The 64,529-nt window shown below is 35.6% G+C and overlaps 2 protein-coding genes, 1 long non-coding RNA gene and 2 other non-coding genes across 5 annotated transcripts; 4 read left to right on the forward strand and 1 right to left on the reverse strand.

Annotated features, from left to right (window-relative positions):
* The first annotated feature begins 13,077 nt into the window (after positions 1-13,077).
* Positions 13,078-13,168, forward strand: LOC145820787 (small nucleolar RNA snoR27). The gene has a single exon (XR_014362847.1). It is a non-coding gene; the product is annotated as a small nucleolar RNA snoR27 (small nucleolar RNA).
* A 36-nt stretch (positions 13,169-13,204) lies between these two features.
* LOC145820781 (small nucleolar RNA snoR26) lies at positions 13,205-13,293 on the forward strand. Its single transcript, XR_014362841.1, has one exon. It is a non-coding gene; the product is annotated as a small nucleolar RNA snoR26 (small nucleolar RNA).
* Positions 13,294-23,863: 10,570 nt separating this feature from the next.
* LOC145820295 (uncharacterized) lies at positions 23,864-33,805 on the reverse strand. The gene is made up of 2 exons (XR_014361562.1): positions 33,158-33,805; positions 23,864-30,207 (listed from the first exon to the last, which is right to left on the reverse strand). It is a non-coding gene; the product is annotated as an uncharacterized LOC145820295 (long non-coding RNA).
* Positions 23,897-26,241, forward strand: LOC145820293 (uncharacterized). The gene is made up of 2 exons (XM_082915460.1): positions 23,897-24,897; positions 25,017-26,241. The coding sequence occupies exons 1-2, from the start codon at positions 23,897-23,899 to the stop codon at positions 26,104-26,106; spliced, it is 2,091 nt and encodes a 696-aa protein (XP_082771586.1). The 3' UTR covers positions 26,107-26,241.
* Positions 33,806-48,560: 14,755 nt separating the features above from the next.
* Positions 48,561-48,980, forward strand: LOC145818964 (uncharacterized). The gene has a single exon (XM_082912936.1). It carries the CDS (start codon positions 48,561-48,563, stop codon positions 48,978-48,980), a length of 420 nt encoding a protein of 139 aa, XP_082769062.1.
* Positions 48,981-64,529: the final 15,549 nt, after the last annotated feature.

Below are 64,529 nucleotides of genomic sequence, written 5' to 3' on the forward strand. Positions count from 1 at the left end.
TCCCCCTACACCTCTTGACTCCTCTTGGAGCCCCTCATCCACTCCTCCTCTGCCTGAACTATGGTCTCAAGATGAGTCATCGCCTCCACAAGGTGTCCATAGTCTCTAATCATTGACCCAGCTACCTTAAAAAGAAGCATGCTCCTCAATCTCTTCTCGAACTCGATACAACAACGTTCCTCTATTGCCACGAGTTTTAGTGCATATCTAAAAAGGCTTGTGAAAGCTGCCTCAAACTCGGCTACTGGCAAACTAAGCTACTTGAGCTTCAAAAACTGATCTCTCAACTTCTTCCTAGCAGTGAGAGGCAAGTACTTGTCCTGGAAAGCATTGACAAAGGCTTTCCAAGTCACCCCATTACGCCCACGCGCATACTTCCACCATTGACCCGCATCTCTCTTCAGTTGGAAGGATGCAAAGGTCACTCTCAAACCGTCGTCCTCAATGCCAATCATCTTGAACATCTTCACCATCTGTTCTAACCACTTATCCACACCTAAAAACTCGTCCAGATTCGATCGAAAAAAACTCCATCTTCAAGAAGGACAGCCCTACTTCAGCAACTTGGGCCTGGACTTAATTCTCAGCTCAAAGAATGTCCATAGATTCCCGCAAAGCTCCAGCCATCTCATGGGCCAAAGCACCCATGGCCTGCTAACCAACTGGTTCGACCACATTGGCCTGACCAATCCCTCCCTCTTGTGCTGGAACCTCATTCGGTAAAGGCACCTCATGCCTTCTGGGCCTACCACGCCTACCACCACCAAGGCCATGTCCGAACATCCTAATGAAGGTAACAAAAAGATTAGCACATTTACAAATATGCCGAAGCTAACTCACTCACGTTAGTAATTCACTCCACATAAGTACGTAGTCACATAAACACATACGAATTTCCTTCCTAAATAATGATCGTCCCGTGGCATTGCCAGAGTTTCAATTAGAAACAACAGTGATCAAGTGCTCTTCTAATAAGATTTCTAAAAACCCGTAGACCTAATCAATATCTTAGGAATTAAATCACATACCTATATAACCACATAAGCATACCATACATACCAATATCTCTATCAAGCGAGACAAACCCATTATGGTAATAACCACTTCCCACATACCCAAAGTATTCAAACTCGGTACGCTTTAACGCCCCAAAATAATTACTACAACCCATACTCAACATCAATAAGTGATCACAATAATAAAGTAGTTATTTTTCATTGACTTATAATTAAGCTTTACAAAATACTAAAATGATAGAGTGACAAGATGAAAGTTAGACAAATAAGAAATGCCCTAAAGGCTTAAAGAGTTCCAAGAGGATGCTTGGTTACAACAAAAGTGGACTTAAGTCTAATACAATTAATGCCCTCAGCTTGTACAAAAATAAATATAGCAAATAGACAAAAGAAGCTCTCTTCTCAAGTCTTCCCAAACTATTGTCTTGGAGGAGGCATATCATCAGCACCTGCAATATTTTTCCCACATAGGGTGAGCCAAAACCCAGTATAAATAATCTAACACAGTATATGAATCTTAACAAAGATATAAGGTGAATGCATATGCAATGCTTGTGCCAAAACATTTTTATATCTCTTTCCAAAACTATGCAAGGCCATAATAATATCATAAATCATTTCCCTTGGAAGAAAAAGATAGGGTTTGAATCATGCTCTTGGAATTTCAAAACAATATAACCTTTCTTTGAAATTTTGTTCGAAGGAAACCGCAAACTGGAACCCATGTAAACGTAGGCTATACAAGCACTACTATTACCATTTCGCGGAAATTTTGTCTGCGGGATCGGCACCCATGTACACGCATGATTTTCGAGACTTTCACATTGGACACACATGCCAACTTATTTGATGTAACAACAATTTCTTCTCAGATTCACCCATATTCTCAAAATAGTAACATTTCTAATGTATAAGCGTAAGATAGTGCTCAATGCAAATGAATGAGAAAGTAGTTTCAATTCTCCTAATTCACATGTAATTTCTACCACAATCATAGTTATCCTCGACCGATAGCTCAAAACAAATATTTCTAAACAGATATACAATCATCAACAAAGATAAACTCTCCAAATTTTCAAGAGGTGAGTGACAATACATATCTAACTCCACCATCTTCATCAACCTCAATCCAATTTCACAAATTCAATATCAATTTCATAATTTATATAAAATCAACATTTTAAGCATTTAGGGCAAAATAGTTTTCCTTTCCAAAATCAATCCCAAAGATCAAAATCAACTATTTATTCCCAACTCAACATTATTTTCCATATTAAAGTCATTTTCAATGATCCATTTATAAATAAATAAATAAATAAATAAACCTCTTTTGATTTTTACCCAAAACCCTAGATTATTCCAAATCTTCCAACAATCTCAATATTGTTTAGAAATAACAAATAACTAAGTTAAAACTCATAAAAAAAGTGTGGAAAGTATCCCTACCTCAAGCTTAGAAGATGATTAAAGGAGGGGTGGACTCTCAAAGATGTCGAAAATCAACTTTGCTCCAATTAGAACGAAGCCCTCATCAAGCTCTACCTTTTTAACAAAGGGACATTGGTGAAAAGATCGACGGATCTATGTATATTCAAGGGAAATAGATGGGTTTTAGAGAGAGAGTGAGAGATATTAGGGTTTTGAAATGTTTAAAGAGAGAGAGAGAGGTGAAAAAGTGACTCAAAAGGGGCTGTTTATGAACTGATATACTCATAGTTTACTCGAGCACAAGATGTATCGCTCGAGCGACCAGACACAATAAGTTTTATCACACGAGCACAAGAAGCTTTGCTCGAGCGTAGAATACAAACTCCCAGTAGTTTTACAGACAGAGGTCGTCGCTCGAGTGAAGAATACAAACTCCCAATATTTTTGCAGACCTGCAAAATTACTGGAGGTTCACAAAGACCGCTCGAGCGCAAGAAGTGGCGCTCAAGCAAAGGAACAAAAATATGGGCAACAAAAGTTTGAAAAAAAAAAGATACCAATTTGTTCCAAACGCAATCAACACATACCAAAAGCCAAACTCAAAGAGATATAAAGGGAAACAAGACATGGATAACTATGTAGGACAATGAAACCCAGATCTAAAACAACAAATGGGTCAGGTCCAACCAAAATCGCTATAGAAAGTTAATAAAGTGGAATAACAAATAACTCTCCAACTTGTTGTAGCGTTACCTACTTAAAGGGAAATTATATTTCCACACACCCTTTATTCTTTTTATATATCATATCTCAATTTACACATTTATGAATTTAATTATATGTTATTATTCTCATTCCATACATTATGCCTGACTCATAATATGTACACACCACTAAATAGGTATTTTTACATACTACACCTTAAAACCTCTAAATCATTCACTATGCACAGCTTTCCCTAAGGACCAACTCTGATGATCTCAGATATCTTTTGGCAATCCAACACTTTCTAGCAAAACATGACTCCATTAAAGACCTACATTGAAGTCCACCGCATTTTTGAAAATAAAGAATGTGTATCTCCATCCCCCGCAAACCGACCCGTCTTAAAAACTAACTCATTTTATTTATTTTTATTTTTACACAAAAAAATAAAATTGCGGACACTAGCTGATTCTTCAGATACATTCAAACCCAAAAAAGCACAACCTTTTTGGCAGATTGTTGATCTTCTTGGTCAAGGGTGAGTATTTCTTACTCGCTAAAACACTATTGTTTTTCTTCTTCTTTTTTTTCTTTTTTTTTTGAACAATCTAATATCAGTTCCTTACGCGAACAATTGCACAGTGATTGTAATTTTGTCCATTTTATTGACTTTTTTTTTTTTTTTTTTTTTGATCAGCAAAGAAGAAGGGAAACTTTATTGATGAAAAATAAACAAGTACAAGCATCAACTTACATTAATAAAGGAGGGAAGTGCAAGGCATCATATTCAAATTGGGATTCTAAGAACTACCCAGATGGTTTTTTGGCTTATTGGATGAGAATTTCGATTTTCTAGGGTTGTTCATGTTGGTTTTTTGTTTGGTCATTTTGTAATTGTATATTGATATCCGTTATAGTCATTTTGTTTTATGGTAAAATTATAATAATTTTTTTTATTAAGGGTGTACACAAAAATTAAAAAGTGTGTGAAAATAATTTCTCCTACTCAAAGATATCCATTCAATAAGGGCTTTGCTTAGAGATGACAAAATTGGAAGGGCAAACTTTGCAACTTTTCTTCTAAATTTAGGCTTAGTTTTGGGGTATACACTTTTTATTGATGATTTTTGTTTTTTGTTTATGTAAAGAAAATGTGAAAGTTTATATAGGCCCTGTTTGGCAAAAGGATTTTTTTTATTTTTTATTTTTTAACTAAAATCTATAAAAAGACAAAATAGGCTAAAATAGCCAATAAGACAAAATGTCATATCAAACTCATAACCATTTTAGTTTTTTTCTCACAAAAATCACATCCAACTACAAAAAAAAAAAAAAAAAATCCAAATATCTTTCTAAATACAAAAGTTTTAGCGTACTAAAATTGCCAACTTCCCAAACGAGACCATAATTTTTTTTCGAATAATTTTCAAAATAAAAAATGCTGAATGTTCAAACTTATTAGATATTTTTGAAACTTCAATATATGAAGTGTAAATGTTCGCATTTTTTTGAAGGGTTAATTACATTTAACCTCCCTGTGACTTGGCTGAAAAACACACTAGCTCCTTATAGTTTAGAAATATACACTTAACCCCTTATAATTTGGAGTGAAGGGAAAAACCAACTCTGTGAAGAATATTTGTAAAAGCTCTGTACTACCCTGACCTTTTTCTTAAATTTTCCTTTTTATGCCATCACAATCAGAACCAAAATTTTGACTTTATTTTTTTTTCTTTATTTTTCTTTCCTTCTTTTCCTCATTTTCTCCTTTCTCTTCCATTAGCTCACAGCAAGTATCCCTTCTTTTCGACAATACTACGTAGCTCAAATTTTGTGGCTTAAAAGTGGCTCAAATAGTCAAAACGACGTCGTTTTAAGTACAGAACAACATAAAAATAGCCAAAACGACGTCGTTTTGGCCATTTGAGCCACTTTTGAGCCACAAAATTTGAGCTATGAGACATTTTCCCCTTCTTTTAGCTAAAAGAATCAACCCAAAAAGATTTTTCATTTTTACATACCTACTGCCTCTATTTTGTAGATTATAATCAAAATATTTTTCCAAATTAAAACCATGTGCGCGCGCACACATCTATATATATACGAGGTTGGTTGGCCCGTGGCACAACTTTTTTTTTTAATTAATTTTTTTTTTTTAATATTTTAAGATAGTGTTTTTTTATAGAAATATAGTAATGATTATTTGGCAAAGGTTAAAGAAGAATGACTATATAGCACTTATTTTTTTAGAGATGTGTACTATAACATTACCCGTATATATATTTATTTATAATAAGAATGCAAATATATAGAACTAGTAACAACAACTTAAACTAATAGATGTTATGATTTCTAATTTCATTTTTTATTTTTTATTTTTTATTTATATGCAAAACATGACAAATTTCACAAATAATTTTTAATGATTTCTGAAATTTATGTTACGTGAGACTTTATTTGTTAATTATTTAATTGTGTCAACTAAAATAGTCAATTCTCATAAAATTACAAAGTTATAGTTTAATTTGTTAAAAGGGTCAGATTCTAATATTAAAAAAAAAAAAAGTCTATTTGATTTGGTTTTTTAAAATCGCTGTTTAAATGAATTTTTGTTTGTTTTGTAGTGAAGTAGGCGGATGCAAGGCACAGGGGACTTGTATAGTATTATTTATTTATTTTTTGTTAATTTGATTTTTTGGTCGAGATTGAAGAAGAAGAATTTTATTTCAATTCAATGGCAGTTAGCCTTTATTTCAATTAATTAAATATTATTTGAAATTATTATTATGAAAAAGATTTTGCTTTCCAATAGAAGATTAAACATATTAAATCATTTATATTATAGGGTTCATGAAGTATATTATTTATTTTAAAAAATTAGCTTAATTGGACATGTGTAACCCATAATTAGGTACTAATTGTTTGTATTGACAAAATTAATTTAAGTTTCATCATTGGAATTACTCTTAAGATTAGAAGATTTGGGAAAAAAATTGAGACTCATAATTTACCGTATCATTATGAGTAAATTGTAATACTTAAATTATAAATCTCTAATATTTTTCATACAAAATTATGTTAAAAAAATTTGAATACCACCACAAGTTGTGAATACCACACACCATATTGCACACGGCCACAACATATAACTATCAGTATGGATAAAGTAGTAAATTTAAATAATTAAAGCTATCAAAACTTTATGGACAAAAAAAAAAAAAACTTGAAAAACAAACACAATTACAACAAGCCCTACCAACATATAAACTAATATTGTTAATGTGATGTCCCGGGGTTTTGGGCTTGAGTTGTATGCATTTCTTTCAGTGCTGTGTTACCGAATCGGGTCATTGAGATTCCTTTCCTATTCCTACTTAACCTCTCTTAACTTTTCTGGGTTGAAATTTTTGAGTTTTGGGCATTAGAACTTACCTTGGGTTACAAAATCATTTTTCTGAGTTTTTGGGCAAAATCGCTCGTGCGGATTTGAAAACCGCCAGCATGGATCCTCACAGGATTTTCCAAAATTTTCTAGGTTTTCTAGGCGGGAAATCACTCAAGATGATTTTGGGTCTCGCTTGAGCAGATTTTTGGTGAAATTTCTAGGCAGCTCTCTGGAGCATTCCACCCTTAAGGAGAAAATTTATGCTCATGCGGAATTAAAACTGCACCAGCAGATTTCAGTTTGTCTGTCTCGATTTTTGTGCTCTTTTCCTCAAAATTGATGCCAAAAGTGTTTTTGTCTCAAATCTTCCTTCTCTCTAAAAACACACCAAAAATTCAACTTCTCTCTGAGATTTAGCTCAAATCTTCAAGAGTTTGAGGGGGCTTCTTACACCAAATCGAAGAGGGCAACGAGGGCTACGATTATGACCGATTGGATTGCGTTTTTGTCGACTTTGATTTCTAGGGTTTCATCCTCTTCCTCTCCAAATCTTGAGGTAAGGATAATCTTTGGGTTATATATATTTGCAAGTTTATTCATGTTTTGAGTACTTCATCATGTTTTTGAGTTATGATTTTGGGTTGTTGAACCCTAGATGATGTTAGGAGTTGATTTCATGTATTTTTCCCAAAACTCTTGAGAATATGAGTATGTTCTAAGGTGTGAGTGTTGTTTTAGACAAATCTTTTAAAAAATGGAACAAAAACTTTATTTTTTATGAGAACCCTAGAATTTGGAAATTTTGGGAAAAAATTGTGAGATTGGCAAAATAATTTACCATGGGAGTAAATGATGGAGGAAATTCTATAGTTGTATCAAATGAAGTGATTTGAAAAGCTTGAGCGTATTGTTATTATTGTGGAAGAACAAATGCTAAAAAAATGATGTTTAACATGTGGAGAACTCATGAATGTTGTTATTGTTATATTGTCTCTTGGGAAAAATATACTATGATATTATATTGATAAGAGATGTAGAAATTTGATCGCAATGGAGGATTGTGTAGATGAATGGAGAAATTGAGACATTTCAAGGCATTGATATAAAAATATATTGCATTGACACTTGATTAAATTATTATCACTTTTCGAATTGGCATTGTTGAGATGTTTAAATGGAACGTTATTATTGCATTGGGCATTTGCATAATCATTCAATTTTGTCATTGATACAATTGAATTTAAATATTGCCTTGGAAAAATGTATTGTTTTGAGAAAGGAAATTGTTTTGTGAAACAAGATCATATTGATTGTTTTTAGGGTAACTATGTTAGTAAGTCTGGATAGGGGTTGTAGTTAGTATTGGTTAAGTTGGCCTGAGTATCCATGATGAAAGACTGAAAACACGCGCAGAGTCCACGTGCCTTCCTGTTAGCTACCGATAAAGTGGGGATTGGTAGTGCTTGTTATGTCTACTTGCAAACATCAACCTCTGGGGATTACCTGAGTCGTATTTACTGCCCCTTTGAATTACATTGAAATTATTGAATTGTTAAATTCTTAAGGTTGAGACAATAGTTTCAAATGCTAAAGACTTATGTTTCTGAAACATGGCATGACATATGCATTCATCCTATGAGATTGTATAAAATGTATATACTTTGTTGAGATTTTCCTACTAGACTTTGTGCTCACCCCATGGGATTTTATGCAGGAAAGGATGTGGTGGTCCCGCCGAGTTAGAGGCTTGGGATATGTTTTTAGAGCACAATGCTATTTTCTTTATTGTAATTATTTTTGATAAGCCATGGGCTTATTATGTATGGATTCAGAAACCACTTTTGTGTTTAAGCATTGGAATTTGTAACCATTGAGAGCATTTATTTGTACCTAACTTGTTATGTCACATGCTATAAATTCATATACTAGGGATGTTGAATGTATATTTGCATATGGAATATCTTTTGTAAATCTCTTAATGATCAATGAATACAAATGTTGGAGATTTATAGATGATGTTAATATTGAAAACTTACTTATGTTTACGTTTAACAATGGGAGTTGGTGAATCTTTATGGTGTAAATTTTCGGGACGTGATAGTTAATGTAAACAAGCCAAAGAAGTAATTTAACCCAAAACTACTAATGCTCTATTGTGCTATTCATTAGCTAAATCTGGATCCATTCCTAGCAAAACAATGTTGACCCTCCGCAAAATAGAAGGGTAAAATCGATACCAAAAAAAAGCCTTCCATGCAAAAGCACCGCTTATATATATAGATACACACTCCTTCCTATATATATAAACATGTACTATATATATATCAATTAAAATGTATGTATGTATATGTATATCATATATGCATAATTGAAATTATCCATCAATTCTTTCTTTGGCTACATTACCAATAGTTTTTGTCTTCTTTTTGTTTTTGTTTTTTTTGTTTTTTTTGACTAATGTTAGCGATCATGAAAAAAAATATCATGACACTACTAGAAAAATGACTTTTTGCTACCATATAACTTGTGACCACCATACTAGCAGTCGCAAATAGTCAATTTATTCCCTATTTTCCTTTATTTATTTTCCTCTCTTCCTTACATTTGCCCTAGTCTCTTCACAAACAACACTGATCATTCTCTCTCTCTCTCTCTCTCTCTCTCTCTCTCTCGGTCTCACAAACTGGTATGAATCTCTCAATATCTTCTTGATCTCTCTCTCTCGAAATGTGTGTGTTAAGCATTGAGTCACTGTTGATTTTAAGTAGATGAATTTGGGGATTTTTGAGGGTGTTACAAATCGATAGAAGATGGAGTAATAGTAGAGTGAGTTGAGGTTTGATGAAGATTAGAGATCGAGAAGTTGGATACTTAGTGGTTCACTACGAAGAAGTCATCTCCTAATTCGAAGCAAAAGCGAGGTTCATTTTGCTGAAAAAATTGTTCTAGTATTTCAGTTCTATTTCAATTCTCAGTTTAATTTTTCAATTTCTTCTTTAGCTCATTGTTTTGATGGATTGATCCATGATTTTTCCAATTTTCCTATTGATATATCTGTACAAGTATATGTAAACATATGTTTTTTGTTTTGTTTTGTTTTTTCATTGAATATATGGCCATCTATGGCAGCTTGACAGTATAGTTAGCTTACATGTTTAACAAGCATGTTGATTGTTGTTTGTCCAGTTTGATACAATGAACAGTAATAGTTCCAACCCACAGGTGAAATCAATAATTTACATCTTTTGATGGTACAGTAGTTGGTGTAGTCTTAGTGTTGGGGGATTATTTGAAGGATGAACCATGGTTAAAGCTCCTCTGCAGCTACCTAAAGTATGAACTATTTTATTTGTAATTTTTATTTTCATGTTGCTACAAATCATGACATGTTTCATTTAAAATATTATAGGTTAAATCAATTTATATGTTTGCATGTTGAATTTTATTGATGAATTAGTAGCTATTCATGACCTGCTGAATAATTTGAATGTGCGAAAGCTTAGGCCTTTTCGAGATTAGGATTGATTACTATGGAACTAGTGAAGATATGGATGATGAATGGATTGTGTCTGGATTAAGATGAAAGTAGTGTCGGAATGTAGTGACTACAAGCTGATTATCCAAATGATGAAGCTGGATAATCACAGGGATAGTGATACTCGAAAAACTTGTACTCTATTTGGCAAGAAAATCTCAGTTTTAAATTATTCGTGTAAAAATTAATCGTTTTTAAAGTGTTTTGAGTAATTTGATTTCTGACCGAATAGTTATGATTTGTGATTGTAATGACTTTTGAACTTGTTATCTCTTTGAAGTGTTAATGAAATACTAAAGTTAGGCCTCGTTTGGGAAGCGGCCGGTTTAGCCAAAAAGTCAAAAAGTTACTAAAAAAATTAAAAAGCCAATAATTCATACCAAAAAGTCAAAAATTCTCTTTTCTCTCTACTTTTTGCACATCTTTTCATAAAAAGTCAAAAAGTTATCCCAAACATACTAGTTTTTTTTATATCACATTTTGGCCAAAAAGCCAAAAAGTTACTAAAACAACATGTTCCCAAACGAGGCCTAAATATTTTTATTTTACTTTATTGAATATAATGACTAAAATTTCATAATCAGACATAGGGATGTGCATAATACCGCAAAAAACTACCAAAACCGCTTTGAATCGCTTTGAACCGTGCATTTTTCAACTTTGGTGGGCGGGTTGGGGTTCCAAGTCGGCGGCTCAATGCCGGTGGCGGGTGAAATTTTGCCAACCCGCGGTTGTAACCGACCCGCACCGCCTCTGATGCAAAAAAAAAAAAAAAAAAAACTGTGTTACACATACACACACAGCAAGAAATTTCAGCCGTAGATTACACCCACACACATATACTCACACACACAGAATAATTCTTCAATTAAACCTAATTGACACCACACATTTCATCTCATTCATTCATATCGATTCATAGCTGTCTTTGGTCTCATTCCTCACCTCGCCGATCGGCTGTCACCACCGCCGCTGTCTCCTTCCCTTGCCGATCGGCGCCTACTCGTCGTCGTCGACTCGTCGCGTCGGTACGTGACTCTCTCGCTGCTCTCTCTCTGCTCTTCTCTCTCTCGCTGATCTCTCTCTCCTCTCTGCTTTTTTCTTTTTCTCTCGCTGATGAAAAGAAAATGGCTTTAACCCGGTTAATCGAACGGTTTGGGTACAAAAAGACCAAATGGGTTGTGGGAGACAAGGGGAATGGGTCGGGGAAACCATAGGTTTATTTATCTGCTGTTCTACATAAACCGGTAAGAGTATGATGACTATGAACTTTCTTTTGAGGTAAGAATACTGTTATTAGGTCTAGTTTTTGTCACACGCATTACTTAACATCCTCATGGAATTTCTTTGCAATGCCGAATAAGTAAAGTTAATTGGTTGTTTATTTTCCCTGATGTAAACCAACAGCATAGGATGATGGTCTGTTTGCAATTATAAATTGTAATATTTTCTGTTCTGTAATGGTATGTCTCACTTCTTTGGATAATGATGAACCATTAGGGATTGTGAAAACAAGTTGTATTCTAAAATTTATGAAGTCATTTGATTTTAAAAGTTTTAGCAGTGAAGCAATGAGCCCCTTTTTTTTGTAACATGTTTCCATTTGGTTTGTAAGATGCCCTTTTGTTGCAACATTAGTTCACTGATTAATAATGTCATTGATATTTGCATATTGCAATCACTAAATTGCTGTTGATTTGAAGTGGCATGGTTATTTTTTTTAGTTTATTAGTTTGTTTATGTTTAATGTTATATTAGATGAATATTTTAATTTTGACTATTTTAGTTAATTTATAAATTAGATCTTTTTATTATTTGATTCAAGTTTTGTAATTTGAATTATATTTTTATAAACTGTCAATCCATCCAAACTGTCAAGGAAAATCCGTCATTATTTGCCAACTGAACCGCCAGCTTTTTATAAGAAAAATGGCAAATTTTAATCCGTCACCCGCCATACGATTTTTATTTTTCTCCTAAACCGCACCGACCCGCACCGTGCACACTCCTAGTCAGACAATGTAGATGACATAATTGTTAAATAATGTACAAAATGCAGAGTCAAGTTTTAGATGTTTACATTTATTAAAGCAGATCAACAACACATTGGAGCTATAATTTTGTGCATGTAGAAGGTGCTAGTGTGAGGAAGGTTAAAAAAGACATTACTAGAGTAACTTTTTGTTCCATCATTGTATGATATTACTTTAGGTGTTGTCAAGGTTACCATTATTGGAATGATTCTTTAGGAAAACTTGTGCTGGCTGTTGCTATTCTTTGGGCTTCACTACTAGAAAAGAAAAAAAAAATCTGATTAGGCTGAGTTAGATTCCTCAGTTTTTGAAAACATTCACGGACCAGTTTAATTCCTCAGTTTTTTAACTGTATTTAAATTTAAAACATCCACAACCACAATCCAGACTACTGTGAACCTACATTACTCTTTCTCTCTCACAGAGATTAGGAAGCTTATGTAAACTTAACACACCATCCACAATACAATGAACCTGCATATCTCTCTCTCTCTCTCTCTCAGAGATTAGGAAGCTGTACTGAATCTAGACAAAACATAACCTTGAATTGCAATTCATAAAAGAAAAAAAAATCCAATCGAAATGGCTCTGTTATTCCGTTAAGACAAAAAACAAAAAAACTACTGCAAAATTCATGTGTCCCATACATCTCGTACCTATACCCAATTTATGTCTTGTTAACATAGGTTCATATTGGGAAATATAAAAGTCCATATAACGAGTTTAAAGTGTTTGATTCCTGATTTTTAGAAAATTCTATCACTTGTATTGTGTAAAAAATTTCAATCTTTATGCTTTAACAGCTTATTTTATGCTTGATCTGATTGTTACTTTGTTAGTTGTTTTGCTTTGATTTCTGCTTCAGAAATCTATGGATATAGCTCTCTCTCTGTCTGGCTTGGCTGCTCTTTTTTTTTTTTCTTTTTTTTTTTTAAGTACTAAAGTTTTTTGTTTTGCTCAATTGTGTTTTTTGGATAGGATCAATGATGATTGATAAAAATTACGTTATCTATCTGTAATTTCCTTTAAAGGGATTGAAGATATTCATATTATTCTGAGATCCATTTTTATGTGTTCTTTTTATGGAAGCTATGGATTTATGTGAGCATTAGTGATGAGTAATCTTTTGTTATCCTTGCACTTTGATTGCTAGTGAAGAAAACTATGGGGAATGTTAACTCTGAGATGCTTTTCATTTTTTCATTTTGTGTTTTCTCCTATTTTCTCTCTAGGTTGTGTTTTCGACTTCATTATTGTACCACTTCAAAGTAATATTTTTTGCATGATGCTTTCATTTGATGATATGAACCACTCCAATGGCCAAACTAACATTAAAGAATACATTTTGAAAACCTTCAAATGTATATTTGTTTGAGTAAAACAATGTACATTTGAATAGTTTCTGTAGTATTATTGTTTGGGTAAAACCTTCACCGGACACAATATAGCTTTGCAAATTTTAAGTAAACATTATTTCGTACACAATATAGCTTAGACAATTGCAAGAATTAATTTTTCACCAATTTTCTCAATTATTTATGACTAACTCCAAAATATCATAAATAATATTTTTTTTATAAATATATGTCTAACCAAAACTATTAGTCTATTAGCTATATTTGTTGAGCCAAAACTATCAAAAATAAAATAAATAACTTGATATTTAATTTAATGGTGTTAAAATTTAACGATTTTTTATTATTATTTTAATTAAAAAATAAAAATAATTAATTTGATTAAAAAAAATTAGAAAGTCTTAATCGTCAGAAAAGTCTTTGAACCTATTTGTCTGAAAAATATCTTGAAGTAATCATAAAGTTGTGGTAGGTAGATAACAATCTTGAAGTAATTATAAAGTTGTGGTAGCTAGATAGCAGCCAACAAGACCGTAACAGTTCTGCCCAACTATCTGTCTAAAAAATATCTTGAAGTAATCATAAAGTTGTGGCTAGATAGCAAGTAGCAGGACCTTATCAGTTCTGCCCAACTATTCGTCTAAAAAATAAGGTGATTTAGTCAATATTCACTCCTAATAAAATTTTAATATATTAAAGACAAGCATAAATTTTTTTTTTAAAAATGTCTAACACATTATTATTATTATTAAAATATTAAATTTTAAAATAATATTGTAGATGTTTGTTTTTAAAAAAAATTAGTATTTTTTAAAATTTTCTCATTAAAATCTATCAAATAAGATTCATATTGATTATGAAATTCTTTATAAAAAAAAATATTACCATTGAAATTGATTAAACAGTAACATGTTACTCTGCTCACAGTTACTCTAACAGTAACATGTTATTTTATTTTACAATAATATGATACTCGGCAATATTGTCTAAGAAAAAAAAGAAATTTTATTTTGTCTTTACTCAATTATATGTTTTTTCCTTAAGGAGTTTATGAAGCAAAATAAATTAGACTGTCTTTTTCACTTAATAATGGTCTAATGGAGGAGTTTTGCTCAATTTTCTTAAAATTTATACTGAATGATTTAACCATGATGAGTATTTTGCTTTTCGTTAAATAAGGGTCCAATTAAAGGTTTTGGCTAAATTTTCCCAATATACTCAAATACATATACAAATACAAATAAATAAAATAAAATAAATTGTTCTATGAACTCTTTGAAAAATTAAAATTATAAAAAAAAATAATCTACAAACATAATTTTAATACATAAAATTTATGCTAAATGATCCAACATAATGAATATTTTGCTTTGAAATAAAAGAGTTACACAAGACCACATTATTTTGTATATATATATTTTTTTGATAGGAAAATTATGTTTACAATTATTCAAAACAATAATTGTCTTGCTCAATCAATTCAATGCATGTGGAATAAATTAGAAAAGTATGAGCATGCCTAGTTTGAACATTGTAGGCCATGAAAGTCCAAAGGAATCTGTAAATCTATGAACACAATCATAAATCAATTGTTGTCAGGAAGATAGAGAGGCTGAGGCAGAGAGAGGATGGAGCTTGAACACTTCAGCCATGACCATCCCCTAATCCTCAAAACAGAGCACATATAAGATGATGATGGTGTTGTGAAAATTTCTTGCTGCGCGTGAGCAACTAATTATCTCCGGTTGATTATGTGGTTTCAGAGAAGGCAAACCAGAGTTTAATCTTGTTGATTCGGGGATAACAGCATCAAATAACAAACTATCCAGGTTGACCTTCTTTTTCCCATGGAACTCTTCTTTTAATTGTCTCATCTGTTCTTTCCTTATTATTTGATTACATTCAATTATTTTGGGTAAATTACACTCACCTCGCATGAGGTTTTTAATAATTATAGGGGCCTCTCATATAGTTTCAATAATTACAGAAATCATTCTTTTATTAAGATTTCCCACCGTTAATCTTCTGTTAACATTGATGAAAGAGAAAAAATGATGAAAAAAATTTGAGAAAAAAAATAGAGAAGAGAACAAATAATAATAATAATAAATTATATGGTATTGTTATTTGCTGCAGTGACATTATGAAAAAATGAATGAGAAAATAAACAGAAAGAAAAATGAAAGAAATAAAATAAAGAAAATGGAAAGAGATAGATAATTTCTCCAAATATGTATTTTTTATATGGAAAAAAAATCAAATACTTATATGTATTTTTAACTTTTTATTCAAACTCTAATTTCTCAAAATAATTATTTATAAAATTGGTGGTCTTTTTAAAAAATAAAACATCTTTTATACTTTGTTTCGTAATTTTCAAATGAATGATTGTATTTAATCGAATATAAAATTTAATGGTGATCAGTTTATTAGCTCTTTTTTTTTTTTTAAGATAAGGTAATGTTTGGTTATTCTACTATTATATACATGATTGTCTTAACAATTTAGAATTTTTTTAAATATTATATAGAATTTAATAATTTTGTTTTACAGTATTAAAATGATGTATGGATCTTTATTAATTTTTTGTAAAACATCAGGGAGGTGAGTGAATGATCCTTAAGCCTCGTTTGGGGAGTGGCTATTTTATTTAAAAAGTTACTAAAAGTTGTCACATCATCTCTCTACTTTTCTGCACATTTTTTCGTAAAAAGTCAAAAACTTACTAAAATAGCTTGTTTCCAAACGAGGCCTAGTATTATTTATTTATTTTTATTTTTTTTGGTTTCAGCCAAACTAGGCAAGAAAAAGACCCCACACAACCCACGAATATATAAATATATACATATATATACTCAGCAGCCATGGCAAAAAAGAAGAGAAAAAAATGAGAGAGAGAAGATAGGAGGTAGTGGCAAGAAGAAAAACAAAAGAAGGGCAGAGTGGATGGTTCAGCAATGTTGCAGTATAGTGACGAAAGGGCCAGACAAGAAAAGAAAAAAGAGGAAAAGAAAGAAAAAAGGGCAAACATGTCATTTTAATAATCTATTTGAGGCCAATATCTGCCTCACGCATTCAATTTAGTGCTTGTAAAACAAACACAGTTAATTTTTAAAAGTCCATATATTTTTAGACGTAACTACAAAAAGGTAAAATGTAATTAATCCTCTTTTTAAATTATTTTAAAATGTGATAGTGTTTTAGTAAGTTTTATTGATAAAAAAGGATTTTGTGTTGCAGTTTTAAGTATAAATGTTCACAATTACAACTTTCACATTTCTAAAAAATTCACACTTGCTACAATTCACATTATATATATATATATATATATATGAAAGAAACATGTATGCATATGTATGCTAGTAAGGTGGCTACGTGCAAGGCATGCAACACAGTGTCAAACGTAGAATTGTCTGGAAAGTGATTTCCCAATTCTTCTAAATCAAACTAATTTTAGAATTCAAAAAAATACATCAATTTAATTTATCCATCAAGTCAAGGGGTATGTCTATGCAAAAAATAAAAACCGAGGAGTTGAAACTAATGGGATTCAAACTGGATGGCATGGCACCATCTTCAAAGCCTAAGCAACCAATCTGCTTGTTTGGTTTGAGTTTTCAGGATTCACTTTTCAGAAAATTAAAATTTTTTATTTTCCATGTTTTTTTATTTTCACTTAATTCTTTTAATATTTGAAGTAATTTTTTTTTTTTTAATTTTTAGATGCACCTAACATAAATATACTTGAAAAGTATAATATTTGTGAAATTTTTTTTAAAAAAATTCACTACATACCAAAAATACAAAAAAAAAAATTATGAAAATTCAATATATTTTTGTATTCTTATATATTTATTGATTTTTTAAAATATTTTTTTGCAAATATTTTATTTTTTAGATATATATCTAAGTAAAGTGCACTTAAAAAAGTAAAAAAAAAAAAAAATTGAAAGAGAGAGAGAGAGATGAGAAACGTAGGAGAGATTAGGGCAAAATTTTGAGGGGTCCAAATTTTGAGTGGAAATTTCAAATTAAGGTAAAATTTTGTGAAAAAATTTGTTTCTAATTTTTTCTAAATGGAAAAAATAGGCTATGCTTGTTAAATTAATATTTTTTAATTATTATTTATTGTTTATCATTTTATTTTATTAGAGTTTTATGACTTAGTTTGAGGAAAAAAAGTACAAAATTTAGATACATTTAAAAGTATAAATTTTAAAAATATAAAGAAAAAATCATTTATTTTTTATATTTTTTTGTATTTATAGATTTTTTTATAAATATTTAATATTTAATTATATTTAGATTAACTGAATTTAAAAATTAAAATTTTTAATTAAAATATTAATAAAATTCACTTTAAAAAAAAGTATTGAAAATTCAAAAATAATTTTTGCAATTCTAAATCAAAAATAGAATTAGTTTTTTCAAATTTAAAAAAAAATATATATATATATATATATATTATTTTTTATTCTAATAAATAAATAATTGAATATCCATCATGATTGTTCATCACCATGCAAGCTCTGTCTCATGATTGTCCATCACCATTGTTGCAGCAATAAAATTTTAGATCTACTAACATTCATCTAGATCCATCATGAGCCTTTATTTTTATTTTTATTTTTCTACCTTTCTATGTCTCTTTTTCTCTATTTTGTCGATGGAAAAATTAAAATTTGTAGAGGCAATTGTCAAAGGGATCAAAACTTACTTTTTTCTCATTGAACTCGTGATTCTTTTGCAATTCTACATTGTTGTAGGCCTCTCTCCCGCTATACGAAAATATCCTACACTTCCTTATTATTTGACTGTCCTAAAGCTATCATGAAGTATAAATTTACTCCTCTCCACTGAAACTATCACAAAGTATCACTTTACTATATGAACTATAAAATGATACAATTAAACCCTTCAATAAATATATTAATCTACTCGTTAGTCCGTATTTGGCATTTAATTTTATAAATTTTACTCATTTACTAGAAATTTCACTTGCTAATACTTAAATTTCACCTAAACATTAAAGCTAAATTTCACTATTTGAAGAGAAGGAAATTTCGCTAGTTGGAGATAATGAAATAATTATTACTATCAAGTTTTAATTAAACAATATTAAAATTTTGGCAACTACACACATCATAGAATTAATTAAAAAAAAATAAATAATCATAAGCTAATTAAAAATTTAGTGACAATCACTTGTTATTCGATAACGAAATCACTAGCAACATCTTTCTGTTTAACTCATAGTTTTTCCATTTACTCGCTAGTCTGTCTTTGGTTTTAATTTTATAATTTTTACTCCTTTAGTAAAAATTTCACTTTGTTACTAATATTAAGGTTAAATTTCACTATTTAAAGATAATGAAATTTCACTAGTTGAAGACAATGAAATAATTATTACTATCAACTTTTAATTACACAGTATTAAAATTTTCGTAATTTAATATTTTAGAATTAATTAGACAACAAAATAATAAAAAAAATGAAATTACCTTTAAATAATTAAAAATCTAGACAATCGTTTGTTATACTCGCTTGTTACTCGACAATGAAGCCACTGGCAACATCTTTCTTCCTTAACTCATAGGTCTTTCATATTTCCAATTGATTATAAGCCTCTTTTCCATCAGATCACCAATCTATCGATCGTATTGTATGGACATCACCATACACCAACATCCACTGACGTGCCCTCGTTATTTCAAGTAACACTTGTTGTCTCCAACTTGAATATTTGTTGATGACGGTCTAACACCATGCAAAAGAATTGATTGTGCATTTGATTGGATGGATTGGCCACCACTAATCGATTTGCTAATTGATTGGAAGGCTTGGCCACCACCAATCGATTTTACAATTGATTGCACATCTAAAATTTTACAAAAGAATTGATTGGAAAAATTGGCCACTCCGATCGATTTTGCAATTGATCGAATGGCTTGGACACAACCAATCAGTTGGCCAATCGATTAGATTCGCCAATTGATTGGATAAATTGACCAATAACTATTCAAATTTGTGTTCCTTATATATTTTTGTGTGGTCACTTACGTGATTTTCAGAAAACTTACTTGATTTTGTGTTGGTCAAAATTTACTCAAATGACTTACTCGAATTTGTGTTACTTACACACTTTTATGAGATCACTTACGTGAGTTTGTGAAAACTTACTTGATTTTGTGTTGTTCAAAATTTTTATCAAATGACTTACGGGAAATTTGTGTTCATTTATGTATTTTTGTGAGATTACTTATGTGAGTTTGTGAAAAATCTTAGCATTTTTGAGAAATCAAAGTTTTCTCATATAACTTACCTGAATTTGTGTTACTTATGCATTTTTTTGAAATCACTTACGTGAATTTGTGAAAACTTAGGTTGCGTTTGGTAAAGCTTTCTAACTATGATTTGATGGTATGAGTTGTATTTTGAGTTTGTGAGTTTTGGAATTATGATTTGAGTGTGAAAAATTTGTTTGGTGAAAGAGTTTTGAAAATAGTTTTGAATTGAGTGGGGAATTTTTGATATAGCATTTGATATAAAAACTTACAACTTATAACCAAACATAAAACTCAAAATTCTATTAAAGCACATAAAAATTTTTAAAAAATTCGGGAAATATTTTTTTGGAATATATAAAAATTAACATATCAATTGCAACAACAACAACAACAACAACAACAACAATAATAATAATAATAATTGCACTATTCCGGTCAATCGGTCGGACGACTGGTGGGACGTCCGGTGGGACGACCGGTTAGGCTAAATTTTAAAAAAAAATAAAATTGAAAATCGCGCTTTACACAGAGTTTTGTGTTTGTTGTGGAAAACTAATTCCAAAACTCTATCAAAACATGATGTTACAATGTGGGGGTAGAATTAGGATTTGAAAATCCTTCCAAACAGAGTTATGTATTTTTGTGTGGTCAAAATTTTCTCAAATGAATTACTCGAATTTGTGTTACTTACGCATTTTTTTGAAATCACTTGTGTAATTTTGTGAAAACTTACTTGATTTTGTGTTGTTCAAAACTATTATGAGATGACTTTCGGAAAATTTGTATTCACTTATGCATTTTTGTGAAATCAAAGTTTTCTCAAATGATTTACTCGAATTTGTGTTACTTACTCATTTTTGTGATATTACTTACGTAGGTTTGTGAAAATTTACGTATTTTTGTATTGTTTAAAATTTTTATGAGATGACTTACAGAAAATTTGTATTTACTTATGCATTTTTGTGAGAACACTTATGTGAGTTTGTGAAAACTTATGCATTTTTGTAATATCAAAGTTTTCTCAAATGACTTAGTCAAATTTGTGTTACTTGCGCATTTTTTTGAGATCACTTACTTGATTTTGTGAAAACTTACTTGATTTTGTGTTGTTTAAAATTTTTATGAGATGACTTACGAGAAATTTGTATTTACTTATACATTTTTATGAGATCACTTATGTGAGTTTGTGAAAAATTTACGCTTTTGCGAGATCAAAGTTTTCTCAAATGGCTTACTCAAATTTGTGTTACTTACTTATTTTTGTGAGATTACTTACGTGAGTTTGTGAAAACTACATATTTTTGTGTTCAAAATTTTTATGAGATGACTTACGAAAAATTTGTGTTCACTTACGCATATTTGCATGATCACTTACGTAAGTTTGTGAAAACTTGTGCATTTTTGTGAAATCAAAGAGCTTGTTTAGTTTGTAGCTCAAGATATAATTTTTGAGAAAATTTTTCAAAATTTTGTTTGGTTCAAATTTTTTGAAAAAAAATTTCCAAATCACTTTCTCTCTCTTATACATCAATCAATCATTTTTTTTTTTCCTCTCATCTCTCATTTTTACTCATTTTTTCTCTCACACACATCTACTTAATTATAACAAAATATCAAATCATCCCAAACTCTCAAACTCCAAAACTATTTTCAAAATATATAACCAAATAAACCAAAAAAATTTCTAAACTCTCTCCCCAAATTATTTTTTGAAAATTTATCTCAAAACACAAACCAAACACTCTCAAATGGCTTACTTGAATTTGTGTTACTTATGCATTTTTGTGAGATTACTTACGTGAGTTTGTGTAAACTTACGTATTTTTATATTGTTCAAAATTTTTATGAGATGACTTAGGAGAAATTTGGTTTTACTTACGCACTTTTATGAGATCACTTACGTGAGTTTGTAAAAATTTACATATTTTTGTTAAATCAAAATTTTTTGAAATAACTTGCTCGAATTTGTGTTACTTACGTATTTTTGTTAGATCACTTATGTGATTTTGTGAAAATTTATGTGATTTTGTCTTCCACAAAAAAATTTATGAGATCATTTATAGAAAATTTGTGTTAACTTAGTCATTTTTATGAGATTACTTATTTGAGTTTGTGAAAACTTGTATGATTTTATATTGTTTCAATTTTTTTAAGATCACTTACTCAAATTTGTTTTAATTACACATTTTTATGAGATCACTTATATATTTATAATATAATCTAGGATAAATTACAAATACATCCCCTGAGATTTACTTAAATTACAAATTACCCCATGTGGTTCTAGAAATTACATTATGCCTCCTACGATTTATAATTTTATAACAAATAGGTCTTTTTATTAATAAATCATCAGGTTAATTAACAGTTTTTAATAATGTTAAAATTTTATTTCAATTAATAATGCAGATAATTTTATTATTGTATAAATGAATAGTTAGAAATTTTTATTTTTTTCAATTAATTCTGTCAAATAAAAAATTCTAACAGATAGGTATTTGTAATTTTCTAAACCATAAGGGATAATTTATTTTTTAAGTAAATCTCAAAACATATATTTATAATTTACCCGAAATTGTAGAAGCTGTTATATAACGAGGAAATAACTTTATAATGGGTTGAGGAAAAAAACTATTTACAAAAAGGTCAAATGCATTATAAAAATAATAATTAAAATTATTATTATTATTATTTTTGTAATTAATATACACTGACACGATGTCAATGTAATTGTTCCTTATATAAATGTCAAATAATGATTGAGACCCTCACCTTCATAAGACTTCACAAGACTTTTTTAATTTGGATCACTCGTGATATGAATCTCATACATATGTTAGTCGGCCTCATACATACATAAAAGGTTAGGATCACTTTGAAGGTGTCAGAATTATCCCCAAAAGGGTCCCAAACATTTTTGACAAATGTCAAACGGCTTAAGTTTTTGTCATAAAACATGTATATCATTAATTACTAGAAAATGATACTATATAAATTTATTTTTTAGATTTATTTTATAATAAATTTAATAATGTGTAAGTGATATGATTAATTGATTATTGGAGAAATATGAGAGAGAATATCCTAATTGATTGTCATATCACTAGCCTTGAAAATTAGATCTAATTTTTTGGGATAAATTACAAACACACCTCTTGAGATTTAGTTAAATTACAAATTATTCTATGTGGTTTTAGAAATTATATTATGCCCCTTGAGTTTTCTAATTTTATAATAAATAAGTCTTTTTATTATTAAATCTTCAGGTTAATTAATAATTTTTAATAATATTAAAATTTTATTTTAATTAATAATTTAAATAATTTTATTATTCCGTATAACACCCAAGGTTAATTAATAATTTTTAATAATATTAAAATTTTATTTTAATTAATAATTTAAATAATTTTATTATTCCGTATAACACCCAATCTTGAAAAATGATTCACTTCAATGATAGTGTTCTCTATACCATGTTTGCTGAGCAGTACTCGTCAACCAATGAAATTCATGGGCATATTTGATAATCATTTTTCAATATATTAATTCCACAAAGGATCTAGAGTGAAATTTTTCTAAAGTTTCTTAGAGTGCTACATTGTGTGGTTGAGATTTACTGGCAAGTCACATTAGAAAAAATTGATGTGGCTTGTCAATAAATCTCAACCACATAATGTAGCACTCTAAAAAATTTTAAGAAAAAATCGCTTTAAAAAATCCTTGCTCTATTAATTCTACTCTTTTTGGCATTTCTATCACTTACATAAACAATTCATTTTGGTTTACATATTTCAATGTAGTTGTTGTGTCAAGCTGGAAACAGCTGTCAACAACCAATAATCTATCCATACATGTCAACTTCTGTTTTTTACTATAGTCTGTGCAATATATTATTTTTACAATAATGTTGAGACTATTAAAAGTAGTGTTCTAAAAACATTATTAGTGATGTGACAGTGGACATAATTCATTACTTGTGTTTCGTTTTTTTTGTTTTTTTTTATTTAAATTGCTTGTCAACTTATTAGTAATACTAGAGCACCACTTTTAATAGAATGCATCATTACCGATTATTCTTATAATAAGCTTTTGTTGCTGTGGGAACTTACATCATCAAAGACAAACACAAACCCACATTGTAGTGAGAGAGAAATGGAGCTTCAACATTTTAGCCATGAACATCCGTTGATCCTCGGTGAAGTGAACGACGATGGTGAGGCAATTGTCTGCAACATGTGTTGGGAAAACATCTCTGGTTCTGCATTCAGTTGCAAAAATTGTATATTATTTTTACACAAATTTTGTGCTAAATTTCCCGAGGAGATGAAACACCCGATCCACGCCCATTCCCTTACGCTCCAACAAACAAGGTGGTCTTCAACAAGGTGTGATGTTTGTAGCAAAAAAATATGTGGATTCGCCTATCGTTGTTGGCGTTGCAATTTTGACGTGGACATCAGATGTACGGTTAGAGGCCAACATTTTAGCAGTAAACATCAGTTGATGATCCTCAATGAAGATGAGAAGAATGATGTTGATGAGAGGGTTTCTTGCGATGTGTGTTTGGAGCAGATCACAGGTTCAACAGCAGCGTACAAATGCACAAATTGCTCTCCCTCTATCTATTTCCACAAATTGTGTGCACAACTACCCGCAGAGATGGAACACCCAATGCACCCTGAGCACCCGCTTGCCCTCCTCCAAGTAGTGGCTAATAAATTCATATGTGACGGCTGTCATATAGATTTGAAAGAATTCATATATCGTTGTTCCATCTGCAATTTCAACCTCGACATATGTTGTGCTTTGAGGGCACCGAAGCTTAAACATGAAAGTCACAAACACCCATTAAGCCTCGTGTCCAGGTTGGCCCCCTTCCAATGTGATGCTTGTGGCACAAAGCGTGAAGGCATGTCTTATATGTGTGGCACATGCAGTTTCTGGATCCATAAGGACTGTGCTTCATTAACACCCACCTTTAAACACCACACTCACATTCACCCTCTCACCCTCATCTATCCTACTCATGAATATCATTACTGTTTTAGTCTGTGCGACATTTGTGAAAATTCAATGGTGGGAGGAAGGTTTTGGTTATATGTTTGTATAGGATGCCACTATTGCATTGATGTCAAGTGCTCAACAAAGACAAAGTATGCTTTCGCATTTACCCTGATCTCGATTTTTATTTTCCCTTTTGACAAGAAAAAGTTTATTGACCATGCTTTTCTCCTCATTTGATGTGTTTTCTATTGTTATTTTGTGGATTTAGGGAAAGAGAAAGTGCAATTGAGGTTGAGAATATTGACGAGGCCAATTTGATTCACTTGCCAATGGCTGATGACTCAATTAGTGCAATTGACCTATTTTTGAAGCAAAGCAGCATGGGAGACAACAAGAGAGAAGCAGACCTCAACCATTTTAGTCATCATCATCCATTAATCCTTTTCGATGTGCAAGGAGACAACAATTTGTGCTATGAGAACGAACTACTTATCTTGAATGAGCTGAATAAGGACAAAATATGCAATGCTTGTGTGAGAAAAATTTCGGCTCCATTTTACAGTTGTGGTCTATGTGATTTCTTTCTCCACAAATGGTGTGCCGAGCTACCAAATGAATTGGAGCATCCGTGTCACCCACACCAGCTCATCCTCCTCAAAAAGCCCCCTGTACCTAGAGGATTGTTCAATTGCAAAGGTTGCGGCTATTATTGCAATGGATTTGCCTTACGATGTATCAAAGATGAATGTTTGAGTTTCTTTAACAATTGCGACCTCGATGTTAAGTGCGCTTTCCTACCCAAAGCTATCATTCATAAAGTTCATGAGCATCCCCTCTTCCTAAAGAAAGAATGTATCAGCGCAGGTTGTGCTGCATGTCCTCGAAGGGTTCGGATGTTTGCATTTGGATGTGACATTTGCAATTTCAACTTACACTCCTCATGTGCTCTGCTACCAGATACAATTAAGCATAGGTATGATGAACATCATCCCTTCACCCTAATTTATGCACCCATTAAGGATGGACCCGATGAGTATATCTGTGAATTTTGCGAGGAAGAAATAGACCCCAACTGGTGGTTCTATCACTGCATCGATTGCGATCAGTCTGCTTGTGCCAAATGTATTTGTACGGAGAGAAAGGAAGTTCAAAATATCAAGTGGGGAAGCACTTATAACTTTGATAGGCACCCACACTGTCTCATCTATGTTCCAGTGACAGACGAGAGTTTTAACTGTGCCTACTGTCACAAGCATATCAATTCCCTGCCTCTTGTAGCACAACTCATTGCGAGGGAAATAGGCTTCAAATGTGAGCAGTGTAACATTATGCTCCATCCACATTGTCCTCATCCATAATATCTTAAGCCGTGTTTGTTTTGAGAATTTGACGAGAAAATGAAAAGGAAAAGAAAATGTAATCTTATTTTTTGTTTGATTATAATGGAAAGTATAAGAGAAAAGAAAGTGAGAGGGAAATAATCTCACTTTTTGTATTTTGAGTGGACTTGGCTTTTTTCTTTTTTCATTTGTCAACTAAACTAAATATAGTTTAAAATTTAAATCTTATCAATTATTTCTTCTTCCTTTTCTTTTTCTTTTTTTTTTTTTCTTTTTATTTCTCTCATCAAATCCAAAACGATCCAAAAAATTCTTTAAGTTCTAAACCATCTAAAAACTATCCTTAAATTCAAAACCACTAATGAGGGGCCTTTTGTCTTATTACGGGCCATGTCGAAATATCATCCCGTCAAGCGGCAGCCTGAGGAACAAGGAAGAGGCTCAGCTCAACGCCCACTTTAGAAAACCTGGCAGCTTGACTTGGAAGTCTCACAATCTACAAGAAAGACTACAAGAAAGACAAATGTGGACAAGCTGAAATGCAACAGATTATGATGGGAACAACTTTAGTCAACTCACCCAAATTGAAATCAATTGATAAAATTAAATCATAACATGAAGAAATCTCAAGACTAAACAATAATATTAACGACATAAAATTAGACAACTTATTGGTTAGAGAAACAGTCAGAACTTAGTCAGAACTTAGTCCTGTTAGTTTATTTAATCAATGATCATGTCTAAAGTGCTACAATAGTCTTGCACTAAAAAACTAAGAAATACTATATAGTTAATAAAAATATATTACATCCCTACTCGCATAGGTAATGAGTTTGCTTTAATGATCACACTAAATAAATCGAAGTTTCCCAGTGATGCAAAGATGAATAGTTGAAAATAATATGAACCAATTAATTCAACCAAAAAAAGAACATTTGATTGAAACTGAAAAAGTAAAAAAGTAAATAAATAGACAGTATGCCTTAAATCAACCAAAGAAAACATTTGATTGAAACCAAAACAACAAATATATAGAAGGACCAATGTCAACATTTTAAATATTAGAGAAGCACATAGAATTATCCCAATAGAAGAAGCTGATAAATCACATGGTTTACACTTTACAATTAAAGACAAAATTCCAAGAACTTTTATGAAAGTTCAGTTCTATAATACTAAGAAACCAATGCATATCTTAAAAGAGCAAAATGCCCATTATCTGCTTCCAATCATTTACTGCCCAAACTAATTGATGACATAACACTAGAAACTTCTATGGAAGATTCAAAATTGTTTAGAGAGTCGTGAATTAAGATAATAAAGGTTAGGAAAAATGAACATACCTTACGGTTCTGCATTCAAACTCTTTGCTGTGAGCTAACCATAGTTCCCAAATGTTTCATAAAGCCCACTTATCCCAGATAGCCTTTTCACATCTTTAAACATTTGAGATACTATTCAATTCGTTTGGTTTTTGTTTTTTGAAAATTGCGTATTTTGCTTTTCGTGTTCTTTGTTTTTAATGAATATTTTTAAAATTTTAAGCATTTTTTTTTAAAAAACTTTTTTAGATGCACCTTACTTAGATATATCTAAAAAATAAAATATTTGTGAAAACATATTTTTAAAAATTAATAAATACACAAAAATATGAAAAATATACTGAATTTTCATATTTTTTTGTATTTTTGGTATTTAGTGAATTTTTTAAAGATTTTTTTCACAAAAATTATACTTTTTAAGTGTATTTATGTTAGGTGTGTCTAAAATTTTTAAAGAAATTCCTTAAAATATTAAAAAAATTCTGTAAAAACAAAAAAAAATACGGAAAATAAGAAGTAGAATTTTTTGAAAAGTGAATTCTAAAAAATGAAAACAAACAGAGTGATTAGTGCTTTCTAAAAGTTAAGAGGCTATACAATGATTAAATACTAAATCAGTAATAGAGTATGATAATCTTGGCGATGTTGATATATATATATATACTAGTTAGAACCAGACACGCCATGCGCGTGGGGGTCGCGCTATTGTTAGCTAAGAATAAGATGCTTACAATATAATTAAGGTGCCTTGAGCTACTAAATATCTTATATCCAATTCATAAAGAATAAAATAAAATAAAAAAATTGATGCTACCGGTATCTAGTGAGTAGCATCCTAAAATATTGCCAATAACACAGTCAATTTTCCATAGTCATTATGTATCAAAATAATTTTAAGATGCAAAAGAGATGAATCATAGCTAGCATAACCAATTATGGCAATGTCTGGTACATCAGACGAGATAAAATCTAAGGATTCAACTAGAAGAATTACTAAAAGTTACAGAATTAACAAATATACATGGTGAGAGGTCCAACATGACTTACTTTAAGAGTGGGTTCAAGAGTGATTCTACACCACCAATGATGCTGCAAACCTACTCTAGTCAATTTTTCTAAATTGAATTACTTCACATCTCAATGAGCAAAAGGAAATAAACGGTTCATATTAACATACTTACTCCGCTTTATCCATAGGTAGCCTCTCTTCATAGCTTTGCATCTTCAATCACTACTAGCGAAGATACAATTCAAAATCCCTTCATCAAGCTGGAAAGTAGCATCCCAAAAGGTCCCAAAATTTTGTACATAATGAATTGCGGCATGAAAATTGCAACTACATGGCTATTCCTCTGGAAGACAACTCAAAAGCTATGAAAATCAAGACTAAACTATGAATGATTGATACATTGGCTATATAATCTCAATTTTGGAAATGACTGAGATCCCATTCAAATGGATAACTCAAAAAGACCACATGATAATCATTGAATGCTACTCAAGGAATTGCTTTTTGCCTTTAAGAAGGTGGAGAAAAATGGCTATTGTCAATTCATTCTATTGCAGTCTATCCACTCATTGCTATGTACATTCCTAAATGTAAAAGACAATGAAAACTCCCACACTATTGTTTCAAGCTAAACAACCACGCATTCATTTTAAATAATTAAACCCACAATTTTTATCAACTTGAATTCTAACTTATTTTATTTTCTTAACAAGAGAAAAAAAAAAAAACTTTCTTAATTAACATTTGAATCGGCAATTGAATTTAACTCCAACAATCAAACAATGGTCACTTGTCCAAAAACACTTGTCAAAAACAAATTCTGAAATTAACTCAAAAAAGTGTAGCCAAACATATGGCCAAACAATGGCCACTGATTTATTATGTTTTTTTAATCTTTTTGTATTTGTATCTATGCTCATGGAATGAGACATGGCCAGCCAAACAATGGTCACTGATTTATTATGTTTTCTTAATCTTTTTGTATTTGTATCTACACTTATGGAATGAGACATGGCCAAACAATTGAAATTCTGGTTCAAAAGTATTAGAAAATTCATCATATTTTGGATCTTGTTTCTTTGTTTGGTTTATTTCCTGTCAAGTGGATTGTAAGCCAATGATATTAATGGAAGCTTTTGAATGTCTAAGAATCTGTTTCGAATTCCCGGTGGATTTGAAGGCCCAATCACAATAGTAACTTTCTACATAAACTTTGAATAAAATAAATTGGAGCCTTTATTTTTGTGTTTTTTTTGTTGTTCTGAAGATACTTGAACATTGCAAGTGTATGAACATCATAACAAAAGAATTTTTTTTTTTTTTTTTTTTTTTAACATGACGGTATGGTTTTACCTACTATAAAATACCCAAGGACTGAATTTATTTTTTTATTTTTTTATGGTTTTGTATTTGTATTTATGCTGAGAGAAGAGATATGGTAACACAATTGAATTTTTGGTTTAGACAAATTCACAAGCACTTGGTGGACAATTTATGGAGGCAGAGACATGTGAATATCTTGTGTAGACATATTGTCAAACACATAGTAGGCAGATTTTGAAGGGAACGCACCATGAATAAAACAAGAGCACGAATCTATGGCAAAAAACCAAATAAAATACAGCATTGAAGATAGGATTAGACAAAGAAGAAGAACATGCCAGATATTTTGTTTGTTGCAGATGACACCAACGATAGAAGCAAGTGTTGTTCAGAGACGAAACTTGAGATCGTCGATCGACATTGACAGAGCAGTTGCGAGAGTTGAGAGAACAGATGTTGTAAACCCTAAACAAAAATGCTCCCTTCAGTGAAGATAAAGGACATAGGATCCAAACCCCAAGAGAAGAGAACAGAAGAGGAGGGGTGATTTAGTTATCAGAAACGTATAGTGTGGAGACAAAGAGTTAGGGCTCTTTTGATATATTTGATTGTTTTTAACTTAATATTTTTGCTAGTGTTTGGCACTAGAGCTTTTATTTTCCCACCTACTTTTTTTAAGTCATACCTTTCGCGACAGCAATTGTGTGTCGCATAAAGTGAAATATTTTCAATGGTTAGTAATTGTGTGCCGTGTATATTTGATGTATCAACAGCATGCTCTATGCATATCATCAAAAAATTTATTACGACTTGCATTTATTGTAGATTATTTACGACATGCAAAAAAAGAAAGTCGTAAAATTGAAAAATTACGACTTGTATTTGTTGTATGTTGTTGATGTGGTAAAAACTCAGTTTTGTTGTAGTGTTTTTAAAAAATTTCTACACATTAGATATGCTTTAATGACACTTTGGAAACACACGCATTACAAATTTGAAAAAGTAATTTGAAATCAATGATAAACGAGAAACAATATAAAATTTTTATATCGTTGTGTCCAAGCTCTTAGCATAATGCCTTAGTTAATTATTTAGGTTAATTTTATCTTTTTTTTCAATTTATTGTTGTTAATTAGCTTGATTGATAATTGTTGGCAGATAGTCAGCTATGCAATGAGCATTGTTGATAATGAAATGTATAAAAGAGTTTCACAAAGAAACCCATATATTACAGATATGAACCATTTGCCTCTATTCTACAGCAGGATTTAAACTCCACAATTGACCCCAACTTCCCTCAGGAATCAAAACACCACCACGGTTTGCATTATCAATGCCTTGAGACATACATTTAGTTGGGTTTTTTGGGAATCAAGCTGGGCTTGAACTTGCAACATACTTGCCAGAAAATTATAAACTTAGTTGTTTACCATTTCGAAGTGTTAGAAGGACTTAAAGTGGACTCATAGCGTAGCGGGAATTCAATTGCATGGATCTCTAGGACATTCATTATTTTGTTTTAGCTTGTTATGTCGATTTTGTGCATACATTGTGGTTGGATTTTATTTAGAATTATTTTATTTTGTGGGCGGTTTGTGTTCCGTTTAGTATATATTTTTGGAAGTTGGTTATGGTTGGTTTTACCATTTATACTTGTGACATGTCATTGGATTAGGTTTTGATTTATTTATTTTTGGGCTATCGTCACATTTATTCTTTGTGATTTTGAGTTCATATTTAGGCTTACATGTGCCTTGGGCTAAGTCTCTGTGGGCCACAGCCGGTCATATCTGAATTTGGGGTGTGCTACAATCTCACATTTCCTTTGAAGTAATTATTGAAGACAAATGAAAAACAAAAGTGATACACCAGCAGATTACATAAAAATCACATCACTCTTGTGCCTGAATAAGAGTATACTGGGAAACACTAAAGTGTCCCCATGTATGCAATTCCTAAAGAAATTCACAACCTTTTACTTGCACAACCAATTCCAAACTTTGACTTGTTCTATGCTAACACAAATGGGCTAAACTAAACATGGAAATTCAACAAGCCAACTTGACAAACTAAAATGGATTGACATCTCAGTCTTGAGATCATAACCACAAAAGATAAAGGAAGTTGCAAAACAAACTTCTACAACTAAAGCTTCACTCTCAGATGAACTGAAGTATTCAGTAAGAATGGACAACCTTTTTTGTCACAATTTAAATGGAGCATATCTCCTAAATATCATTAATTAAAGGATATGATTGACAAAGATAAGGAAATTATCAACTGCAAGTCTGCTAAATTACGACATCAAATGAAATATTCACATACTTGCCCTTCTGCCATGCACAACAAACCCTAGAGACCCGAAATAAAACCTTTTCAACCCTCTTCTAGAATTTCACCCAATAATACAAACACACTAAGCAAAAACAAAAATCTCAAAGGTTAGAGCAACCAACAAAACTTACATAATCTAAGTTTAATTGGAATTTGGAATACAATCTATAAAATACAAAGTAATGATTATAAATTATAATTACCACCACCAGACAATGATATATATATATATATAATATCACATAAGTACTAGGAAAATTGTTATAGGTAATATTCTATTTACTAAAGTATCATCTCAATGGCAGCTCATCTCTATTATCCATCAACGAAATATGATGGCTTTTTGACATAGTGGCCTACCTCCATCTGATTATATTTCAGTCACATTGTCCTCACTTTTTACCTTTTCCTATTCAAATCCTTATCAAAACCCATGATCCAAACATTGGCTAAATATTTGGGGAAAACATTTTGGCACCCCAAGAAAATACTTGGGCAAAACCTCTTGAAATTCTTTTAAAAGAAAATGTAATTTATTTACAACATGAAATATTTTTCTAGAATTTAAAAAACAAGCACCCAGCATTTTGTTGCATTTAGATATAATAATCGACTTCAAATGCTTTTGAAATGGCCAACAACCATTGAAACATCTTTCTTAGTAAGCATTCCTCTACCACACAACTAATCTTTAGTATCACATCTTCAATTTCAATTCCTATACTGTATCCCAATCTCTATCTCCCAACTCCAGTTATACTAGCAAACTAAGTACCAATTGCAAGTCTTCTGTTTTCCAGTTATACTAGCAAACTAAGTACAATAGACATCAAATCAATTTCCAGCCATCAAAACCAAATTGCAAGTCTTCTGTTTTCCAATCAAGTAGCCATCGCAAACTAATGCAATTGGATAAAAAGCATAACTCTCATACAAAGAATCAAAAACAATAAAAGAACACTTTGATTGTCAAGTTTGAAATGAACCTAAATTCATCTAAAACAAGCTACAATTATTCAGTTCCAATTGTTCAATTGCTCTAAAAATCAATTGAGACAAAGTTACAAAAAAGACAACTTACATACAAGAGCTATGCGAACCCAAGTTTGCCAGCTTCAGAGAGCTCCACAACACCTGAAAAAGCATTTTTCTCTGAATCTTCCAACTATGAACTCTGCAATTCCCATGGCAGCCCAAAATCTAAGCTTTTGGCGTTGGCATCCTCTTAGCCTTCTTGTTTCTCTTCTCCGATAAAGCCTTCCCAAAGAACTCCACAATCCGCTCCTGTGATTCGAGAAGCATCTCGGTCCACTTCATCTCCATGTCCATTGCATCGCCTCGACTTCCCTCACCATGTCCATATTCATCCTCTCCAACCTCATAAACCCATCTCCCAATCCCTTAATCGTCACCACCACCTCCGCCACCAGGTCCCCCTCTCTCTTCATCCCCACCCCATCACCACTACTACCACCGCCTCTCTTCCCCAACCCTAACCTCTCTCAATACCCATCTCTCACAACCCTAGTAGACACAAAATTAGGGTTAGGGTTACGATAAGATTTTTTTTCCTCCCAAAAATCACCGTAACACTCGATCGACCGGGAATTTTGATCCGAAACTCGCCGATCCCATTGCTCATCGACCCATGAACACTCCGATTTTCAGTAACACCACGCTTCAAGCTCTGCTACACTCTGATTTTAGATTTTTAGAGGTTTGGGGTGCACTACCGACGTGTATTTTTTTTAATTTTTTTTGATTATATTATTTAACAATGATTCATCCCCTTTTCCTCTCAACCCCTTTGACCTCCTCTCTCTCTCTCTCTCTCATTGGTCACATTTTTTTTTTCTTTTTCTTTTTTTTCCTGCTCCTCCAATCATCACCCGCCACGTGGCAAGAGGGGGTGAGGGGGTGACCCCCAAAAGGGGGTCCCAAGCATTATTCTATATTATTTGTCTATTTTTTTTTTTTGCATATTTTTTTTAATGAAAAGTTAAAAATATATTTATTTAGACCATTCTAAATACTTTTTAAATTAAAAAATGATTTACAAGATCACTAATGTGTAACTAATATGATTGGTTAATGAGTAGGGAAGATATGAGAGAGAGTGTCGTACCTTATGCTCTGTTTGTTTGAACGAAAAATATTTTTTGAAAATGTTTTTCGAAGAAAATATTTTCTGAAAATGTTTTTCGAATAAAATATTTTTCTATGTTTGGTGGTGGTGGTGGGACGACAGTAACGGTGACGACGATGATGGTGGTAGTGGCCATGGTGATGGTGATGTAGTAGTGAAAGTGAGAGGGGTGTGTTGGTGGAGGTGGAAATGGTAAAATTTTAGTTCAAAAAACGTTTTTCACCTCTTAAAAATGGAAAATATTTTTATGTTCAAATATGCTTGTTTTCTGTTGATTATGGAAAATATTTTCCGTTGACTTTCGTTTTTCATTATACCAAACACTAGAAAGTACAAAAAATATTTTTCAAAAAATATTTTCTGCCTAAACAAACAAAACGTTAGATATTCTAAGCTCTCAAACCTTTCTTTTTAGGTATAAAAAAATCCAGATCTACACTATGAAAATATTTTTGGAGCTTGCCAAAAAGACGTTGGAAATCGCTTCAGAGAGAGGCTCTCCAACGCCTTTTGCAGGGTCTCTATCACTTACATAAATTAAGATATAAATAAAATAAAATAAAATAAAATAAAAAATCATTATAAGAATTCAAAATGATAATATAAGATCTTGTTACCTTATAGTTTTGCAAAATTCGGTTTTTAGAAGGAAAAAAAAAAAGAACTGATTCCAGTAAATTATGGCTTAAACATTATTTTTTAAATTACTAATTAAGCTTACGTAATCAAACTAATTTAGCATAATTATATTGGATTACCTTAAGGTTTTAAAACTGTGCCATTTTTTCATCAAGAATTCGTTAGTCCTATATATGAAAAAAAATGATATTGACATCATATTTACACTGAAATATATATTATTTCTTGTTTATGCTTATGTTTACACACTTTTATGCATTAATTCCTATTGCTTTAACATTACGAAAAAATAGATCAATGTAATTATACCAAATTTATAGGCATATTGTAATTTTTGCCTGAACCTTATGGATGGTTAGTGTATTTATTTATTTTTCTGAACATCACAGAATTTTTTTTCAAATTTAGTATAAAAAAACCCTAAATCCTAATCGGTGACTTTATTCGTTTATGCCCACTAGCAGCTTGCATCCAGAATGGAAGAAATGATCTAAGGCAGGAGGGTAGGCCCGGCTGGCTAGGCCAGGTCAAAACAAAAATTCTATGATATCCCAATATTTTCCGGCAGCACAGTAAGAATTCTATGATATCCACAAAGCTTTTATTGATTTTCAAAATTTTCAGATGTGCGTGCGAACACAAAAAAAAAAGAAAAAAAAAAAAAAAGTGCACCAATATGTAGATTCCTCCATAATATTGTTCATTTGGTAAAGAACAATCCACTGACTGCTAACACAATACAATCATTACAGTCACAAACATATTTATAAAAAAAAAATTAAAAAAAAAATAAATAAAAAGCATAGATCAGCTGGAAAGAGTCAAACACAGCTGTCACCAATCAATTTTGATAGCAGCAGCAGCAACAGCAAGCTCATAGAAAAGGAAGACACTCATCTTCACAACAACAGTTGGGATGTGATAACCACAACACCAAAACCATGTTCCCAAAATGTTTTCTGATAATAAAATCTGAAACTAACCACATTTCCTTGTATCACACTGTTATCTTAAATTAACATATGAAATTAACCACAACACCAAAACCAAGAATACTATACACAACTCCAAAGCCTGAGAAAATTAACTCTTTCATCATAACAAATAAATGTATAACAATGGTAATGATTTTGTGTTGTAAACAGCGCTCTAATTTACATTGCATCATTCTGTGAAAAATTACAATAGGAAGGATACAAACTCAAGTATTACAATTTCTATCCTTCCGATAGCAAACAATCGAAATGTGGCTAGAGTGAAAGAGAGATATATTATGATGCAGCCTAAATAATATGATATACTTGACACAGAGAAAAAAAAAAGAAGATAAAATAAAATAATTTTTAAAAAAAAGCCTAAAAGAATATGACAACTACAGTTTTTACAAAAAAGAAGAAGATTAGATGCACACAGCAAAATCACCTAGTCATCTCCTCGGGGGATCGAAAATTGGGTTCATTTCAATCTTTGCACCTCCAAACTCCCTAAACCCCCCAAACTTCTCGGCTTCTCTTGCAATCTGAATATCATCAGCCCCATAGTATTGAACAAAAATTTTTACAACAAAACGAGGAATCAATGCTTCGATTGGGATGCCAAACAAGCACCACCAAAACAATCCTGTTTGAGCAAGATGTACAATGGCCCTACAAAATTAATTTTAAGAGTTGTACTTCGGTCTTTGATCTGCTAAGCAAACAATAATGAGAATTGATATTATGAAAGTCAAGAGCAGAAGAACATTTTTCCATTTATAAGAAAATGGATTCGGTAATAAATGCTCGTGCTTATTCATTATATAAATTGCAAAGCAATTTTAAAGAAAGTAGCAACTTTGCAGTTCAACTGTCACAGATGGTCACTAAACAGATAAAGCCACCAATGGTACACTAAAGACAACTACGTTCATCCTCTGCCCTTAGTAGGGTGGCGCTAGGCATTCATCATATTCAGTTTTTTTTTTGGCTTACCTATATATATGACATATGCAAAGAGTGGAAAATTAGTCATGAATCCTGTGGGTATCTATACTATACTTGGCACGTGGCGAGCCCAACGGGCGTCACATCAACACCACTACACATCCACGTGGCAGACCCCCGAGGCACCACGATGAGTATGTCATCACCATTACGCATTCACATGGTAGACCCCTGAGGCACCACGACGAGTCGAGATTGTATGCCTAGCCTAAGCGGGGGCATGCGCACCACCAAGAATGAAACAAGGCCACATGGAGCTGGCTCACTTAGAGCTCTTCATGGCCCTTTATAACTCAAGAAATGTATTGTCTACCCACTCACCCAGCTCCATAACAACATAGCCAGACTCTTGCCTCACATATGTTTGGCTTACCTATGTTTACTTGGCTACTGAGGTGAGCCCTTGGCTCACCCATGCATTCACCCGCTTGGCTGGCTAGGTCGGGGACAGGACCTAGGCACTCCCGCTTGGGATAATTGGAGGATTGTGGATTGGAGGCTAAGACCTCGGGATCGTCAAGGTCGTGTAGCTATCTTCCTGCAGTGATAGCTCCCCTTTTGACCTGGCTTAGAGAAAGAGACGTTGACTTTACACTTACATCTGATGCACATATGATACGCCTTAAAAGATATCACACCTACCCTTGCAGTTCCTATGATACAACCTCCCCGAGGACCTGAATCATAGGACACAGCTAGTAGGGCTGATATCACCGTCATGTCGAGTTAAGGAGAACTTGCCACCTGTCTTGAGGTTGCTTGGGCTCCAATACTCCTGGAGTTTATATAACGACATCATAAGTGCAGCCCAAAACACACAGCAAGAGCAACGAGAATCACATAACATACATTAAGTGTTTAAGGTCTCTCACTGCCACCTCTTCCCTCTCTAAGCTTGCCTTGGTCTTCTACTCCTCCACCTCCGGTGATCTTAAGTCATTGAAGTGCCTACCATCTTCCCAGAGGTCAACGACCGATCGCCTCTAACCTCTATCACCCACATTATACTCCACTGGGGAAGAGTGGTGCCCACTTCACATGGCACCCAAAAAGAATACCAGAACCGGTACAGCAACATCCCAAGGTGGCGGTAGGGAGGCTTTGGTGGAGACCTCGGAACACAACCCCGACGGCTTTCCGGAGGAACAATCCTCTCAACCGGCCATAGCGGAACAACTCCGTGCTTTGGTTGAGAATGTCACCTCTCTCCAACAGAACCAACAACTCTTGATGGATGCCTTATTAGCCTTACAAAGGGCGCCTACACTTCCATCAACATCTAACCCCCTTTCGTCATCACAAAATGGAGTTTTGCCATCAGCTCATAATGGCTCAGAGGCTAACCCCGCTCTTCGAAACAACTTACAAAACCTAGTAGGAGGGCTGACAGCCGTACTGCACCCCCCAGCGGCTCCAAGCCAAACACCCTTGCCACCAGTCGGTTTGGTCGGCGGAACTCCTGCCGCGGTGGTTTCAACTTGCTCTCCAGCTCTCCCGTCAGACCAGGTTCCTTCAGTCTAACCCCTGACACTGGACGAAGTAAAGGAACACATACACAACCTCCTTCAGACAAACAAAGGTCACATCCCTATCTCTCAAGAACTGGATCTCCGTCCCCCATACCCTATTAATATCGCAAGTCTCCCATATCCGGCAGGGTACACTGTACCCAAGTTTGTTCATTTTGACGGACGAAAAGGGAACGCTAGGGAGCACGTTTCGCGCTTCCTTGATGCCCTTGGTGCCCATTGAGAAGACCGAAACCTCCGCATGAGAGAATTCTCCAAGTCCCTCACAGATCGGGCATTCTCATAGTACGCCAACCTCGCTGCTGGCTCTATTTCTTCGTGGGAAGACTTAGTAAAACAATTCTATATCAAGTTCTTTTACGTTGAAGAAAGGCAAACCACTCTTCATCTTATGAGGGAAACACAGTGACTTGGGGAGGACATCCTTGTTTATGTTCGCCGCTTCAGGGAAAAAGCAGTAGACATTCAAGACCCGATGGAAGAGCATCAACTGGTGTCAATGTGCATCGAAGGGATGCTCACAACTTACAAGCTCCAGTTGGTCAATCACTACTTCCCTGACTTTTCTGCCTTATGCGCTGCAGCTCGAAACATAAGCGAAACAGTAAGATCGGGGGCACGGAGGGAAACATTCATGGCGGACAGCGGCACCTCCACCTTCCTCGTGAAGGCCTAACAGACGCAACCACGCCGTATATGCAGCAAGAGGTTCCAATGGAGGAAGAACAAATCTCCAAGCAAAGAAAAGAAAATTTGACCAAGTTCCCCCACTGTTGCCTATCTCGGTGGCCGAGGCACAAGCACTCCTCAACGCCTGGGTAGAAGATGGAAAAGTTCATCTCCTTGAACCAAGGCAACCTGTCACCAAAAAAGATCAAGCCCGGGCGGACTACTGCATATATCATCGCTCTGTTAAACATCCTACCGCTGAATGTTAGGCGCTCAGATCCCTAGTCAGAAAGATGATGGCTGACGACGCTTTGGAGCTACCTCGTCACCAGACAGAGGACGTCTTAAAAGATCCTCTCCCCCGTCACAAGGATAATGGCAAGACGGTCATGATGCTTTCGCATTATGACGAGACGGAAGAACCAATAGTGTGTGAGCTCTCTGAGCTCGCACCCCTCACTTGTCCAAACTTTGAGACTCGGCGCGCGATAGCACTTAAGAAATCAACAAAGTTCAAATGGTTCTTCGACCAATTCGGTTTGTCTGAAGCAACACGTTTCGAAGCCACCAAGGCCTTTCTAAGGCTTGCGGAGCAAAATGGTGAGGCATGTATGAGTGTAAGCGGATCGGTTAGGAAAGTGTTCCGAGATAACTCCTTGGCAATAACCTTTACTGAAGCAGACAAGCAAGTACCGTTCCCACACAATCGTTCCCTCTACGTCCCAGTGTTCATCAATGGGATGGAGTTTCAAAGAGAATTCATGGATGGAGGGGCTTCACTAAATGTAATGCCCTATTCTACTTTCCAGGCAGCAGGGATCTCACAAAAACACCTAGTCAGACAACCCATTTCCATCATCGGTTTTGGAAATCAAAAAATCAAAACCATAGGGCATATCCAACTAGAATTAGCAGTTGGACCGATCCGTTCCACCACTAAGTTCCATGTCATAGAGGCTGAGACAACCTACCAAAATCTTTTAGGGAGAACTTGGCTCCATAGATATGCCGCAATCCCCTCCACTTACCATCAATGTGTCAAAGCAATTTACAACAATGAGGTAGTGGCCATAACTGGCTCTCAAAAACCCTTTCGAGTTGATGCTCATATGGCGGATGCAGTATTTTACAATCATGTTGATGAGGACGAGCCCCCCTGCCACTCCGAGGAACTCCTATACCAAATTGGGATGACCTCTCGGAAGAAGATGCATCACCACCTCGGAGAAAGACGTTTGCCAGATCAGAACCTTCAAGAAAGCTTCCTAAAGTGACGAGGCTCCAAACAGAAGATGGCAGAGTGGTATACCATTTATGACGGTCTCTGGGGTTGGCAAGTGTCACCAATGCCAACCCCCAGCCAGACGAAATGGCAATCGCTTATCACAAACCAAATGAAAGAGACTATCTTTGCTGCACTCTATCTACACTGGCCCAACACCCTCAAAGGGCAAAGAATAAAAAAAGCAAGGACAAGAGAAACAGAAAGGAAAAGAAAGTCATGGCTCTCCCAGTAATAGAAAAGCATTTCGACAAATTCAATAGTCCATCAACAAGTCACTTGGATAGAGTTGGGGGCTCAAAAGTCGAATCTAAGGTATCCACTTCATCCCCTAACCAAGCCCCTACCACCTCAGTTGTAACCCCAAAGAAAGATGGACTACAAGAAGTTAGGCCTGCTCCAGAATGCTTACAAGACGGCCCTCGGCCCCAAAAGCAAGAACTGGAAGAAATCAACATAGTGTAGACGTCCCCAAACGCCCCGGGAGGGATGAGGTCCCGTTCCGTTCATTTTGGGCTCACTACAGTTCGGACTCTCAAATTGTCACGGTTCTAAGTCTGAACCAAAGAGTCCAAATCCGGCAAATCATTTTGAGAAAACAGATTTTTGAAAGAAGTGCCAAACATGGACTGCTTTGCCAGATACAGAGTCGCCACCTAAATATTTATTTTGGGAGAATTTAGGAAATCCTGACTCGTTGCCTAAGGCTACGTGTCTGTCATCACCAAAGTTGCCTTGGCTCGGGAACTTGGGTACGATTGGGGAAGGTCACTTCGTGAGCACCCCTGCTCGCCCGATCAAAGATCGGCCTCTACTAACCATGATATCAAGTTTTGAAAACATTGTGTGTTCTTATTCCGATTTTTTAGCCTAAGTTTACTATGTGACGCGCACAATATACAAGTATAGACCGGGTCACCTGAATTGGAACAAAACATTTCGTGTTTGTTTTTGAAAGATGGTTTGATGGTGCTACTCGCAAGTAGGCTAAGACGTGGATTTGCCACCCTCGGGTGGGCTTAGAAAAGATGGTTTTGCCACTATCTAGTGGGCTTAAAACTCACAGTCAATGATTTGTTCCAATCCAAATAACCCAACCTTCACCCACAGGCATTCAGGCAGTTATATCACATAAGCATATAGCCTCATGGTAAGCATGCTATTCATGGCATTCACTCACACACATGCAAGGATGCTAAAGCGTAAAAACTCACCGAGTACTCCAAGCCAAAACAGAAGCTAATTAGAAATCCATGCATGATCCTAACTATACAGAAATGCCTAATGCAACACATCCAAAAATACAACTATAGCAGGCTCGGCTATTCTAAACATGGCATATGAGATGCAACAGCTAACATGTATTCAACTTGAAATTGAGATACAAATGCAGTTAGTATGATGCGCCGAGCCCGGTGCATGCAATACAGATGAATGAATGCAAACATGCTATCATACTGTATGCTATTTGAAACATGCCCTAATCTAACCATCATAAGCTGGTAAATAAAAATGAAGAAAGACGTGGGGTTGAAAGACATACATCACACACACGCACACTTATTACAACATTGCCCTCGCACAGAGGGTTCGAATAAATAATAGACAGTCCCAAATGAATAATACAGTCCGAATAAATACAGAATTCTAATCAATTAACAAATTAATCTAAGAAAGCTGTAAACTAGCATGCAAGCTAGGGACTGCCTTGACTCCGCTCCGGATGATGAATGATGCATGCTCGGGTTGCCTTGCGCGGAAATCCACGGCGATGCCCCGATTAGCCTCTGTTTGCAATTTATTCTTGGAATGCGTGCCAAGCTCTGGAAGGCTGCTGATTCTTGATTTGCTGCAACAGAGAGCAAGAAAGGGGCATGGCAATGGCCCTGTTTGGTGTAGCTTAAAAGCTGCTTATTTCAGCTTTCAGCTTAATTTAAGTTATTTTGATGTGTTTGGTTTAGCTTTTAGCTTATAGCTTATAACTTTTTAGAAGTCAGAAATCAGCTTATTCTTTGAGTGGGGCAGGAGATGCTTAATTTATAAGTTAGAAATCAGCTTATGTTCATAGTTATAAGCCATAAGCTGTTTAGGCATAAGCTATAAGCACTTTCCCACAGCTCTACCAAACAGGGCCAATGTATTTTTACACATGTATGCATGCCTTGATCCTCGTGCCACCAATCGCGCATCTCGATGCATGATGGCCGAGGAGTCGAATTGCACAACTCAATATGAAATGAATGCGCACATAAACACAACAAGACCTAAACTCCATCATGGGTAATCCGGAGTGTCGGTGACAGGGAATTGGGACACGTTCCGTCACTCGGAGTACGAAACATACCTCGTTTCTCGTGCTCGGGCTAACTCCTACCCCAAGCACAATGCAATATGCATGACATGCATGAATGCAACTAAGATACAACCTAACATGCACAATGCTATGAAATGGCATACACGATGCACGAGGTAACATGGCATACACAATGCGCTAACATACAACCTAGCATACACAATGCTATGAAATGGAATGGCATACACAATGTATAATGGACTTACACCAACACAAGTGGACCTCAGCCACACTCACATAGGAGGCCATACGATGAAAATGAGACAACTCGAAATGCGTGCTCACGTGCACGCAAATCGAGGATCGACCCTAAGGCACCAAATGCCACTCTAACAAGACATGGCAAGGCATGGAATATGGCATACTAGCATGAAAATTTCAGTAGCAAATATGATGCAAAACAGCCCCAGAACATGGAAACATGGCACCCGATACATGGAATGAGACCCGAAACATGAAATTAGGTACATGAAATGACCTATGGCTATGCAAAGCATGCATTATTTGAACATGAAGTGTGAATAAAGAATCAATACAGTCCCAAAATAAGCATATTTACAGTTTTAAGCAAGGCCAAACAATGAACACAAATAGGACTAAGCTAGTATGCAAAAATGGCCCCGTAAGAGAGGTAATGAAGAAAGTAGAAGATTATGGCCCTAAATGGCCAAGAGCTCTTCAACAAAGTTGAAGAGGGTCTCAAAATGAAGCACTTTACAGTTTACAGAAAGCCACGGATCTAAACACAAACAGGCCTAAAACATTGTGCAAGAAATGAGCCAAAAGGGAGACAAAGAGGCAAGTGATGGTTTCTGGCCTCAAACATAGGAGGGCCCTTAAACAAAGTTGAAGAGAGGCCCAAAACATGGTATTTTTCAGTTAGTGACCAAACCCAAAACAGTGCATATGCAAGCTTAAAATACTATGCAAAATAAGGCCTAAAAAGAGGTTTAAACACAAAGAGCAAAAAGGGAGCTTCAAAAAGCAAAGGTCCCTTGATCAAACATGAAGAGAGGGTCAAAATAAGGATATTTACAGTTCGGACCAGAGCCCAAAAATACAAGCACAAGGGGATAACAAAACATGCAAAAATATGGCAAAAAGAGAGATAAAGAGGCAAGTGACAGATGGAAGCCTCAAACAGTGAAGAACCCTTCAACAATGTTGAAGAAGGGCTCAAAATAATCCACTTTTCAGTTTATAACCAAGCTCAAAAAAATTTACAAATGAGCCTAAAATACTATGCAAGAAAGAGGCATACAAGAGAGGTAAAGAAGCAAGTGTAAAAAGAAAGCCTCAAACAGGGAGAGGCCCTTAAACAAACATGAAAAAAAACCTTAAAAAAATGCTATTTTCAGTTAGGGTCGGAGCCCAAAAATGTAAGCAAGTATGGCTTAGATATAGAACAAAATAAAGCACAAAAGAGGGAAAATAGAGACTCACCCTTGTAGACCAATGAACCAGCGACTCTTGGCCTGAGAAGTAGTGATCCTAGCCTCTGGAAAGAACCTCCAAGCTGCTGGAATAAAGTGTGGGTTGGTTGGCTTGGAGATGGAGTAGAATGCGTGTAGGATTTGAGAGGTTTTGAGGGTTGGAGTGTAGAGAGAGAGAGATACAATATAGGAGACTTAAACCAAACTTTCTAACCCTTAAAACACAGCTAGGGGGGGCTGGTTATATATGCAAAAGAAGGGGAAAAAGGGGGGGGGGAAATGGAATTCAAATTTCCCCCCAAAAGTTGGCCCTCCCCCCCCGAATACACAATCTGGGGGGAAACAAAATACAGATTTGTAATGTACCTGGAGAGAGGATCAAGGTCGGTTGCTTATCTAGGGTTTAGGTGGCCGGTCGGCCTTCTCCATGGCCGGTCAGCCAAGGGTCAAAAGGGTCAATGAAGATTAATGGCCGGCCATGCCAAAAAGAGGGCCTCTCATGTGTGCACAACACAACCATGTGGTCAAAAACTGGAGAGAATGAACCAGGAGAGAGAAAAGGCCACTTTTAGGAGGGGTTCAAAAGGGTCACACACAATTACTGGCCGGCCATATGATATTTGTGGCCTCCCAAGTGTCTACAACACAAATATGTGGTTTAGGGCTAGAAAAAGTGGCCTTAGGGTGGTCAACATTGGCTTTCAAGTGAGAAAAACGGGCGACGGAGGGCGATGGAGGAATAAAAATGGTTGTCAAAACAATTACTGGCCTCCCACCATTCTACGACCTTTCTAACAATGAAACAAAGGTCCCTTCCAAAAATGAACTCAAACCGATGCAAAATGAAAGTTCGGGGGCCGAAACACGCAGCCCGGGGCCCTGAAAACTGACTGTTAGGTACCGGAAGTGGCGTATGACCACGAAGTTGGTGTTTTTCGGACCGCAGTGTCCTTCAAAAGGGAGTAAATAAGATGCATGCCAAAAATCGGAGCAAACGGAGGTGGTTAAGCGGTCCCGAACCGAGGCACACGGCCAACGGCTCCGAAAAACCAGAAACCGAGCTCCAAACGGGAAAAATGGCCTACGACCACGAAACGTAGCCTACGGCCACTGAGAGATGATCTACGAGACCTCTCCCTTCCTTCAGGAAGAGAAAACAGAGAAAACGGAGCCTGGTTCGCAAACTGAGGCAAGACACGAAAGAGCCCGGAAGTCCGGAAGCAAGGCTCGCAGCCGAGACTCTAAAACTTCAGAACGAGCACAATATGCACCATCACCGAGCGCTCAATCGGTGACGTCTGAGTCTTAAGGTCGGTCAAAAATGGGGTGTCTACACATAGCCCCTGAAGGAAAACGCAGACGTCCTATCTTCATTTGCAAAGATTTGCCAGAAGAACAGAGAGGGCCCCTCGTCGAGCTAATCAAGAAGTATTCGAACGTCTTTGCGTGGACATATGAAGAAATGCCAGGCCTAGACAAAGAAGTTACCATGCACCGCTTGAACGTCATCCCCCTGGCTCACCCAGTCAAGCAAGGTGTCAGATTTTATAAGCCTGAGGTAGAGCTCAACATCAAGGATGAAGTAGTAAAGCTGCTTGGAGCAGGATTCATTAAACCTATCCAGCACCCCACATGGCTTTCTAGCATCGTCCCAGTCATAAAAAAGAATAGACAAATTCGAGTATGCGTTGACTTTAGAGACCTGAACAAATCTTGCCCCAAAGATGAGTTCCCACTCCCAAACATAGACACCTTGATTGATTCGGCAGCTGGACACCATATGTTTTCATTCATGGACAGTTTCAGTGGCTATAACCAAATTAAAATGGCTCCAGAGGATGCCCCCAAGACGGCATTTCGCACTTCCATAGGTAACTTTTTCTATACCGTAATGCCTTTTGAATTGAAAGAGCTATGACAGCCATCTTCCACGATATGTTGCACAAAACCCTAGAGTGTTACATTGATGATTTAGTTGTAAAATCCAAAGAAGAAGCTAATCACCTCAAAGACCTTCAAAAAGTCTTTGAACGTTGCAAGAAATACAGACTTCGAATGAACCCGCTTAAGTGCGCATTCGGAGTCACTGCCGGCAAGTTCCTTGGCTCCATTGTTCATTGCCATGGGATAGACCCCGACCCAGCAAAGGTCGTCGCCATCAGAAATATGCCACAACCAACGAGTATAGATGAGCTGAGAACCTTCCTTGGTCGGGCATCTTATCTAAGAAGATTTATCCCTGCTATGGCTGAAATAATACAACCCTTCAACTCATTGCTAAAGAAAGATGTCAGGTTCACATGGAATGAAGAGCACCAACAAACATTCGAAGGGGTGAAGTTAGCTTTGACCTCCCCTCTTTCCATGACTCCCCCTCAACTAGCAAGGCCTTTACTTCTCTACATCACTTCCACACCGAAGTCAATTGGAGCTTTGCTCGCCCAAGAAATCGACGGACTTGAATGACCCGTATACTACATAAGCAGGGTTATCCAAGGGGCTGAAATCCGATACTCCCCCATCTAGCGGCATTGCCTTGCCCTAGTCTTCGCTGCTAAAAAGCTCCGACATTACCTCCTTTCTTACCCCATTCATCTCATGACCAGGAGTGATCCCATCCGATTCCTTCTCACCAGACCTGCTCTTTCCGGCAGGCCAGCCCACTGGCTTCTCTCGCTAGCAGAATATGATATCACCTGTAAAGCTCCCAAGGCCATTAAGAGCCAAGCGCTAGCTGACCTCCTGGCTCATTTCCCCAGGGGAGAACATGAGCCGCCCCCGAATGAGCTGCCAGGAGATGAGTTCCAAGCTGCTAAAGTAAACGCTGAAGGAGAATGGAGTCTGAGTTTTGATGGGTCATCCACCTCCAAAGGGGAATGAGCTGGAATAGTCCTTATTTCCGCAAACCTAACCGAAGTCAATTTGTCATATAAACTAGATTTTCGATGCTCTAACAATGAGGCAGAGTATGAAGCCCTGATACTAGGGCTTTTGGTAGCACTCCATCTAGGAGTAAGTCTCTTATGTATCAAAGGCGACTCAAATATGGTGGTCAAGCAGACCAATGGAGACTATGCTATCAAAGAGCCCCTTTGGCTTCATACAGAACCATCGTCCAAAGGTTGACAGACAAATTCGACATGGTAAGGATAGAACACGCTCCTCGCTCCAACAATCGACACCCGGACGCCCTCACCACTTTGGCCTCTAAGGTGGAATTCTCAGAAGAATCAACCAAGATAGAAGTCCTGAAACGCTCCGTGCCATGCTCAGTAACAACTATCTTCCCTGAAAAAGAACCCACCGATTGAAGAGCCCCAATCATTGATGAGCTCTGTACCCCCTCAGGTAAACTACCTTTGAGTGAGACCAAACACTTCACAGTTTATCAAGGAGTCCTCTACTATAGAGGGCCCGGTGGTTTATTGGCACGATGCATTGACCTTATCGAAGCCAAGTCCAAATTAGAAGGGGTGCACAATCGCTCCTGTGGGATAGGAGATGTAAGCCTCTACAGGAGGCTACAACGACAAGGGTATTATTGGCCTACCATGGCCAAGGAAGCGAATGACCTTCAAGGGAAGTGCACCAAATGTCAGGAATTCCCTCCAAAGGCCGAATGCAACTTCACAGAAATCACCTCCGACTGGCGTCAGGTATACATAGATTACCTCAAAGATGAATCATTGCCACCAGAACGCTCTGCAGCCGCAATAATCAAGAAGCGAGCTCCGAAATTCTTTTTGCAAGGAGAGCAACTTTTCAGGCATGGCTTCGATGGAAAGCCATTACGTTGCTTGTCAGGAGCCGAAATCCATAAAGTTTTGGAACTTACTCACGGATCAGAGCACCAAAGTGGAGCGAAACTATTTCAACATCTTCTACATTTAGGGTATTATTGGCCTACCATGGAGACAGATGCCAAAATGTACGCCAAACGCTGCAAACCTTGCCAACTCCATGGAAATCTCATTCATGCACCCGCCACTGATCTACATAGTTCGAGCCCACCATGGCCTTTCCACACGTGGGCTATGGATCTCAATGGCCCCATCTCTTCGCCATCAAGGGGACACATATGGATTGTAGCGGCTACAGAGACCTATACTAAATGGGTAGAAGCCATCCCTCTAAAAAAGGCAACAGGAGCTGCTATCTCCAACTTCATCCGAGAATTCATCATATGTCATTTCGGCATACCTAGAGTAATTCTTTCAGACAATGGGACCCCTTTTGTCAACCGCCAAGTCGGACAACTCCTTGTCTCCTATGACATCACGCACCATAAATCAACGCCTTACTATCCCCAAGGGAATGGGCAAGCAGAAGCGACCAACAAAACACTCCTTAGAATCCTTTCACGGACTCTCAAGGATTATCAAAGGGATTGGGCGCACGTACTCCCAATGGCGCTCTAGGCTTACAGAACATCCAAAAGACGGCCGACTCAAATGACCCCATTCTCATTGGTATACGGCACGGAAGCAGTTCTTCCAGTGGAAATTGCCATACCCTCAGCTCGCATGGCCCTCCGAAGTGAAGTTACTCCAGACTCCAGATCCTATGAATTGGAGATCCTTGATGAAAGAAGGGACAAGGCCCTGGCTAACCTCAAAGTTTTCCAAAGTCGCATAGCTCGAGCCTATGATACCTTGGTGCGCCCCAGACAATTCCAAGAAGGTGACTTGGTACTTCGTGCTGCACCTCATGTCATGAGAGGAATCGCTACCCACAAGTTCACTCCTAAGTGGCAAGGACCTTACGTAGTAAGAGAGGCCAACGAGAATGGTTATTATAGAATTTCTGAACCAAACTCGCAAGCTCTCTTGAGCCCTATCAATGCTAAATGGCTAAAGGCCTATTTCCCTTAGGATAAGAGTGAAGAATCACCCCTGAGAAATTTACTCTTACTGATGTAATGGCAATGTAAGACATCAGCTCATGCTTATGTTAAATAAACAATCATTTGCTATCTCCATTCTCATTACGTTTTGTGTAACTATTAATAAATTATCAATCCAAAAAAAAAAAAAAAAGATAGAGAGAGAAAACAAAAATATATACAGTGCTTAGGGTCTTAGCTCAACCAGTACAAGAAATTCTTCAACTTGTCTAACTTGGACCTATCTGGCTATCTAAGTCAAAAGCCTCATCTTCCACACTAATAAGTTGAGCCTCTACCATGGCTCTCCTCTCTCTCAAACTCGATATCGCCAAGTCCACATCCGCCAATGCCTTGGTCGCCCGCTCTAACTCCACCATAGCCTTCTCCCTAGAAGACGCCGATTCCATCAAAGCCGTGTCCATTTCCGCTAGCTCAAACTTGAGATGGTGATTCTTTACCTGCACCTCCATACGAGACAAACTCTCTCTCAGCCAGCTCACCTCAAACTCATGCCATTGAAACTCAGCCACAGCAGCCTGAAATGATTGAAACGTATCAATAGAAGTCTCCGGAGTAAGACCATGAAACCCACTGAGCATATCACCGAACGCCTCTAACAAATAGCGTCGTAAGAACATAGCCTCCAAACGCATGAAAGTGCTGGGCCTATGATAAAAAATAAAACTCAGTCTAGGCAAACATTCATCTCGCACGCCAGCAAACAGTACCTTAGGATCGAGGACTTGCCCCTTGCCATCAGCCCCTGCCAAGGATATGCAACCACCATCAAGACGGGTCACGGTAAACTCGCCATCCAAGAAAGGTAAACTCGCCCGACCGTCGGGAGCAATAGTATCATCATGGGCATAACTACCACTTTTACCAAGTGACAAACTAGTAACAACTCCCAACGAAGCAAGCAAAGTACCAGGCTGAACATCCACCAAAGGAAGGCTAGTCTGAGCACCAACTAAAGCCACAACTGAAGGCACACTAAGACGAGCATCAACTGATGAAAAACCACTACTCCCACCGAATAAAGATATGGTAGGGACTCCACCAGGAGGCAGGCGAGACTGAACATCAGACAAAAGCAACTGACCAGTCGGGTCATCAACATCCGACTCCCCAAGCCTAACTGACTGTGCCACCAGATGCCCTAACTGCAATAGAGGAGGCGCAAAAGTCATTCTACTCTCACCACATGGCGCAACAACCTCAGATCTCATCCTATCAAGAGGAACATCTGCCCGCTTGAATGTAACCTTAACAACATCGTCATCCCTCGCATTCAAATTGGCCTCTGAGCTATCCCCATCGTCACCCTCACTTTTGGAATCACTAAAACCTTTAGCATTACTTTGTTTCCGCAATCGCCGACGTGGAAGCAAATCATCAGCAGAGTTCTCCTCCTCAGAAGGCACGCCCGCCACCCTAGGTGCCACAGAAACATCATGATGGATAGCTGACCTTTGTACCTGAAGAAACGAAGTGCCAAACTTAGAAGCACATAAAGGAAACACAACAAGAAAGAAAATCACAAAAAAGAAAAAAGAAAAAAAAAGCTAACCTTCATTCTCTGGGAAGGCTCATTCCTAGGCTGGCTTGGGCGTCGTTTGGATGTACCAACTTCCCCTCGAAAACCGTCTGTACCAACCACCCTCACCTAAGTCAACACATCAGAGAGTAACTCTAAGCGTGCAAATAGAGACAACTCGCCTCTAGCCAATTCAGTCTGGCCCTTCACGCACGGTTGACACAGTTCGATATCCGATGGAATGCATATAAACTCTAAGTCCCCAATATCACCCCCGAGAAACTCTTGAAAGGTGGCAAAAGTCTCCCTCCAATAATGTCGCCAACCAACTGTTACCCCACCTACACGATCAGTCCTCGTCCGAATAAACTTGCCATACTTCTGGAGTCTCGGAAGATGAGTATGACAAAATAACTGCTCAAAAGTATCAGCTACAGGAAGGACTATGCTAGGACTAGGGACCCCCTGATCAACTCCAAATTGGCGAGCCACTCTCGCCGGATTATAGGATATAGAGCCATAAGCTCTTCCTATAAAATAAGGCAAGGAACATGACAAGAAGCTACAAGCCGTCATTGTCTCGGCATTACTTAGTCGACTATCAAAAGCCACCTCAGAATCTCTCGAGTCATACATCCGAAACGGAACCACCCCGACCACAGGAGGAACGTGCGGACGAGCTATAAACTCACTCTCATCATCAAAAATATCCATCAGCGGCCCCCGAATGCGTGTCCCGTACCACCTTGTAGCTCGGCGCTCTCGCCCCTCTCCAGGCTCAAAATCAGTCGGCCTAGGAGCAAGCCTAGGAAACCGTTCATACAAGAACATCTACAGGAAGGAAGTCGATACAAAACTAATAACATCATACCGACCCTTCGAGTTCTTTGCTCCAACCTGATACATATCAAGCCGTCTGTATAGAGTCCCCAAAAACAGTGGCCCAAGTGCAACTGAAAGACCACTCGCAAGATAAGCAGCAATATCAAACACAGACGGGTCTACTCCATCCTTGGGTGCTCCCTCCAAGATATATCGACTCAACCAATATACAAGGAAAGCAGCAAGGTAGGTGGAATTATGCTTATACTTTTCATATCCAGGCCCATTTACCCCATTTTCTTCTATCTCGGTTCCTTCTGCCGGAGATGGATTCAAATCTCGATACCAATATCGCAGCCATCCCCCAAAGGTATTCTTACAATGCTCCCGACGCTGCGGCCCAAGATACACTCCTCCTTTATCGTAGTCGCTCAATAAGAATCCTGCTTCTGAAATTGAGGCTTTCAAAATCGACACAATCTTTAGATGACTCGGAACAGATGTATTAGAAAGTGGATCTGCAACACCAAGTATAGGCAAACTAGTCAATGCGCAGACATCCTCCAATGTAGGTGTCAATTTCCCCCACCGAGTAACAAAGGTGTGAGAACTAGAACTCCAACAGAAAAAAACCACACTTAACCATGATGGCTCCCTTCTCACATTTAACCCCACACTTGCCACTATAGCACCATACACACCTGCATTCTTTAAAACCTCTTTAGAAGAAGGATTAGTCAGCACTTCCTCAGCCCAAGTATCAAAACCCCCACCATTCTTGGTAAAAGCATAGCTGTCATGAGCTGGGAATGCATATGGGTAGAGGCTGCGCTCTATGTGTAACCGCATAATAGATTCTGGAGCTATCATCCCCTCTGCTCCTTCTTCTGCCTCGGGTACCCCCAACAAAACTTGAGATCGATTAACAGTCCTCTTATCCTCCAATTGTTGCTAGAATCTCTCCCCGACTACAAAATAAGGAGCACGAAACCAGTGCTCGACAGAAGGCACCTCAGCAGCCTTTTCCCCACTTGCTTTGCTTGCAACTTTTTGGCCACTTTCTTCGACGAACATACAACGGCTTTCCGCTTCATTCTGAGCAAACAATTTCTACCTACATTACCCCAAATTGCAACAAGTAAGTTTTGCATTCATGAATCACACTTATACTTTTAAAAAAAAATAATAATAATAATAATAATAATAATAATATTATTATTATTAATTAATTAATCAACTAAATAAATAAAAATAATAATTATTTGTTTTTTTTTTAATAAATAAGAATAACTCTTTTACTTTGTAGCTCTTTACTTTACTTCATGTTTTCTCAAATCCCTCAAACCAGCTCTCTGATTTTATTAGCTCACATTTCATTAGCTCACCAATATGAATAGAGTTACTCCCCTCAATGACCTCCTCAAGTCACCCAGTTCCTAGCTCCCAACAAGGGGCGGACCAGATTTCAGTCCCGCCTCCCCAATATGTGGCAGATCAAAGTCGGATGCGGTTCTCCTAATTCTTGGCTCACCATGTGATGCTAACTAGACTTTCAATTTTACAACACTAATATTTTATTAATCTTTGTTAGAGCTTCATATTTTTATAGCTCTCCTATTATGTTTAGAGCTCGTTCCCAATCTTCATGAATTTTCCTAAGTATTAGAGTTAGAGCCATATGTGATAGCTCACCAATTTCATAGCTCTCCATGTCATAGCTCACTAATTTCATGGCTCACCAATATTTTATTATTATTTTCTTAGCTCATCAATTTCATGGCTCACCAATATTTTATTATTATTATTATGTTTAGAGCTCGTTCCCAATCTTCATGAATTTTCCTAAGTGTTAGAGTTAGAGCCATATGTGATAGCTCACCAATTTCATAGCTCTCCATGTCATAGCTCACCAATTTCATGGCTCACCAATATTTTATTATTATTTCATAGCTCACCAATATTTTATTATTATTTTCTTAGCTCACCAATTTCATGGCTCACCAATATTTTATTATTATTTTCTTAGCTCACCAATTTCATGGCTCATTAATATTTTATTATTATTATGTTTAGAGTACGTTCCCAATCTTCAAGAATTTTCCTAAGTGTTAGAGTTAGAGCCATATGTAATAGCTCACCAATTTCGTAGCTCTCCATGTCATAGCTCACCAACTCCATGACTCACCAATATTTTATTAATTTTTGTTAAAATTCTCCAATTCCATAACTCTCTATGGGTTAGCTCACCATTCTCATAGATCACTAATATTTTATTATTATTTTCTTAGCTCACCAATTTCATGGCTCACCAATATTTTATTAATTTTTGTTAGAGTTATCTAATTCCATAATTCTCCACGGGTTAGCTCACCATTCTCATAGATCACTAATATTTTATTATTATTGTCATAGCTCACCAATATTTTATTAATTTCTTGTTAGAGTTCTCCAAGTCCATAACTCTTCATGTGTTAGCTCACCATTCTCATAGATCACTAATATTTTATTATTATTTTCTTAGCTCACCAACTCCATGGCTCACCAATATTTTATTAAGTTTTGTTAAAATTCTCCAATTCCATAACTCTTCATGTGTTAGCTCACCATTCTCGTAGCTCACTAATATTTTATTATTATTTTCTTAGCTCACTAATTTCATGGCTCACCAATATTTTATTAATTTTTGTTAGAGTTCTCTAATTCCATAACTCTCCACGGGTTAGCTCACAATTCTCATAGATCACTAATATTTTATTATTATTGTCATAGCTCACCAACTTCATGACTCACCAATATTTTATTGATTTCTTGTTAGAGTTCTCCAAGTCCATAACTCTTCATGTGTTGGCTCACCATTCTCATAGATCACTAATATTTTATTATTATTTTCTTAGCTCACCAACTTCATGGCTCACCAATATTTTATTAATTTTTGTTAAAATTCTCCAATTCCATAACTCCTCATGTGTTAGCTCACCATTCTCGTAGCTCACTAATATTTTATTATTATTTTCTTAGCTCAACAATTTCATGGCTCACCAATATTTTATTAATTTTTGTTAGAATTCTCCAATTCCGTAACTCTCCACGGGTTAGCTCACCATTCTCATAAATCACTAATAGTTTATTATTTTCTTAGCTCACCAACTTCATGGTTCACCAATATTTTATTAATTTTTTGTTAGAGTTCTCCAAGTCTATAACTCTTCATGTGTTAGCTCATCATTCTCATAGCTCACTAATATTTTATTATTATTTTCTTAGCTCACCAATTTCATGGCTCACCGCTATTTTATTAATTTTTGTTAGAATTCTCCAATTCCATAACTCTCCATGGGTTAGCTCACCATTTTCATAGATCACTAATATTTTATTATTATGTTCCTAGCTCACTAATTTCATGGCTCACCAATATTTTATTAATTTTTGTTAGAGTTCTCCAATTCCATAACTCTTCATGTGTTAGTTCACCATTCTCATAGCTCACTAATATTTTACTATTATTTTCATAGCTCACCAATTTCTTAGTTCATTAATATTTTATTATTAATTTTAGAGGTCTTCATTTTTTTCAACTCTCCAACATTTTTCGAACTCTCAAAAATCAGGCTCTCCTAATATTTTTATGGCTCACCAATTTCATATTTTTGTTAAAATTCTCCAATTCCATAACTCTTCATGTGTTGGCTCACCATTCTCGTAGCTCACTAATATTTTACTATTATTTTCATAGCTCACCAATTTCTTAGTTCATTAATATTTTATTATTAATTTTAGAGGTCTTCATTTTTTTTCAACTCTCCAACATTTTTCAAACTCTCAAAAATCAGGGCTCTCCTAATAGTTTTATGGCTCACCAATTCCATAGCTCCCCACATTTCTAATATTTTATTCGAAATCTCCAATCTCATAACTCCCTAATATTCTAAGCGTGGAAATCCTCTTTTGTAACTCCCTAATATCTTGGTCTAATATTTTATTTTTATTTCCCGACTATTTCTCCAATATGTAAAAAAAAAAAGAAAAAAAAGGGTTCTCGAACCCTTGGCTCTTTACTAAAATAATAACAATTTTATTATTGTACAACTCTCCAAAGTGCACCCTTCATTTTTGACTTACCTCCTCATTTATTTATTTATTTTTACAATAGTCTGCCCCTTTTTCTTTTTCTTTGTTTCATCATAAAACAGACAAAACATATATACATATATATATATATATATAGCGAATAAATAAACACATATATAGCCAATCTAAGGGAGATTCGAAGCATACCTCACGGCAGACAACTCCAAGAAGATGATTCCCAGATCGTAGCTCAACTTCAAACGCGCAAACTCCTCCTCACCCAACTCCCAACTGTGGCCCGCCACTTCCCAATTCAGCCTTCTCTCTTCTCACCTTCTCTATAGCCGGTCAGTCACTGAGATTTTGCCTCTTCCCTTAAGAATCGACGACGGCAACTACCCTTCCAAACCCTAGCTTTGGTGAATCAAAGGGATGGAAAAATTAACCCTGCTCTGTCGCAAAATGTATCTAAGGTCAGCCCTCCAATGTCGCACCTCACAGAATTGTTACGGCTCGCGGTCGACAACCACCACAACTAGCCGGCACCTTTCTTCCCTCCTTCCTCTCTCTCACAACCCGTATCTCTTCTCTCTTCGTGATTTTGATCCGCTTCTTTGATTCACAAACCGAATTGTTAACAACAAACTTTCTCTCCTCTCTCACGGCTGTCGAGCCCGCCTTTTTTCTTTCCTTTCTCTCTCTAACAACCCAGAACTCAACTTGGAATGAGAGATTATGAAGGAACCTAAAACTCAAGCTGAAAAGAAAAACATAAAAACCCAGATTTGCCAAACAGTTTTCCTAATGGTATAGGAAACCCAGTTACAGATAACCATGTCAATAAAACATCCTTGTACACATTGGGCAAAAGGAGAAGATGTGGGCAGCAACCGGATAATACAGAGTCCCACTCTTATCCAGTTCAAAAAAAAAAAAAAAAACAAACAGGGTCTGCACAAAGGATAAAAGGAGAAATGGACGAAATAACCAGAATTTGGATAGCTCTGGTCAAATTCAAAATACACAGAGTACATAAAAAGAAAAAAAGAAAAAAAAAAGAAGAAGAAGGGTGAACTCCCCTTTCAAACAGTTTCGAACAAGCTAAAGTCATATACACAAACTTCTTTGAATTCAAAATATATATATATATATATATATATAATAATGTGTATATATACGCACATATTCAAGATTGCACCTTTCCAAAGATGAATCCTTAAACTAATCAAACTCTTTTGCTACAGACTGCAAATACCTTAAAGCCTTCAAAAAGTCACTTTACTAATAGCTACACAAGCTATCACATTATATTATAAGCAACTTCAAAATCAGTAGGTCTACTCTAAACCTATAACTTCAATTTATGAGTTGTCTTCTTCATAGATCGCCCATTCCCAATGTAAAGCTGCAAAAGTTAGTAAATTCACCTCCTCTTTCCCAATGCAATCTCATCTTTATAAGAGAGCAAATACGGGACATCAAAAAAAAAAAAAAAAAAAACAACAACAACACAAGCAAATTCATATCCACTCGCCAACATTCTCCTCTCAACTTCAACAACCCATTCTCTCTAAATGGCTTCCGGAGGAGAGGGGCATCAAGATAACACCATTTGGCCGTCGGTGAACAAGGCTCCAAACTAGAGAGGCTCAAACTATAGAGCTTCAAGCTCCAACTCCAGAGTTTCAAGCTCCATTCCTGCTCACCGTCGTCGCCCGGTGTGTGAGTTCTTTCAAAAGATGCTCTCCATGCCTCCATGGCAATTCCAAGATCTGCTATGCGAATCCCCTTGGATCCAACACCCAATATCTGCTCATACAGTCGTAGAGGTACCAGAAGAATTTCGGGGTAAAATAAGAGGATGGTACAAGGCACTAACCATTCCAGAACTTTACACAATACCACTGTCCCACACTTGGTTTTTGCGAAACCAAGAAATCAGCCTCACTCTCCAAGGATCCACCTGCCAGGCAAATCAAGTATTAATCCCACATTTCGAGAGGATCACCATCAATATCCTCTCGAAAAGACCGACAGAGAGAGACCTAGACCACCACATCTCCATCATGTCAGCACCATTAGAAAACCCAAATGAAGATTTGGGACTTGGGTGGGACATAGAGAACTTTGCAGATCTCAACATGGGAGAAGACAGCGCTCCCCGCAACGCTCAGCCAAACATCTCCTACAACATTCCACTTAACATCGTCTTCTTCAACACTGAGGGCGTCGCTCGCCCTAACTTTCTCCAACACAACATGCACCTACATTCTAGCGGACGCTTCTACCTCATCATCATCACTAACACAAAAAAAAAGGGGAAGCGAGGCTCAGTTCATGAGCCAAATCATGGGTTACTCCAACACCAAGACCATGAACCCACCTCCCAGCGGCATGGAAAGAGTAACAGGCGGAATTTGGTGCCTATGGAATGAAGTTGAAATCTCATGTGATGTAATAGAGATCCCATGGAATGAGGCTATCGCCCAATAAGTCCATATTTTCGTCCGGCCAGTTCGTGCCAAATGAAATTGAAATGTATCTCTCCCTTTAATTCAAAAGAAATCAAAACTTTTTTTAACTGCATGAGTTATTTTAACTACAGGGGGGCATTAATGTGGGTATCTATACTATAGTTGGCACGTGGCGAGACCAACGGGCGTCACGTCAACACCACTACACATCTACATGGCAGACCCCCGAGGCACCACGATGAGTATGTCATCACCATTACGCATTCACGTGGCAGACCCCTGAGGCACCACGATGAGTCGAGATTGTATGCCTAGCCTAAGCAGGGGCATGCGCACCACCAAGAATGAAACAAGGCCACATGAAGCTGGCTCACTTAAAGCTCTTCATGGCCCTTCATAACTCAAGAAATGTATTGTCTACCCACTCACCCAGCTTCATAACAACATAGCCAGACTCTTGCCTCACATATGTTTGGCTCACCTATGTTTACTTGGCTACTGAGGTGAGCCCTTGGCTCACCCATGCATTCACCCTCTTGGCCGCCTAGGTCGGGAGCAGGACCTAGGCACTCCCGCTTGGGATCATTAGAGGATTGTGGATTGGAGGCTAAGACCACGGGATCGTCAAGGTCGTGTAGCTATCTCCCTGCAGTGATAGCTCCCCCTTTGACCTGGCTTAGAGAAAGAGACGTTGACCTTACACTTACATCTGATGCACATATGATACGCCTCAAAAGATATCACACCTACCCTTGCAGTTCCTATGATACAACCTCCCCGAGGACCTGAATCATAGGACACAGCTAGTAGGGCTGATATCACCGTCCTGTCGAGTTAAGGAGAACTTGCCACCTGTCTTGAGGTTGCTTGGTCTCCAATACTCCTAGAGTCTATATAACGGCATCATAAGTGCAGCCCAAAACACACAGCAAGAGCAACAAGAATCACATAACATACATTAAGTGTTTAAGGTCTCTCACTGCCACCTCTTCCCTCTCTAAGCTTGCCTTGGTCTTCTACTCCTCCACCTTCGGTGATCTTAAGTCATTGAAGTGCCTACCATCTTCCCAGAGGTCAACGACCGATTGCCTCTAACCTCTATCACCCACAAATCCCAACACATTCTATAATTACCTTACAATTTACACAACAACAAAAAAAAAAAAAAAAAAAAAAATGGTGAAAAATAGGAGACCATGTAACACTCATAAATATTGACTTTTAACAATGACATAATCCTAGGTGGTGTCACTAACCAATAAAAATATGATTGAATATGTTATCCCTTATACCCAATATTTACTCTACAATGTAATATTCTCTCCCTCTTCTTTGTTTTCTGTGGATTCTCTAATCTTATTTTTGAACGAGACATTGTACCCTAGAACTATGTATGGTGTAGCTATTAATTAGGTGTGATGTTTGTTTGATCACCGATAATTTTTCTCGTTATTATGCATCACAAAATTTTTGTAAAATTGCAATTAGTTTTATGTTCCCAGAAAAGATTTCTTTGCTTACATTTAATACCCATGTTTTGGAGTGTCTCTGTAAAGAATACAATAGAAAGAATTTCTGGAACCGCTATTGGTAGCAAACCACTGCTTGTAGTGGTTAGTTAGGGATCACAACCCGACCTTTGTTTTGTAGATGCTTTAAAATTTGTATATAATGAACTCTTTAAAAAAAATAATCTAGGTACTTTGACCAATTTACTTTCTAGAAAAATTTATTTTGAGCTAAGCTTCAAAGAACCCACACAGGTGGCCCTGTGGCTAAGGGTTTGAACATAGGAAGTAAAAAGTCTCATATTTGACTCTCATGGGGCGCATGACACTCAACTTAACTGATATGGTTTGTGGGTGATTGTATATGTATCTGGAGTTTATTTATAAGGCCAAACTGAAAGTGAGATCCATGGATATTAAATTGACTCTCTTCAGAAAAAGCTTTATGAGTTTTTCCAAGTGCTTCTCAACTGGGGACACAACCCTACACAGAAGTGCAAGTCTTTTGTGTTCAGTTTTTGGTTTCTTTTTTATTTTTCAGCTTATATCATGCTTCTTACATTTTTCTTTTATCAAACTGAAATAAAAAATTAGTTTGAGAGGAGCTTCCTAACAGAAAGGCCATAGTGCATGCAGCAACTAACATTCAAAGGTATCAATAACAAATGTTAAGAATGCTGGCAATGCAAACTAACACAAAATTACTCTATCATGCAATTGTCGTGTGCAACTAAGGCACACAAGCAAGAAGGGTGAGCACAAATGCAAAGTCCATCATGCTATGCGATTCAATGATGTAGCATTCATTTTCCATGGGCAACAGAAGCATACAAGAAAGGAAGGCAAGTACATGTGCACAAATATAAATAGATATATTCAATATGTAAACAAAAAATTAGCAAAGAGATCTTACCAGTAACCAGGTAATCCAGGTATAGCATCAATAACGAGGACACAAATAAAGGTTGCAACTATAGATCCCCAAACGGCTGCATGAGTAATCCAAGTCCACCTAATCACATCCATGGCCAGGTGTATATTAACCAGAATCACCACTGCAAGTGTCCAAAGATCTCCTAAGCTCGAACCATGAATGGTGCTGTGCCAGTACACAAAGAGGGGGAGAAAGAAGGCAGCTATACTTTGCCACAAAGTGGCCGCCATTGTTATCCAAAATAGTTTTGCATTATAGCTTTCCCCTCTCTGTCCAGCCCCATAAAGCTGGGGATACCTTAGAAGAGTCATTCTACTTAGATCCTTGTCTAGGATTCCAACAAAGATTGTAGGAAATGAAGCATAAATTACTGAATACAAGACGCTGCTCCACTCAGTAATTGCAATTGTCAAAGTGAAACCAGTGAAAAGCGTATACCTACACCATACAATTAATTATACAATATCAGCTACATAGTTAAAGAGTGTTTTTGTATACAACCAGTGTTCGTACTAAACATGCATAATTTCCAGCCTCGTTCAATTAACTAAACAGTTATTTAACATTCATCACTTTTAAATACTGCTGGTTGTCAGCCAAATTTCTTGGCTCAAGGTAAAAGTATGTCTAAGTCCAACCCTTTTTTTCTCTCACCCAGAAACCCCTGTATCAAATGTGGTTGCAACTATTATTTTTGCAACTAGCTTTAATATATTTTTGGCCAAGTTTAAACAAGGAAAATTAGGGAACAATCAGAAGAGGACCAAAAATAGAAAGAGAAATGCAGAATTTCACTACAATAAATAGTTTTAATTTATATATGTACTTTTCTTAAAAAGAAAAACCCAAAAAATATATTTATAGTATTACTCTCCTTTCATACTCCCGACATGTTACAATTGAAGACTTAGTTAAATGCGACTTCGATGTTGACTTGAAGTGTGCTTCGGTGGCATATAGTATTCAACAGAGGATTGAGCACAAAAGTCATACACAACACCAGTTGATCTCTCTTCAAAAGCCAGCCATGTTCTTTTGTGATGCTTACGGTACAAAACATGAAGGCACCTCCTATCTTTGTACCACCTGTGGGTTCTGGGTCAACCAGAATTGTGCTGATTCATTGCCTAGCACCATTAAACTCAATAATAACCCTCACCCTCACCCTCACCCTCTCACCCTCATCTATTCTATTCCATTTGAAACTTGGCCGATCCACGCAATCTATAACAAGCGAGTGTACTGAAGAAATTGCATTTATTATTGTTCCGACTCTGAATCCGAATATTTTGTCCATATAAATTGTGCAACATCAGAGACTGAACGTTACATGTTGACCCTTTTTTCTTGCAACTCATTTTCTTTCATAATCCTCTTAATTGGTTTTTTTTTTTTTTTTTAAAAAAAATTAATTATGTTTCATCCTTGATTATGTGGTTTTCAGAGAATGCAAACCAGAGTTTAATCTTGTTGATTTGGGGATAACAGCATCAAATAACAAACTATCCAGGTTGACCTTCTTTTTCCCTTAGAACTCTTCTTTTAATTGTCTCATCAGTTCTTTCCTTATTATTTGATTACATTCAATTATTTTGGGTAAATTACACTCACCTCGCATGAGGTTTCTAATAATTACAAGGGCCTCTCATATAGATTCAATAATTACAGAAACCATTCTTCTTTTTGAAACTATTATTAAGATTCCCCACCGTTAATCTTCTGTTAATTTATTTAACAGAATATGATGATGTCATGCTAATGTCACGTATTATGAGTAAACAATTTTAAGATTGCCCTTATATATTCAAATAGTAAATTTCACTCACCTCCCTGATGCTTTACAAAAAATTAATAAAGACCCACACATCGTTTTAATAATGTTAAACAAAATTATTAAATTCTATACAATATTTAAAAAAATTCTAAATTGTTAAGACAATCATATATATAATAGTAGAATAACCAAACATTACCTTATCTTAAAAAAAAAAAAGGGCTAATAAATTGATCACCGTTAAACCTTATATTAGATTAAATACAATCATTCATTTGAAAATTTCGAAGCAAAGTATAAAAGATGTTTTATTTTTTAAAAAGACCACCAATTTTATAAATATTATTTTGAGAAATTAGAGTTTGAATAAAAATTTAAAAATACATATAGGTATATGATTTTTTTTCCATATGAAAAATGCATATTTGGAGAAATTATCTATCTCTTTCCATTTTCTTTATTTTATTTCTTTCATTTTTCTTTCTGTTTATTTTCTCATTCATTTTTTCATAGTGTCACTGCAGTAAATAGCAACACCATATAATTTATTGTTATTATTATTATTTTGTTCTCTTCTCTATGTTTTTTTCTCAAATTTTTTTCATCATTTTTTGTCTTTCATCAATGTTAGCTAGTATCACCCAATACCATAGAAACTTACAAAACATAAATTTTGCTTTTGTTTTGTAAACATACTTGTGTATTAATTTTTTTTAAGAAAAATAAACATAATAACATTTCATATTTATAATAAAAAAATTGACTTATAAAAATTACCAAATGTTACCTTACAAATATATAAAAAAAAAATTATCATTTTATCTTTTCACAATCCTATATTATTCTCAAATTTTAATTATCATTAAAAAAAAGTAAATATATCTCACCTTAATAATATAATTTTTCAAAATAAATATAAAAGTTAAAAAAATATCTAATCACATTACAATAAATTAAAATTAGATGATAGGGATTGAAAGATAAATAAATTATTTGAGAATAACAAACTAGTTAAATTTGTCATTTCTTACATCTAATTAAAATAGAATTTTACTTGAAGAAATAAATTATTTGAAAATAATAAATTTCTCAAATAATTTGTTATTTATTACATCTAAAATCTTTAGTTCTTTCATTCAAATTATTTTTATTAAATTAAATCTCAAAATTAATTCAAATAAGAAACATGGATATTCTTCTTAATTTCATTAATGGTTTATTTATTTATTTTTTTTAAAATTATAAAAGTTCAAAACTTAATAGTGTAAATAAAAAAAAATACAAAGTCAAGGAAATACAAAAAAGTTTGTGAGAAATAAAATGATAATTTAATATATATGTAAATTACAATTAAAGAGTATTAAGTGTAAAGGGTATTATGGTCATTTGCACAATCAAGTTAACACCATTTGGCTTAAATTAACGGGAGAGGGGGAATCTTGACAATGTCAGAAAAAATAAGAGAAATTTCTGTAATTATTAAAATTAAAGGGAGGTTCCTATAATTTTTAGAAACCTCAGGTGAGTGTAATTTACCCAATTATTTTTCATTTTGTGGTTTCAGGGAGCGCAAAGCAGATACTAAAGCTGAAATCTTTTATCCTAATTTTGATCAATTTGCCAGTACCCAATGAATTTGTTGATCTGATGACCCAATTTATCAAGGGCATTAGATTACAAGGGAAATATAAATGGGCGACAAAGATCCAACATGTTAGTCATGGCCACCCTTTAATTTTGTTCGACAAACAACTTGACAGTGAGTCGTGCTCTACTGGGAGCAAATTGCCCCTCTTGAATGAGGTGATGAAGAACGATGAAAATTGCAATGGGTGTGCACAAACCATTTCTGGTCCATTTTTTTTATTGTGCTGAATGTAACTTCTTTCTCCATGAGTGGTGTGCAGAGTTACCCAATGAACTGCGACACCCATGTCACCCAGAGCATCAACTTCTCTGGACCCCAAATTTTCATCAATGTAAATGTACATGCTGCAGATCAGATAGCAATATGTTTATTTTCCGCTGTATGACCTGCCCATACTTTATCGTCGATTGTAAGTGTGCATCCCTACCACACGTTATCAGACACAAAGCTCACAAGCACACCCTCGCTCTAAGGCAAACATGGTCTGGTAGATGCGGTGCTTCTAATGATGTTTTTCTTCGATTTGCATTTGTATGTGACCCTTGCAATCTGAATATTTGTGTTGGGTGTGCTGTTTTGCCGGGTACCGTTAGTCACAGATACGATAAACACCCATTCACGCTAACCTATTCCCCTCCTCCTCTCAAAGACCCGAACATGGATGAGGAGTACTATTGTGAGATTTGTGAGCGGGAAATAAATCCAAACTTATGGTTCTATCATTGTGTCATTTGTGATCAATCTCTTCATACACTCTGCAGCCGTCCTAT

Source organism: Camellia sinensis, chromosome 2 (assembly GCF_055761805.1).
Source record: "Camellia sinensis isolate YWXY chromosome 2, ASM5576180v1, whole genome shotgun sequence".
Taxonomy (NCBI): Eukaryota; Viridiplantae; Streptophyta; class Magnoliopsida; order Ericales; family Theaceae; genus Camellia; species Camellia sinensis.

Coding starts and splice junctions, on each gene's coding strand:
- LOC145820293 (XM_082915460.1), top strand. CDS start 23,897: ATGGAGCTTCAACATTTTAGCCATGAACATCCGTTGATCCTCGGTGAA. Junction 24,898..25,016: donor AAGTGCTCAACAAAGACAAA/GTATGCTTTCGC, acceptor TTGTGGATTTAG/GGAAAGAGAAAGTGCAATTG.
- LOC145818964 (XM_082912936.1), top strand. CDS start 48,561: ATGACCCCATTCTCATTGGTATACGGCACGGAAGCAGTTCTTCCAGTG.